This window comes from Vulpes lagopus, chromosome 15 (genome assembly GCF_018345385.1).
Source record: "Vulpes lagopus strain Blue_001 chromosome 15, ASM1834538v1, whole genome shotgun sequence".
NCBI classification, from domain to species: Eukaryota; Metazoa; Chordata; class Mammalia; order Carnivora; family Canidae; genus Vulpes; species Vulpes lagopus.
Genome location: NC_054838.1, coordinates 5,993,137 through 6,065,225, shown reverse-complemented (window position 1 = coordinate 6,065,225; position 72,089 = coordinate 5,993,137). Strand labels below are relative to the sequence as shown.

At 38.8% G+C, this 72,089-nt stretch overlaps 2 long non-coding RNA genes across 3 annotated transcripts; both read left to right on the top strand.

The window, feature by feature from the left end:
- Positions 1 to 5,367: 5,367 nt before the first annotated feature.
- Positions 5,368 to 12,639, top strand: LOC121476054. Of its 2 annotated transcripts, none has more exons than XR_005983875.1 (3): positions 5,368 to 5,459; positions 9,651 to 9,822; positions 12,400 to 12,639. It is a non-coding gene; the product is annotated as an uncharacterized LOC121476054 (long non-coding RNA). The 2 variants fall into 2 exon arrangements; XR_005983876.1 differs by lacking the exon at positions 12,400 to 12,639 and adding an exon at positions 10,133 to 10,230.
- A 13,368-nt stretch (positions 12,640 to 26,007) lies between these two features.
- On the top strand, positions 26,008 to 63,605 carry LOC121476609. Its single transcript, XR_005983971.1, has 3 exons — positions 26,008 to 26,038; positions 61,436 to 61,533; positions 63,385 to 63,605. It is a non-coding gene; the product is annotated as an uncharacterized LOC121476609 (long non-coding RNA).
- Positions 63,606 to 72,089: the final 8,484 nt, after the last annotated feature.

Genomic DNA, 72,089 nt, shown 5'->3' with positions numbered 1-72,089 from the left:
CATGAAACATCAATATTTAGCTAATACAGTTAATTAGAAAGAGATGTTGGGGGATCCAGTTGGGATTTATTTCCCTTCATTCTATAAGGCCCAAACCCACATGATGCTTCTTTGTCACTCAACATGTGTGTGATGCGGGGTGGGTTGTGGAAAGAAGGTAGGTGTGCAGGTGGATATGGGTAGATGTGCCCACAGTTCTTAACATTCAACTTTTCCTACCAAGAACTAGATTTCATCTTTTTCCTTAAGAAAAATGAAAATAGAAACACACACACACAAACCATCCAGGGTCTTAGCTCCTAAATCCCTGCCAGACTAACAGATTAACTACATTTCTTAAGCAATAATTGACCTATATCCATATTCTCTGATGAGGGAAAGAAAGGCAAGAGAAATGTAGTTTAAATTAAATCTCCTTACAGCAGCCCACGGATAGGTCCCTGAAAACAGCAGAGCGTGACCTCCTCAGGGAATTCATGGCTTTCCTAGTGCCTTAATGTTTACGTTTTATTAAAGACTAAAAGTAACCTTATCTTAACAGCAGCTGGCCCCTCAAGGTCCTGAAAGCCTTGCCTCAGAATTCCTTAGATATGTGTGTTATCCCTAACCCCCAGGAATTAAAAAGTATATGATCAGCCACTCCTCACAATCCCAGTGCATCTCTCTCTGCCCACTGGTCCTGTCCGTGTATCCCCCCCCACCCCCCGTCCCCCCACAACCCCGTTGAAATAATCAAATCACCTTTTTGCAGCAAAAAAGTCTCAAGAATTCTCTCTTGGGTGCTCACTCATGAACCAAAAAACTTTTAAATTCCATCACTGTCCATCCCTCCCTCTCTTAGGATTCCCTCTACACGTTTTCCGTCATGAAAACAAGGACTCAATTTTACAAGAGTTAAACTTAACAAAAGAAATGCGACAAGTAAGATACTTAACTGACAAAAATGATACGCGGGAGGAAAGGAAAGAAGCACTTTCTCATTACAGCACTCTGCAATCCTGTAGTCTAACATTTAGCATAGTGAACGGTAAATAAATGTAATGCAATGGCTTGCCCACTGGTGTTTGATAAATGATGGATTCTAACGAGTATGGAATGTTTCATAATATGAGGAACCCATCTCAGGGCTGAACAATTATTAAGAATTGGATAATCCAAATGTAGAGAGTGACCTGAATAAAGATACCAGGAGGGAAGGAACTTTGCTCACCAGTGGGACAGTGTCGTGTGCTGGTCTCAGTCTGTCACTAACCAGTACTGTTGCTGGACTAGTCTCTGTGCTTCTTATTACCATTGTAAGATGCTCCCAGAGATAACTATTAGGGAATCTGGGGCCGGTAGTAATTACTTACAAGTCCTGGGGCTACAAGGCACAGCTGGGGGCATAGGCCAGGACATGGGGAGAGCCTAGGAGCTTGGGAGGGAGGTGAGGAGAGCCTGGTGTTCTGTTTTTATTGGGGTCAAGCGTGGGCGTAGGCTCTCTCATTATTGGTGAATTTAGAACAGGAGGGTGGAGGGAGAAAGGGGGAAAAAAACCCTGTTCAAATGTCAGTCTTGGAACTCAACCAAGATCTCCAAAGCAAAAGGGCCTGCAGGGGAGGGGGGAAGGGCTTGCTCTTTACCCAGCCCTGTAGCCCGTAGCCGGCAGTGTGTTTATCGGAGAGGGCCAGCTCTGAAGTGGACGCCTGAGCAATCAAAGCTTAAATCAGGTACCTGCATTACAAGAAAGAAAGCCCAACTGTCAGAGTTGACACCACAGACCTTAGATTAGTCCAGGTACAGAACTAGGGATGGTTTTATAATCTTGTCTCCTCCGGCCAATTTCAACTCAGTGGTACATTCTTTTTGGAAAAATGATTTACAATCTTTTCTACTTTTATTTTTCTACTTCTATACCAGTAGTGAATGAATGACTCAGGTCCTTTGGGTTCCTGGTGACCATCCATTAGATGGAGGTTACAAAGAAATGTGAATAAATAAGAGGAAAACCTGGAAGACCAGCACACATTTATCATGCACAGCTCAACTGAAAGGCTTATTTAGGGGGTACCTGAGGAGAACAGTCAGTTAAGTGTCCAACCCTCGGTTTTTGCTCGGGTCATGATGTCAGGGTCATGCTCTCAGTGAGATCCAGCCCCACATGGAGCCTCACATCAAGGCCCACGCTCAGCATGGAGCCTGCTTGAGTGTCTCTCTCCTTTTCCCTCTCCCTCTGCCCCTCCCGTTAGTGCTCTTTCTCTTTGTAAAATAAATACATCTTTTGAAAAAGCCTTATTTAGTAGGAAGTAAAGCTATTTCACTAAAGCGGCATCATTAATTACCAAGGAGATGTAAATAACGTGGGAAAACTTTATGTGGATAACTTGGGAGACACTGAGTGACTAGTTATACTTGATAATGGCAGCAAGCTCTCTGGTAAGAAAATGTCATCTGGAATGTAATCATTTAAAACTCAGTCAAAAAAAAAAAAAACTAATAAGACCTTTAATGTAATACCAGAGTCAGGAGAATAAATGTCACCTGTGTGCAGAAAACAAGATCTCCTCTGGCATCTATTATTTAATTTGCTTTTGCTTCAATCCTAGCTCTTAAAAAATGAAAAGCCCCTAATGACAATCTCTAAGTCTACTTAGGAAGCCACTGTGCTTCAGTTATTCCCTATTCTACAGCAAGTGCTATTAGTATCTCTGAGATACTCTGAGCCTCCAGAGAAACTTGAGTAAAATTCATTTCCTTAATCAGTTTGCATTCACTGAGCAGTTACTATGTGCTGAGCCTTGCAGGTCTCTGAGGGCTGAGAAAAATGGCCCCAGTGAAAATAAAAAAAGGGTCAGGTGGGACTCAGGTGTCCACACTCTTGATCTTGTCTGAGCCCTCCAGACCTGAGACTGAGTTATGAACTTAGTGTTCCTTTTTCAGAGCATCCCAAAGCACGTCATGATAGCACCAAGGCATTATGCTGTCTTCCAGAGCATCTACTGGACACCTTGGAGTGCCCTCAACTGTTCCTCCTTTCTCACGCTGCCTTCATAGCACACATTTCATGGGAAAATGCATCTTCTCAACCTTCTTCAGAAGATGCTGTTCCATCAGTTCCTGCCCTTCTGTCCTCACTGCCAACAGCCTTGCCTCATGCTTTTATTCTCGATGACCTGGACTCTTATTATCTTGTCTTCCTGAAGGGTCTCTCAGCCCCTTCTCCTGGAGAATGTGTGTGTGTATGCGTGTGTGCATGCACGCTTCTGTGTGTGTATGTTTTCAGTGAATATTAATTTCACAACAAATAAATTTTAAGGGAATTGCTAATTATCCCTGATCTCACTATTCATTTATTTATTCATCCAGCAAATTCAATGTCTAGCTCCTGTTCTTGGCACTAGGACGTAATAATGGGTAAGATAAAAGTGATCCTTACAAATCTGTAGCTTACAGTCCAACTTAACACTTAAATATATAAAAACTTACTCTCTTCTTTCACAAGTATATTTGTTACTACTAGAACAGAACTATAAAACAAATTTGCCCTAAAATCTTCCTGACAGTCTGCTTACTTAACTCCCTAGATCACACCTAGACTGAAAGTGTAAGTACCTAGTGGTCAGCAGTGTTAAATAACCTCACAAAATTACTTCAGATAATTGGAACTAATAACAATATATTATTTAATAATTATTTTGTATTACTGGTCTTAATAAGGTAAAGATATCTGTCATACAGAGTTGTTGGTGTGAATAGTAAATGTGTGTACATATGCATAAATACACATAATACCCAGCATGCAATAGATGCTCACAAATGTTGAAACAAAAAATGTGAAATGATCCATCAAAAAAGCATTAATTCTCTCAAATATTGCTACAAAATATCTCAAAAATGCTACAGGGTTTCATCAAAAATGCTACGGTGTTTCTATAGTAATTTTGATGACTAACGCTTTTAATATTAAAATTATTGCACAATGAACGATCAAGCTTTTGATTAAAAGACCAAATATTTTTTTTTCACTGTGTCCTATTCTTTTTTTTTTTTAAGATTTATTTATTTATTTATTCATGAGTGACACAGAGAGAGGCAGAGGCACAGGCAGAGGGAGAAGCAGGCTCCCTGCAGGGAGCCTGATGCAGGACTTGATCCTGAAACTCCAGGATCACACCCTGAGCCAAAGGCAAACACTCAACCCAGGTGTCCCCACCCTGTCCTATTCTTGATCCCTAAGAGTGAAGGGTAAATGAGGAAGCTGTATCCTCTGCACCCCATTCACATCACTCTACAGCTTATAATAAAATAAGGAAGCTCACAAGCAATATGCAGGGTGCATTTGTCTGAGCTTCAAATGCCTAGAACTAAGGTGACTGCTGAAAAAATATTTCTTCTAGGTTTCAGACACAAGGATGAGATTTTAGGTCCTCTACTTTTCTTTTTTCTCTTTTTTAAAGATTTTATTCATTTATTCAACGGTGGGGGAGAGAGTGTACAAGCAAGGGGAGTAGCAGAGGGAGAGGGAGAAGCAGGCTCCCTGCTGAGCAGGGATCCCTATGGGAGGCTTGATCCGAGGACCCTGGGATCATGAACTGAGCAGAAGGCAGATGCTTTGAGCAGACTGAGCCACCCAGGCGCTCCAGATGCTCTACTTTTCTATTATAAAGGCAAGTTGGTTCTTTATACAGATTTCTCTCAATTTTGTCACATTCTGCCTCTGGCCAGTTGCCCATACTGGAGAAGGTTCACAGTAATACCTGCTATTCCAAGGTCTGTGCTTGTCTGAGGTTTCACAGTGACTTGGCATCCTTTGCTGTCCTAAACTGTCTTCATTCCCTCTAGCATAGACCTGCTCTCCCATCAAAGATATGGGGTATTTTGACACTCCACCATTCCCATGTGGTACAACCTGTCTTCACGGGAGCACCCTCCCCTAATCCCACTCCCAAATAGTCATATTATTTGGCAGATGACATTCATCATCTGTGCATCGTGTCTTACAAGGTCTGTGGCTGCTAGAGGAGACAGAGCTAGAAAATCATCTAACGTTTGCTTGATCTGCAGGCGTCTGTCATGGCCTGGCAGCCGTGGCCATGGGCAGGAATCCAAATACAGAACAAGAGGGCAAGTTGCCATTTTAGCAGATGGACTTGCAGCGAAATAGCCAAGAGCTTCTATAACAAGCACCATGGACGTGGAGGCAGAACAGGACACGCAGCCAATACCATTCAGTTGGCTCTTTATCTGTTGCTTAGAAACCTTGGGTTCAGGAGCAATGTCCTTTCTAATTATGACTTGAGCTGGGGACATTCCCATCATAGGAACTAGGATCTGTGACTGTCACCGGTAAGTGTAGGGCAGCGGGAGGCCAGCTGGAAATTTGAAGCCAACAGAGCCAGCTCTAAAATCTGCACTTGGGATGAGAATTGCCTCTCCTGGAGCTAAATCAGCAAATGCAGCCTGGTTGTCAGAGCTAAGAGGTAAGAAATAAAGATGGATCATTGTGTGCTTGTGTTCTTTTCCTCTGCTTTCACTCTGCATGAGCAGGAAAATCCAGTGAGCCACAAAATAGTCAAGGAAACCCTTCCTAGTAATGGCAGGCCAGATTGGGCTGGCCTGAGTCAGTCTAGAAAGAATAGAAAAGCAAATGAGAGACACAAGCAAAGGAAAGAGACTGGATTCTGAACGAGTATGTTAAAGAGCCTGTAGAGCATCATGAGGCTTGGACTCAGAAGTCATATCATCTAATTCCAATCCAGGCTCCACTTACTTTGTAATTATGGCCAGGTTACTGAAATTCAGAGCTGCTCCACCTTGGTTTTAGAGATATCAGTTAATTTCCAGAAATAACCATTCTGGCCACATGCCTTTTTCTCTTTTCACATTTAAATTCCCACTCTTGGGGCACCTGGGTGGCTCAATCAGTTATATATTACCTTTGGCTCAGGTCATGATCCCAGAGTCCCAGGGTCAAGCCTGGCATCAGGCTCCCTGCTCAGCGGAGAGTCTGCGTCTCCCTCTGCCCCTCACCCTGCTGGTGCTCTCTCTCACTCACTCTCTCTCTCATAAATAAATGAATAAATAAATAAATCTTTTAAAAAATAAAATAAATTTTCACTCTTATGTTTTAAATTTACCAATAAAGAGGCCCCCTCTTTGACCCCAGTGAACCCCAGAACCCCAGGCCTAGGTTTCTCTCTTTCTCTCCCCATTCCCTGCAACCTCACTGTGAGGCCCCAAGTGTGCCCTGTAATTTACAGGACTTGTACATAATAAACCTTGAGTTTTCAAAGTTTCCTAATAGTTATTGTTGAGAGGATCTTGCAATCATGATAAGAACCACAGGGATACCTGGCTGGCTCGGTTGGTGGAGGATGAGACTCTTGATCTTGATCTTATAAATTAAAACCCCATGTTTGCTGTAGAGATTACTTAAAAAAAAGGGACGCCTGGGTGGCTCAGCGGTTGAGTGTCTGCCTTCGGCTCAGGCCATGATCCCAGGGTCCTGGGATTGAGTCCCACGTCCGGCTCCCTGCAGGAAGCCTGCTTCTCCCTCTACCTGTGTCTCTGTCTCTAATGAATAAATAAATAAAATCTTAAAAAAAAGGGGGGGGGAGATTACTTAAAACAAAAAGAGCCACAAGAGCAAGTCCAGCTACAATATTGGTTATAGATACATGGAGACTAGCACATGATACTACTACATCTACTGCATCTCACAGCATCCAGTACAACTACCACAAACCAAGAAACCATCACCTGTCCTCTAGGTTATTGAAATAGGCTTTTCCCTTCTTATTCTATCTTTTAAAAAAGTAACAACATTTTTATGTTTCCATTTTATCTTTTATTGGCTTAATAGCCCTACTTCTGTATGATATTTTTCAGTCACTGCTCTAGAGTTTATAGTACACATCTTCAAGTTACCATGGTCTATCTTCATATAATATTATAATACTTCATGTATAGTTTAAGAAACTTAAAAAAACTTCATTTCCTCTCTCATTTCCTTTGTGATCTTCTTACATACATTTCACATCCACATAATTATAAATCTCATTAGTTTTTGTGGGTTTTTTTGCTTTAAACAGTCAACTATTTTTAAAGAGGTTAAAAGTAAGAAAAATTGTATTTTATTATTTCTCAGACACTTAACTATTTTCCATACTCTTCATTCCTTTACATAGATCCTTACGTACATTCATTGGGCAAAATTAGAATAAGAATAGTCCCCAAAATTATAGAGTTGCAGCCAGAAATAAATGAGTATAAAGCACTTTGCATACATTTTGTCATATAGTACATGTGTATTAAATATTAGCTCCTATTAATGTTTTACAAAGAAATACAGCAGATGTAGAAAAAAGAGAAATTTATAGCCTTAGGGTGAAAAAAGTTTATTACCAAAGAAAGGGGTACCTACAGTAATCACAAAGCTAAAAGGAAGGAAAATAATAAGCACTGTGTCAAGAGTATAGAGACAGAGGTTTAAGTTCTGGGACTTTCCATGTTACTCGAGGTCTTGTTTGTGTTAGGGTTCTCCAAAGAAATAGAACGATAGGAAATACCTATGTATATCTATACGGAGATATATCGATAAGAGAAGATTTATTATAGGAATTGGCTCACACGGTTATGGAGGCCAAGAAGCCCCAAAATCTGCCATCTGCAAGCTGAAGAACCAGGAAAAGAGGCGATATAATTCATTCTCAGTCTGAAGCCTAGACTTACACTCTCCACCAGGAGATGGACTTTCACTATCCAGACCGAGGTCAAAGGCCAGGAACCAGGAGCACCAATGAGAGAGGGCAAGAGAAGATGGATGTCTCAACTCAAGAAGAAAGAATTCACTCTTTCTTCACCTTTTTTATTCCAGAGGAGCCTTCAATAGATCGGATGAGGCCCAGTATTAGTGAGGGCAATCTTTACTCAGTCTACTGATTCAAAAGCTAATCTCTTCCAGAAACACCCTCACAGACATTCAGAACTAATGTGTTACGGCTCTCTAGGCATCTCTTAGCCCAATCAAGTAACACATAAAATTAACCATCACAACATTATCAATGGAAGTCTTACAGCCATAAATAAAAAGAGCGGGAACTGTCTAGCCCAAATGTCATTGATTGTCATCCAAATTTGTATCAAATAAAGATGAAAGCAGTGCAGAAAGAGCTACGTTGGGGTTAATCAAGAACCCTCAGACACGCAGAGAAAGAGACAGGGCTAGAATCTCAGACACTTGACCCCATGCGCCGTTCTCTCTGCACAGTCTCAGAACTGTAACAGCCTTTCCGAAGTCTGGATCAATGATGACACTTTACATTCTGGTCAGGAGAATACCCATCTCTGCACATGTTTGATGCTTTGCTGCTGGCTGACAAGCCCGAAGCTACCCTGTGCAAAAACTACCTATCTCCCTTGAGGTCAATGATATTGACATTTTTGGCCTGATTTGGAGGTGCTTTATCCACAAGCTGCAGTAAATCTGATTTAGCCTCATTCTCCATATCACTGACAGTTCTGACTTTGGCAGGAGCATGTGTCATGCCAGAGAAACAAAGTGAGGAAGAAGAACTAGATTCCAAGATACGAGCATGATATATGATGAAGGATCTTGTAGTTCAGCTCTTGTTTTTGTTTTTTGTTGTTTTTTTCACCTAGCATGAGGTTACTTCCAAAGAAACTTGGAAATAATTTTTAAAAACACAGTGGATCAGGGGTGCCTGGGTGGCTCAGTCTGTTAAGCATCTGCCTTCAGCTCAGGTCATGATCTCAGGGTCTTGGAACTGAGCCCCCTGTCGGGCTCTTTGCTCATTGGGGAGTCTGCTTCTCCCTCTCCCTCTCCCTCTGCCTCTCCCCACTGCTTGTGCTCACTCTCTCTCTCTCTCAAATTAAATAAAAATCTTAAACACACACACACACACACACACACACACACACACACATAATGATCAAATGCCACCCAAATGAGTAAGGGAGAGGCAGGGCTAGGTAGGGAGAGATATAGGTAAGGGGCCAGGGAATCAGGCTCATAGAAATGCCAAAAATGTGGAGATGAAAGGAAACCAGAAATAAACCAGAAAACCAGACCATCCTGTCCTAAGTGTCAGAAGTGGGGTGTTGTTATAACAGCTACTTGTGACCAACAGAGAATTATGGGACCCTAAAAAGGAAGTAAGCCATTGAAGGTGTTATCACTAGTCCTTACTCAATGGTGATATTGATAGAGATGTTAAGAGGATTTAAGTTCCCTGGTGGACTTTCAATAAAAGACCAACCCTGTAAGCCACCCCCATCCCCCCAAGGCAACCCTGTCAGGTCCCTTTTCACTCTGGATAGCCTTTTCTGTGTCCTCACTTAATAAACTACTTCTATCACTTTAGTCAAACTCCTTTGTCTGAGAGATTCATTCTTAGTGAGACAAGAACCTCACTCTCCTGCTTCACTAACAGGCGGTTGTCACCATCTTATCTGGCTTACCTAGTCTGTTCAACCACCTGTGAAAACTTAGTCACAAAAGCCCCTTTGTGTTTGGTGACACCGGATAGAAGAGGGTATAGGGAGAGAAAAATAACAAAATATGTATAAATGCGAACATTCAGAGTATTTTTAAAAACAAGGTGAAAAACTAATTGAGAGATATGGAAATAGTCATTGCTCTTTTCTTACAGGGTGCTTTGGGTATTAAAAGTTCCCAATCATAGTTCATGGAACATCATAAATGTGGACAGAGCTTCAAAAACAGATTTGGAGAGAAACACACAAAGAGAGCTTCGGTCTGCCCTCTCCCTCCCACTGGTAGTGAGATCTGTTTTGGTGCAGTAGCCTTGCTTCACCCTTCTGGTAAGAGAAAGTTGCTTTTCCTGTCAGAAATCAATGTTTCCACATTCCATGTAGACCTGGTGGACCTGTGGGTTAGAGTTGTGAGCAGGTGAATAAGACCAGCCAATCAGAGAACTCTATCTCTTTGGTTCCAGTGATGGGGTTAGGAATGGACACATAACTCAAGGAGATATAAGTCTTCCAGATAATTGATGTTTGGAGAGTAAGAATAGAAAGAGAGAGAGAGAGAGAGAGAGAGAGAGAGTCCTTTTTTTTTTTTTTTGAATAATAAACTATAAGTACATAAGCCTGGTCATCTCTTTCGCCACAGAAAGTCTGAGAACTGAACCTACACGCAGAAGGAAGAAGCACTGAAAGATGAAGATGGAGGAGACAGGCAACAAAGAAAACTCTAATAATGTCTTCTGTGTTGGGGTGGCTAGTTGGCTGAACATCCTACTCTTGATTTAAGCTCAGGTCATGGTCGTGAGATTGAGCCCCGTGTTGGCTCCCTGTGAAGTGGGGAGTCTGCTGAGGATAGTCTCTTCCTCTCCCTCTGCCTTTTCCCCCACTTACTCTCCTCCCTTTCTCTAAAATCCACAAGTAAATCTTAAAAAATCTTTTGTGTCATTGAATTGTGATAGTAGAATCAAGATACTTCCAGGTATGTAAGCCAATATATCCTTCTTTTGGCTTTAGGAGTTTATTTCTATGGCTTTTGACTAAAAGAAACTGATATGGTATATATTGGAATCTTTCATGATAATAATCTCTAGGACCTTGTTTTTCTAGTATAAAAATAAATTAAGCCAATTTGCTTCTGCTACTAGGGGACATATCTTGGAAAACAACATCTAATAGTATGAGGTGGAGGCTGTCTTTAAGCCCAGTTTCACTGTCTTTAAAGGAATACTGAAGGAGCCGACCCAGGAGACACACCAGAGACATAGCAATGAATATTGAACTTCTTACTGGTTATGGGGTGACTATCTACATCTTTCTACACTTACGACCAGTTCTTTTTTTTTTTTTAAGATTTTATTTATTTATTCATGAGAGACAGAGAGAGAGAGGCAGAGATACAGGCAGAGAGAGAAGCAGGCTCCACGCTGGGAGCCCAATGTGGGACTCAATCCTGGGACTCCAAGATCACACCCTGAGCCCAAGGCAGACACTCAACTGCTGAGCCACCTAGGTGCCCCTGTCCAGTTCTGATTAAAGTTCATAAAAGATTATTTCATCAATTGCATTTGCTGTATGTAATCAATGATCATGGCAGGATTATTTTTTGCTATAGAAGTGAAGCAGAGTAATATTTTGAAATATTAATCAATGGTTTTTCCAAGATAGTTCTCATTGTCTAACCCCTTCTCCTAATTTAAGCAAGTGGACATCTCTACTATTACAGAAATGAGATAACCCAGCAAAATTCCTAGTTCAGTTTGTAGCTTTGGAGCTGCAAAAGTCTAGATAGAAGAAAACAGAAGGAATTGGAGATGATCCAGGAGAGCTTAGTTTTTGTCTCATAGAGGCCAAGAATGAATCTCGTGGACAAAGGAGAATGAGCAAAGCGATAGAAGTTTATTAAGCAGAGATAAGAGAGGCCTCTCAGAAGTGAGAGAGGTCCTGACAGGGTTGCCACTGAAGGCTTGTAGGGTTGTTCTTCCCATGACTGGGAAGCTTGTGGCCTTGAGATTTTCATGCTATCTTGATTTGAGTTATGACTGGTGATAACATCTTTCATGGCTCACTTCTTTAGGGTCTGGTTATTCTTTGTTGGTCACAGATGACTGTCATAAAAAGACCCCTCCCCGCCCACACCTAAGGCAGGGTGATCTGGCCTGCTCCCTTATCCCTGGTTTACTTATACCTTGGCATTTTTGGGATTTCTGAGCCTGATTCTGTGGCCCCATACCTAGGCCTGCCTGGCCCTGTTTGTCCCTAACTCAGAGAGAACTGAGAAGTGGAAGAGATTCCTGGGAAGGGGGCCCCCAGAAACATTAAAGTACAAGTGCTGTGTGATACATGCTTGATACAACCCCATACTCCACCCGATCCCCCTCGTTTCTAAGCTTCAGAGCAGGCAGGGAGAGCAGTCAACATGTTTCCGTGCTGCAGGAGAGGCTCTGAGGCAGCACAGTCAGACCTGGAGCAAAGGAGAGCATAGTAACAATCTGCAGGACTGATGACCCAGAACCAGACTAGATGCTTGATATCACAGAAGATGTCTGTGTGGACAGATGACAGTCAGAAACCAGACATTGCTGTGCCCTGCAACACAAGCTATAGAATTTAGCCACCATCCTGGGGGAAAGGGGCAGGACCTTGAATTGATTGAGATTTTAGTTCCTGTCATCAGGGGAATGAGGTCTTGAAACAGAATTGTATTGAGTTATAGAAAAATAAAGGTTGTGTTTCTGAAGAACTGAAGCTTATGGGTAGGCAAAGATTCATATTCCCTACTGAAATGTTAAAAATGCTTTCTCAGAGTAATGGAACCAACAAAAACCTTTCAATAATTTATTTAATGTTTACATTTGACATTATAGATCACTAAACTTATGGTTTTGTGTTAAATAAAGAATTGTTTTGTTGCAGATAGCACCTAAGTCTGCATCAGCTGTGGCCTTCACACCCCTGCATCTCTTGGGATTGTGCATGAGGATAATTCCTCTTCAATTTATCGAAGAATCCTGTACCCTAGGCCAGCATAGCACAAAGGTGGACTGTTAACCAGAAGGAAGGCTAAGCTAAAGGTGGCCTACCCAGTATTCCTGCCATAAGACTGTCAATTCCAAACGCACCCACATCTCCGACAGATTGTGGACAGCACCCATCTGTATGTGAAGCAAGCTTGGAGAAGTAGAACAACTCCCTATGTGTTGTCTACTACAAAGAAAAGACATCTTTGCTTTATCCAGCTATAATGACATTTTCCTTTTCTTCATCATAAGAACACAAAATATACATCCTGAGACATGCCAGCTGCTTTACGTATGTTGTCTCATTTAATCCTCACAATGGCACTGTGTGGTAGGTTTTATTAGTCCCATTTTCAAATGAGGAGAAGCTCAGAGAGGTTAGTGACTGATCAGGTCATACAGCTAATAAGGAGAAAATTGTTAAAAGGTTCAAATTGTGGCTTGATGGCTTAGCAGTATTTGAAAAATCCATTAAATGCTGTCTGTGTGATTTCCATCAGCAACGCTCACCCTTGCTATTCTTTGGGCAAGAATCCACGGTCCCTACATATTCATACAGCCTGATTTTCTCATCTTCAGGTCTAAGCTAAGCAAAGTTACTTCCTAGGAAAGACTGACCCTATGACCTTATTATCTAATGAGGAATAAAGTAGCGCCCTGGTCCCCAGCCTCTATCACATCACCATTGCTGCCTGTGTTTATCACTTCCTGATGATCTTTTCCATCTATTTCCCTCTCCTCCAGGTTTCTGACTTCCATTCATGTGTGTCTACCCTGATATCACAGTAGCCAGAGTGATATGTAAGGCAATTATTACATTCCTCCCTCAAGCTCCTTGAAGTCTTCCTACATCACTCAGAGTAAGTTTCCAAGTCTTTATTCAGTCTAATCTCCGAGAACCCCTCTCTCCACTCTCCCCAACTCACTTCTTCCCCAGTCACTGCTTCCTGAACAGACTTCAGGGTCCAAGTTTCTGCAATTTTTCTACTTGGGACAGTATTTGCCCAGGTCTCCTCACTCCTCAATCTCTAGTTTCCCTCAAGTCTTGCTCATTATACCTGGTTGCTTAAAATAATAAAAAGTAACATAATAACTATTCACTTTTAACCGAAGTTCCTTTAAGGGCATCCTCGCAAGACTAATTAATTGTTTGATTCTACTAACCATGAGGGATACAGGTGTTTAAAGGAAGAAGGAAGAACTTACTCATCTTGCTATTTCTAGAAAAAATAAAATTAAAAAAAAAAAGATTTAATCTATCGCTAGTGATCAGAAATTTAAATACTTTCATTTGGCTTTTTACCATTCTACTTGTCTTTCATTTCTGTAAGCTACTGTCATTTATTTCTTTCATGGGTTCATTTATTCGTTCATTTACTCTTTTATTCAATGTGTATTTTTGAATACCTATGGAGTACTCAGCAATGGATACAGAGATGAGCAAGACCTGGTACCTGTCCTCAAAAGCCTCTAAAATCTAGAGAGAGACATCCCTACAATCCATTGGGAGGGACAATGTGACATGTGCCACCTGATGTTTCTATGGGGGCATTCTGCATTGAACTATTCCAAAAAACTCATTCTCAGAGTTACAAAGTAAAAAGAGCTTTCTGGAATCTCATTTTTAGGGGGCCAGTAGGATAAAAGACATGCTACACTAAGGAAATTTAGTATTCACTTGGTAAATGAACCAAGAGGAGTTCGCTCCTTAGTGAGTGAGAGGGAAACTATAGCAGGTGAGTTGTCCTACAAAGAAAACTGTATTTGCAGCAGATCAGGAGATCATGAGGAGGAGCTTTCAAAGCTGTGACACTCCCCCGCCCCCAAGAGGAGGTGAATGGGGCACCTTTTGTTTAAGGTTAGGATGAATATTATTTCGATAGGGAAGCCTTGTCATCAGGTATGTAGAGGCCTGAGGCTCCTCTTTGGGCAGAGGTTTTTGTATTCCAGTGAGGTATAAAGGTAATGGCAGATGTCATCCAGGCAGTTGCTGTCACTTGAAGGTTGGTTTCAGGTTTCTCTTTTCTTTTGTGTTAAGAGGTAAGCTGGAAAGAAGAGCTTAAGGAAAATCGTAAGACAAAGATTAGTAAATACAAGCAGGTGGGCAGTAAAAATCAAGTCGTGGGGTCGAACTGGAACTGGTGACAATACCTACTAGCTAGCATGCTCATCTTTATAATTCTAAGTTTCTTGATAGAGGTCTGACTATGGCACCATACTTTTCTGAATTCCATGTTCAGTATTAACCCAGCCTGTTGCAAAATTGTTACCTTTGAAAAAACTGAGGAGAACAGTAGGAGTGGGACAAGAGCAAAGTTTGGTACCTTTTTTGTTTGTGATACTAATTTCTCTTCTAATTCTCTTCCTGAGTAGGAAGAAGTAAGGGAGAGTAGAAAGAAGAAGAAATTAAGCATGGATCACAGGAATCACTAGCACATACTTTTCTTTCCATTGAAATTGGTGACCAAACAGTTGCATTTAATGTCATTAAAAAAAAAAAAAGAAAAGAAAAGAAAAAAGGACTACAAGTAGAATTCATTAAAAAATCCAATTTATTTGAGAGTACACTGGGTCACGGATACATAGAGGGAGCAACATTTGGTTCTAGTAGTTTAGAGAAGGTAGTACTATAGAATCTAGACTTAAGAAGGTTCTAAAATATGGTTTCTTTGTGTTGTTGTAATTTCGGTGTGACAAGTTGCTTTAAAATACTTCCAGAGAACTAATAGTATATGGTGTGGATATGTGTTTATGAGTGTGTGCACTGTGAATGTTTATGAGTGTGAAGTAACTTTAATTTGCATCCTAGGGGCAGCTAGTTAGTACTTGAAGTATTGCAATCAAAAATCCACATTCCAAAGTGACTATGCCAGCATTTCAAATATCTATTCTAAATATATTCTAATAATACAGGTGTTAATTTACAAAAGGAGTGTTAATTTACCCCACTGGTAAGAATAAGTAGCTTTCAAACCTCTTGTTGACTAGAAATATTTCACAAACTCCAATTCCTTTTCATGAGCCAGATATAAAAATCTACAAAGTGCAGTTGCTTAATGCCTTCAAAGCATCACTTCTGGTCTAGAACTTGTTTGGGACCTGGGTCTCCTTGGTCTAATGAGTAGACTATGCCTTAACCAGTTGGAAGGTTGCTGACTTGGAGTCCATTTCAGAAAGAGCCATTCAAGCATGGTACAGTGCCCGAGGTCATGGAGTGTCACACTACAAGAATGGTGGGTTTTGTGTCTGCTCAGCAATAAATAAGCAAGCAGTGAAAGCATTTGGCAAGAGGCTTACATTCTTGTAATATCCCACTAACAGTGAGGTTGTGAGCAAGAAAATGTATAATACCTACTGCCTCTAACCTCAGGGGCTTTCAGGGCAGATTGCCTTACTGATTTAACTCAATTCACAGCTGGCCTCCTCAAGGGACCACTGTCTTTAATCGACCCTGAATATTAACTTGGGGGCAGAGGAACGACAACAATCCTTTCATTTGCAAAATGTTTTACAGTTTTGAAATGATTTAAAGCCCACACAACCACCTGAGACAGCTCTGAGGGACCATCTTCCTTGAAAAGAGTCTGGGGTACACCAGACGTAACATCATCTAGATTAGACAAATCTCAATTATTATGCAGGAAAACCTAGTGTAAAGAGCTTATGACTGGTACTGTAAGAAATGAGTGTGCTAAGAGATACCCTTTTAAGGCTTTGTTAAAAATAAGCTCCGACCAACCCACGGTTATCTCAGAGAAGCACATTTTTGGTTGAACGTTTCTATAGAACAAAACACTACCTATTTGTTGTCCTACTTTCATAGGCTCTATTAGTGGAGCTTAATAGGAACAAAATGAATAAATAGAATGGTATTTTGAAGCATCTTAAATCTTTGTAAAGTTTATCTGCTTCCAAAATGACATAATTAGAGGAGCTAAGGGCAGGCAGAAAGAGAATGAGATTGCTCCTTTAAGGTAATTGGTGTGTGATTATTACTTAGTAGGAAATTGTATGTTGCATAATTTTCTTATTGTTCATTGCTGCCTCTTCATTTTAATATGAAAAAGTTCGAATGAATTAAAAAATAAACAATTCCTAAAATGCCAAATTATCCTAATGGCGATAAACATCTTTAGATGTTTTGACGTAAAATATATTTTGAGCTTTGAAGGTGGAGGTTACTCTGTACATCATCTCTATTGTGGGATTTAAGTTAAACTGAGTGTGTAGACACAGAACAAATACCTTAAATAAAAGCACATTGCACACACGAGGAGCACAATTGGTGGTTAGCTGGTAGGTACAATCAGTGTAGAATGGCAAATGGAAGAGTTCCATTCCGGGAACTGATTCATTGTACTTATGTACAATGCTCAGATCAATTATACAATCACTAAAACTTGACTTTACCGGAAGGCAGTGTATTAGGGCTCTTCAGAATAATAGAACCTATAGGATGTATATGAATATATGTAAGAGGAAATTTGTTATAGGAATTGGCTTACATAATTAAAGGGGCCACGAAGTCCCACAATCTGCCATCTGCACCCTGGAGACCCAGGAGAGCCGGTGGTGTAATATAGCCTGGGTCTGAAGGCCTGAGACCCAGGAGCACTGATGTCTGGGGACAGGGAAGGATGGATGCCTCAGCATAAAGAGAAAATTCTCCCTTCCTTCTTTGGCTTTGTTGTTGGTCAGGTTCTTCAATGAATTGGATGATGCCCACTGCATTGATGAAGTGATCTTCTTTACTTAGTCTCCTAATTCCAATGCTAATCTCTCCTGGAAATGCCCTCACAGATTTACACAGAAATAATGCTTTACCAGCCATCGGGGCATGCTTTAGCCCAGCCAAAATGACACATAATATTAACTATCATCGACAGTGTACAGCACAGAATTGATGCAATTGTCCGTATATTTTAAATTTGAAGGAGAAACACAAGCATACATTATAGCCTAAAATACTCAGAGGTATATGTTCTAAATATTTTGAATAAATAAAATGAATTCTCTGTTTCACAGACAATCAGAATAATTGTGGTTATTCTAGTACAGTGACTTATTTAGACATTCAAAACAGTCCTGCCTCCTTTCATATGTAGACGGAGAGATCCCTGATTCTATTATCTTTCAAATCTGGAACATTTGCTTTCAAGCTTAAAAATTCAATTTCTGTAGTTTTAGGATGTTTCCCTCTGTCCATGTTGACTTTGTTTTTAAATAAATTGAATCTTGTGATTAAAAGTGGACAATGAGGACAGCTCAACCCATCCATTTGTTATGTTTGTTTTGATGGTTATTGTTATTGTTGCTGTGGGCAGAAATAGGGCCACACTGAGTGTTGAACTGTAGCAGCACAACTAGCACGCTTCTACACAGCTGGACCTCTCTTCAACTTCTTGGTACGGGGGAAGGAGTGAGACACATGCTGAGCCAATCTGAGCCTGTACCTGGGATTTTTGGTATTCAGAAAGAGTGGCAGCTGCTAGTGGCAGACGCTTAAAAATGTGAAACTCAGAAATTCTTGGTGGCCATGTCAACTATCATTCGGTAAAAATCTGCCTGTAGAAGAAAATGGAGTTAACTCAGTGGCATGGAAGAAAAGAGGAGAGAGAATCTTGAAAGTCATTGAGACTCCGCTCTACTCCTTCCCCAGCATTGTGTTGAAGCATTTCTTTTTTATTCTTCGATCGAATAAATTTCCCACTTTAGCCCAACCTTAGTTGCTAATTTGCAACTAAGCCTATACAAATTGACATATAATATCTGATTTTTTAAATCAATACCAGCATAAATCAAAGATAACACATTTATTACTACATAGAAAGAAATCTCAATCGCATTTCAATCTATTCTAAAGCTTGCAAATAAATCTTATGAATCTTATTACATTACCTCCTCCACCAAACAATTGGCTGTTTAGTACGCCATATCTGATTGAGCTAACCTAAGTCTAAATATGTAATTAGGATTTTCAAAATACTGTTAGTTTGTATTTCATTCCATAGTGTTTTCAATCTGTATAAGTTTAAAATCTTTAATATCAAGGGGCGCCTGTATGGCTAGGTTGGTTGAGCATCCGACTCTTGGTTTCAGCTCCGGTTGTCCTCTCATGGGCTCTGGGATTGGGCCCTGCCTCAAGCTCCACCCTCTGTGGGGAGTCAATTTGAGGATTCGCTCCCTTTGCCACTAGATTGCATGGGCTCTCTCTCTCTCTCTCTGAAATAGATAAATAAATGTTTTTTAAAAATCTGTAATATCAAGTTTATTTTCACCTCAAGACATTTTTCACAAGCTGTTCCCTTTCTGCAATACTCTTGCCCACATACTTTCATGTTTCATTCTTCCTCATTAAAGTCTTAATAAAATATTGCTATCTTTGAGAGACTTTCTTTTATCATCTCTACACAAAGTAGATTTTTCCCATCTCCGTTAAATTCTATTATCTTACCTTGTTTTGTTTTCATTATAGCCTTCTCGGAAATTCTGTTTCTTGCTTCTTTTATCTCTACTTTAACTAGGATATAAACTCCAAGAGTTAAGAAACACATCTAACTTGTTTATAAAGCACCCAGAACAGTGCCTGGCACTGTAGTCATTCAATAAATATATGCAGAAAGGAAGGGATGAAGAAAGGAAGGAAGGAAGGAAGGAAGGAAGACAAGAAGGAAGGAAGGAGAGAAGGAATGAGGGAAGGAAGGATCTGAATGCTGTTTTCCTGAGTACTTGGCCAGTTGAAACCAGAGCATCACAAAATCAAACTCAGTTGATGAGTTTTTGCTGTGTGGTTCATTTGTTCTTGTTATTTATTTATTTATTTATTTATTTATTTATTTATTTATTTATTTTTGTGAAACAGAAATGACTTCAAGGTTGGGAATGTATCTGAGAATATTATCCAGGATAATCAGCTGGCTACCAGCAAGCCTTCTAGGGCCAAAATCTTTGGAAGCACCACATTTTTAGTGTAGGGGTTTCCATCTTAAAATTCCAAAAATTGCATTTTCTTATATAATCCTAACATGATCCGATTTTCAGCGTGAGCAGAACACCACGTTAATCACACAAAACCATTCTAGCAACCAAAATGCTGCCGCACCACCTCAGAATAGATGAGCATCATGTTTGCATTCCCTCACAGCATCTCATCCTCCCCTCACTCTGCTCCTAACCTCACAGTCTACTGGTTACTAGTGTCGAGCAAGCCATATGATTAATCCAATCATTTCTTGATAAGGATGACATCTAAAAGGGAAAAACATGTTGGTTGTAGGAAGCAACTGAGACCTCAGCAAATGCACTGCATCAAATCTATCCATAACCAAGAATAGTGTGCCAGCTTGGGTCCTCCTGTTCCAGTACCTTCCTTTCCTGAGGAATGTTGAATACACGCTTTCAAACTCTTTTCTTTATGTGAGGCGATGTTTCTTAAGGTAATAGATTTTTTTTTGCCCTTTTATGTGTTCATATTACATCCCTGTTTGCCATAAGCTCTGTCTTTTAGAGTTTAATTAACTTAGTGAACTCCTATAGTACAGAGCACCCCATGACTTCAGCCTACACAAACTAATTTTAATATTCACCTTTTTAAAAAGTCTAATGAAGTACTTATAATCTTAAATATAAAAGGGACACCACCACCAACAACAAAAAAATCCAAAGAAATCTAAAGCTGAAATTCTAACACTGAAAAGATTTGCAACTGTACACGTTACTTTCCAATTAGTGAGAACAGGGTAATCATAGACTTTTAGAACTTACAAATCTTTGGATCAAGCTTTCAATTGTGTATATGTATTGTGTTTGCAAGATTCTTCCTTGAAAAGGAGATTTATATGGGAATATAATGTGTAAAACAAATAAAAATGGCTCAGAGGTAACATCAGTGTGAATATAGAGTAAGAACGTCCAAAAATTTATCCTCTCATAAAAGCAACAAGACAAATGGCAAAAAGCATTAAATCCAACTTTTGAAGAACACTAAAAATTAACTGAAGGCTTACAGCAACCCAGAAAGCATTTATTGAAGAAAGACAACTGAATCCACATTTGGGTTTCTCTCATTAGGCTACAAAGAGTCCTGAATTCATAAGTTGCCTGAATATAAAGTGTCATATATACTCTGTTGAAAAGTTCAAGGACCTACTAGGATAAAGAAATCAAAGTATAACCAACCATCCTCATCAAAGTAGGATCTAGGGAGGAAGAACACTTGAGCCAGGCCTTGAGCATTATATAAGGTGGGGTCTTGTATATCTTTGTAAAGATACCCTCAAAAAATATAAGCAATATTAAGGGAAAGAGAGAAGGGAGGTCCAGCTCTGCTATCTCTGTACACACATTGCTATGTTGCTTATTTCCCAATAAGAAGGTTGTTGGTATTTTATACAGTTCTTGCCAAATCTCTATAGGCCTAAGAACTGATCCTTATCTTCTCTGAGTCCAAAGTTCTCTCCTACTCATTTATTCAAGGCTGATCAGATTCTAGGGAACTAATTGATGCTAATCAAACTCACTTGAGATTGATTAGTACCTTGAAAGCTAATTTTTTTGTTTTATAATTAGAAACATTATTGCCTCATGGACCAAAATTTTCAAGTCAAGTATATAGTGCATTCTTTTTCTGTGAGACAAGTTTTCTTGGGACCTGAATTAATATGAGAAAGTTGCTTGGTAAGTATGGAAATGAAGGAAAGGAAATATTCTGATCTTAATAAATGTATAATCAATTGCTTTCTCTTCTGTGTATGTATAGCACTTGACTTATTTGTTCATTCCACAGATATTTACTCTGAATCCAGAAGTTGCTGAATAATTAGTTGCTTAGTCATATTAAAATATATGAAATCTGGCCTCTGCCATCAGTAGGAGGACAAATGGAACCGGCATTAATCAAGATTTTAGGATGTGCCAGGCCTTATTTATATCCAAATCTTATTGACTTTCCACAATAAACTCTATGAGAAATTTGGATTTTATTTGCCCTCTGAAAATGAGAAGTATTTTGTTAAAGGGAAAAATGCAATTTTTAAAAATCTTACCCAAGATCACAGAAGTAAGTAGTTTTGTAATTGTATATATCTGTCAAAACTCATTAAATTATATACTTAATTGGGAATTTATAATATGTAAATTATACCTCAATAATACTAATTAAAAGAAACCATGCCAGAGGCCAGAAGATTTGTGAAGACAAATTTTTGAAAAAAAGGGTTTTCATGCTCTGAGTTCCCAAACCCCTAATAGACAGCAGAATCAAAGCAGTAATCAGAATAATTTGACTCAGAGATACCTATGACCTCGGTTAATTGATCATGGTATTCCTAGAATTGAAATATATGGGCAGTCCACGCAATTCTTAGTTGATCTCTAAAAGTAGAAGCACTCAAGGTTAAAAAAACAAAAATCTAAACTAAATCATAGAAATAAATTTGAACAATTCCTAGACATGAGCCAGTTTACAGCTCCACAACACCCGAATGAGAGGAAGGCTAGGTTTCCATGAGGAAGGACCCAGCTATTCTGCCAGAGATTCATACTATTAATTTTTCTCCCAGCTTTCCCCAAAGGCAAGGTCTTTCACCAGGGTGACTAGTGCACTGAGACAAAGGGAATAATCAGAATTTTTAGGGGCTACTGGACTGGGCAGGCCTCTGAACTGACACTAATTTAAGAAGATCACATGTGTCTCCATGATCCATTAGTGGAATAGGGCTTATAGAATTCACATAATCAGTGGAGTTTTAGCTTAGGTTAAATCACTGTGGTTTAGGTTAGATCACCTAAGTTTTAGCCTAGGTGAATCACTGTGATAGTTCATTTTATATGTCAACCTGCCTGGGCCACAGTGCCCAGATAGCTGGTCAAACACTACTCTGGATGTTTCTGTGAGGGTGTTTTCAGTTGAGATTAACATTTAAATCCATGAATTTTGAGTAAAGCAAAGCACCCTCCACAGTGTGGGTGGGCTTCATCCAATCAGGTAAAGGTCTGAATGACCTCTTCTGAGTAAAAGGGAATTTGGCCAATACTCTGTCTTCAGTCTGCAATATCAGCTCTTCCTGGTTTATCTGCAGACTGCCTTTGGACTTGAACACAACTCTTACTCAAGTCTCCGGCCTGCAAGTCTCCTCTGTCGTATTGCAGACTCACTGAGTCTCCATAAGCACATGAGCCAAGTCTTAAAAAAAGAAAAAAAAGTACACACACACACATGCACACACATATATCTCCTCTTGGTTCTGTTTCTGTTTTCCTGGATAATGTTAATATGGTCCCCAAACTCATGCAAATCCATCTTGTTCTGGAACACATAATTGGAATAGCAATGGACATAATCCTCACATTAATTCTTTGATCAACGAAGTTCACACTCTTATGGTAGGAAAGACCAAGTGAAAGACTCTAGAACTGTCTGCATCTATGAAAATAGTAAACTGAAAGCAATATCACATGACTGGAGGGACTGCAGAGATTAGTGCCATCAACCTGCTGGGTTATGTTTTTATGGGAATTCTGACTAATACATCCTGACTCGCACCTGAGAACGTGAAGCAGACCATATTAGCAGGATAGAGTTGGTTTGACCTGCATTTCCAATTTGTTGGGACAAGGAATGGATGGTTTCCATGGGTCAGATGTGTACCCCTGAAGTCATCTTGGTCCTAATGAATAGGGCTACATAAGGACAGGGCCATCACAGCCACAAGAAGCTAGAATAAACAATGGATTGTTAAGAGTTTGAGAAGGAGCCAACAAACTATAGCCACCCAGAAAACTGATACATTTGCCTAGGTCAAAGGAACTATTGAAGAAAAGTCCCTAGTATGGGAAACTTCCAATATATCTAAGAAAGTACATTATGTAATCCAATCCATAAATATTTATGGAGTTCCTAGATAGAGTTAAGTAGTTTTAGGCACTACAGAGACATAGCACACAGGACCAACATATCATTGTCCTCATAGAACTTTTGTGCTGTAGGGGGTGGGGACAGAGATGATAAGTATAAAAATAAAAGTAAGAATCAAGGGGATCAGGAATCCTGGGATAGACGGGGTAGGTATTATTGAGAAGGTAATAATCTGAGCAAAGATGTGAAGGAAATGATGAAGTAAGTCACAGAGCCATGAGCAAGGAAGAGACCGAGCATTCCAAGTAGAGGAAACAGTCAGTACAAAGACCCCAAATATGGAAATTCTTCTAGTATGTTAAGGATTAAGAAAAAGGTCAAGGTGTCTATTGCTAAATTAACGGGGCAAATTAATCGTAGATAAAAGCAAAGAGATAATGGAGTCCAGATTATCTTCAGCATTGTAAACGATTGTAACAATTTTGGCTTTTGCTGTTGAGTGAAACAGTGATTTGTTTCAGGACTGAACTGGAGTCACGGTGTCTGCTCATTAAGAAAAAAGGATAAGGGTGGAGGCAGGAGACCAGGTAGGAGGCAATAATCTAGTTGAAAGAAGCGGATGTCTCAGACTCTACTTGTAACAATAAGAGTAGATAATTGTGATGTTCACTGAATGTAATTTTCTGATGAGTCAGGTATATGTAAAGAAAAAACCAAAAATGACTCCACAGATTTTGACCTTACCATTTGGAGGGATGTTTTCTTGAGATGGGAAGCCTGCAAATGGAAGAAGTTTTTTGTTTGTTTGTTTTGTTTGTTTGTTCTTTTGTTTTGTTTTTTTTTTTTGCAGAGGAGAGTTTGGGGTTTTTGTTTTTTGGATTTTTTTGAGAGAGAGATTGAGAATCATAAGTAGGTTCCACGCTCAGTGTGGGGCCAGACACGGAGCTTGTTCTCATGACTTGAGCTGAAATCAAGGGTCAGAGGCTTAACTGACTGAGCCACCCAGGTGCCCCTGCAGGGGGGAGCTTAGTTCAGATTTGATGACTTGAATTTAAGATAAGTATCAGAAATCCAAAAGGGCATGCCGTATAGGCAACTGGAAATATATAATTTAGAGATTAAGGGAGAAATCCAAGCTAGTCATACAAATTTGGGATTCATTATCAAAAATGTGATTTCACATGAAGATATCATACAGTTATAACTGCCTTGTGCCCTTAAATCTTCTTGCCACCCTTTCCTGCTGTTGTGCGAAAGACAAAAGAGGTGGAGTAGAGTAAAGGAGCAAAAGCTAACTATACCACCATTTTTGAAGACCACTACTGTCTTTACTTTGGGGTCATGGGCAGGTGAGGGTAGAGTCTTCCCTCTGAATGCAAACTGCAATGTTTAATTAATATCTTCGACTGGACCATCTAATCTCTAAATTAAAGCTGCATCTGCAACTTTAGGGAGTCATAAATCTATTTATTATCTGAGTATACTGAATGAAGTCATCAGAAATATTCAAGTTTTGATCCAAGGTCATGGAAATATTTCCCCTAGCAAAAATATAGTTGGACAGGTCCTTTAGGGTAAAAAAGAAAACCAAAATTGCTTATCACTATTACAGCATAGCAATTACAATAATAATTAGTTTATACATTATAATCTTTTTCACATATCCACTTAAGCTAATCTTTTTTTCAATAACCACATGCAGAAAGATGTCTATTGGTGTCTAAATGAAAAAGCTTCCAATTATGAAGGAGTTTGCTAAAGGATGAAGCTTTTATGAATGCGTGAATAGATGAAGCTTCGGATTTCCGTGATGTTCCCCTCTCAACACTGAACAAATTCTGATAACCAATTGCTCTCCATTGATATTTCCATTTTTACTGCAAGCACAGAATAAATGCCTTTGATTAGGTGCTTGGAAAAATAGACTCTGTGATAAAACAAGCTGCTTAAGAAGGTATTTGAGGAGCTTAGATCCTTACTTTTATGCAGACACAGCTCATCAGCTCAATTGATAGGCTATGGCTCTGAGAGTTGTGGGTTGAAATGTCATGATGGTACACAACATCTTACTTGATGACTCAAAAAGCTCCCCGACTTAATTTACTTCAATTTTCCCTTTTTATAGCATAGTTGTCTTCTGAAAAGACCATCAGACTTTTACGACTGTAGTAGAGGTGGAAATTATAAACGTTGCTTTTACAAAGCGCGTAGAGAAAGCATCAGGTGTCAAGATCTAAAAAGGGCCGTCAGGGTGATCTTGCATTAACTGCTGCTCTGGCTGCTTGAAGCAGCCTAAAAATATTCACCAGCATGCAAGGCCAAGGGCCCAGACACACAGAAGAGGATGAAGCGGAGCCAGGGGCCAGCTATTTGTTATTTAAATAGAACATTAATGTAATAGAAAGTATTTGCTTGCTTCAGCAAGGCTGCTATCATCAACTTTGCAGGGCAATACCTTGCCTTTAATAGCACAGCTCAGGAGGCATTATGGGCAGCAGCCACAAGATGTCTGGTAGAGTAATGGATGGCAGTTCAAGCCAGAATTTCCCATCCCATAGTAGCATTTTAGGAAGTTCGTAAAAGTGACCTGGAATGTTAAATATCACAGCAGTGAGGTTGAAAACAGATTGAGATGGCAGGAGGGATGCACTCACCCAGGATATTGTCAGCTTCCAGAACAGTAAGTTCCCTTGGTCCGGCCAGACTTTAGTTATTGAGCCCCCTCTCTCCTTGCTGATTACAGAAAATAAGGCAAAGCCAGTCCTTCAAGGACACTCTAAATTTCTGCTTATGATCGATCAAAAGTTCAACATGTATATGTTGAATATGTATAGAAGACTTGGACAAGGAACCAGCCTAGAGAAAACTGTCCTCTGAACGTGGACCACCTGTTAGGTTCACTTGGTCCACAAGAATTGCTCCTGTTCGCTTCTCCCTTTCTTTCTTTCTTTCTTTCTTTCTTTCTTTCTTTCTTTCTTTCTTTCTTTCATTTTATTTATTTATTTATTTGGAGCCCCATGGGGGCTCCATCTCAGGACCCCAGCATCATGACCTGAGCTGAAGGTAGATGCTTAACTGACTGAGCCACCCTGGTGCCCCCCTGCCCCAGAATGTTTGTTTCTTTGTATTAACACATTTTCCTTGGAAAACAGAAGGATTTATAAAGAAAAAAAATGAAAATTTCCTATGAAGACTCCAACCCAAGAAAACTGCTATTAGTACTTCAGTATGTTTTTCCTAGTATTTAATTATTTTGTGTTTGTCTCATATAAATAAGAACATACAGTGTGAATATATATACACACACTTATATGATAAAACTATGATAGCACTGTTGGCTTTTTTTCCCCCACATTAAATACAAAACATCACTTTAAATTACTTCCTATGCATTTATTATGGTTTGTCCAACCAATATTAAATGTTGTGCATTTATATTGGTCTCAACTTCTGATATTATAAACAGTGCTATAGTAAATATCCTTATAGATAAATCATTGTTCACATTTTTTCATGATTTCCCCAATTTAGAAAACTATAAATAAAATTGCCACATCAGAAAACACGAGTAATTTTAGTCATATAGACACATACAACTGAATACATTCCAGGAGTGTCTTGGTAATATATCTTCCCAACAGCAGCATGTGAAAGAAATTATGGCATTGCCTCCAGACTAGCAATGAGTGCTATCTTTTAAGGAAAACAATATTTTTTCAAATTTGATTTAACAAGGCATATTGTCTTATTTATGAATCAAAATTCATTTATTTGATCACTAATCAAGATGAGTACTTAAAAATATATATTTATTAGGTTAAGTGCCAGAATTCTCTACTGTTAATAGTTACGTAGATCATCAAGTCAAGAATATCTCTGTTACAATATGTGGAAGACTTCTTTCATTTGATTATGCACTTGCTTAATTTTTTCACCTACTTATGATTTTGGAAATTGGTTTCTTTCAACTTTAGCCCTTTGCTTTTTCTCACAGTTTTTTTTTTCTTCTCATAGTTTTATGGAACTGTATCTCTCTCCTACCTGACAAGGTACTCTGCTCTGTACTCCTGTATCCTATAAATGTTCTATAGTATTTGATGATGGGAGTGGAGTTTTAAGTTCTTAATGTTCCTTTTTGACTGGACTGGAATCCTAAGTGAAAGGTCTTTCATCTTGATCATTGCACAGTACCATGAAACTTTCATTATCAAACCATACAGGTAATAGCTCGAGAGTGTTCCTCTATCGTTCGTCTATGCTGGCTACCCAGGTACTGTTTGTTAAACAATTTCTGCAACGTATAGTCATATATCGATGAAAATTTCTGGAAATGTCCCATTTAGATAAGTCCATAAGTTGCAAATTTGAATACCCTTAAGATATTATCTGTGGATAGTCCCAAAACTGATTATTCAAATATAACTAGAGACGGAGAAAAAGGAAAGAAGCAACAGATTTTTTTTAAAAGAAAAATATACATAGAACAGATATATATATATATATATATATATATATATATATATATTTTTAATGAAGGAAAACCTGGATTAATCTGTTGGATGGGGAGAATGGAAGAGAAGTAAAACTCATAAGGCACCTACTAAGCACTAGGCTAAGCATATTATTGTCTACTTGACAAGCTATTGAGAAAAATAAGGATCACTTCTTTTTTTTTTTTTTTTAACCCAGGCACTATGCTAAGCTCTATGGTTCCAATTACATTTAATCCATTAGCAGTTCTATTATATATGTCTGTGTGCTCTAGTGTCCATTTACAAATGAGAAAACAGATTTATAAGTTTTCAAGATCAAATTGCTAAGGGTTGACCTAAGGTTATGGACACAAATCTGTCCGACTCTAAATTACATACGCTTAATTAGTATGCTTTACTATTTCTTTGTGAGGTATATTTAATTACCAATTTTATAGCTTAGAAATTAAGGGTCAGATCCATTAAGTAATGCACTCAAAGACGTTCAAATCCAGATATGTTTTGCTCCAAAGCTCTAAATTACCCAATATCAAGAGAAATAACAAACAATCACTCAGTTCTTAAGAAGGGATCCCTTGGGTCTGAAAATATGGATGATTAAAAAAAAGCTATCAAGTAATGTTAACTAAACGTATGGGATAGGAGCCTCTGATTACAATTCTAGGTAAGGTCCGCAGGAATTCCAAAATATAAAGATTTTTTTTTTCCCATTTCAAAAGACCAGTCCCAAAAAAAACACCTACTCTTTAGGGCAGGATGTTAAATGTAATTGATTATTTCTGCTTTGGTGTGAATAATTAGAACACACACTCATCAACAGGACAAGCCACTTGAAACAGATCGTTTGGAAATGTCAATGAAACAAGGAGGAAATTCTGCTCAGAGCAGCCCTCTGAGTTTCCCTAATTCCCTGAAATATCAATCTGTATAACAAGTAATGATTCCACCATGTAAATTCTGATTTGCAGATTTTAGGACAGCTATAAAATATCTCAGTATAAATACATGCCAAACTATCTCTTTCAACAGTGAGTCAGAAAAATTCTGTTGAAAGGATATTACAGAGATGTAAAATAATCACAGTCAGAGGTTTTGTAGATTTACAGATTATAAATTCCATGGTTCTAATTTTTTTTTCTTTTCTTTCTTCTCTTCCTCTACCTCTTCCCCTTTCTCTCCCTCACATTCTCCTTCTCATCCTTCTCCACCTCCTCCTCCTTCTTTTTCTTCTTTAATTTACTTTCTCTCTCTCCTAGGTTTTGTTAAGTCAAATGGGTGAGGCCAGTTTTGGGCCAGAACTTGCTTTTCTGAATGCTTAAAAGACTGCCTTACTAACAAACTCTGGCCCCAAAAGTGGGTAAAATCTAAGCAAAGGAGTATGTGGATTTCATATCTATCCTCTTGGTTAAAAATATAATTAAAAATAAAAACATTCTTTGGAACTGAATTGGTTTGGGGGATATATCTCACTTCCAACCCAGAGCTGACATATTCCTAATCTTGAGCTCTGATTAATAACTAACCTACAAGAATGGGTTTTATCATAAGTGCAACTTATATTATTAATAACTACCTCTAATGTTTCCAATATAACTTTTTGCAGCAAAAGAAATGTTTTATATTTGTGCTGTCCAATATAGTAGCAACTAGCCATGTATGTTTATTGAGAATTTGTCTTCAATGTGCATTAGCATGATTGAGAAACTACGTTTTTAAATTGTACTGAGCTTTAATTACACTAAACTTAATAAATAATTTTACACCACCAAATTTGGCAACTTAAATAAAATGGAAACATTCCTTGAAAGATTCAAACTATCAAAGCTCACTTAAGAGGAAATAGAAATCCAGAATAGCTTTGTATCTATAAAAGAAATGGAATTTGCAGTTACAATCCTTCCCACAAAGAAAACTCCAAGATCAGATGGCCTCCCTGGCCTATTAAGTATTTTAAAAAGAAACAGTATCAGTTGTATATAAATTTTTCCAGAAGATTGAATAAAGACCAGCATTACCTTAATACCAAAACCTTAATACCTTAATATCAAAAATATTATGAGAAAACAAAATCACAGACCAATATGCCTCATGAACATAGATGCAAAAGTTCTAAACTAATTTTTAGCAATTGAATCCACCAATGTTTAAAACAAAAAACACAGGCAGCCCCGGTGGCTCAGCGGTTTAGCGCTGCCTGCAACCCAGGGCATGATCTGGAGACCCTGGAGCCTCTGCATGGAACCTGCTTCTCCCTCTGCCTGTGTCTCTGCCTCTCTCTCTCTCTCTGCATCTCTATGAATAAATAAATAAAATCTTTAAAAAAAAAAGATTAAAAAAATAATAAAAAAATAAAAAATAAAAATAAAACAAAAAACACATTATGACTAAGTGGGATATATCCCAAGAATATAGTTTGTTTAATATTAAAAAATAAATCAATGTAATTTACCATATAAGCAAACCAACCCAAATAAAAGGTACAGTTATATCAACAGACAGAAAAATGTTTCTCAAATTCAAAATCCATTCCTTTTGGATAAACTCTCAGCAAAATTAGAATAGAAAGAATCTTCTTTAACCTGATAAAATACATCTATGAAAGCCCTTCATTCTTAATAGTAAAAGAAAGAGTGCTTTCAAATAATGATCAGGAAAAGGGAAAGATGCCCACTTTTTTTTTTCCTGGAATTTGTATCTTTTGGCCATTTTCACCCATTTTCCTTCACCTCCTCCATCCTGCAACTCTGACAACCAGCTATCTGTTCTGTTTCTATGAATTCAGGTTTTTTTGTTTTGTTTTGTTTTGTTTTTGTTTTTAAGATTTCTATAAGTAAGTGAGGTCACAATACCTTTCTTTAAAAAAAAGATTTTATTTATTTATTTGAGAGAGAGAGGAGGGGCAGGGGTAGGGATAGAAGGAGAAGCAGACCCTCTCCTGAGCAGTCCCAGGATCATGACCTGAGCTGAAGGCAGATGCTTTAACAAACTGAGCTACCCAGGTGCCCCAGTATCTATCTTTTGTTATATAACTTATTTACCTTATCGTAATGTCCTCAATCTCCATCCATGTTGTCACAAATGGCAGTTTTCTTCTTTTCATGGCTAAATAAAATTCCATTATCATTCTAATGGAATAATCTTTCACACACACACACACACACACACAAACACATTATATATATGAGACATGTACCTCACATTTCCCTTTTCCATTCATTTATCAATAGGCATTTAGGTTGTTTCCATGTCTTGGGTACTGACAATAATGCTGCAATGCACATGAAGGTGAAGATGTCTTTTCAAGATCGTGATTTCATTTCCTTCAGATGTATATCCAGGAGTGAAATTAATGGATCATGTGGTAGTTCTGTTTTCTTTTTTTAAGGAACCACCATACTATTTTTTTTTAGTCGATGTACCAATTTATATTCCCATCAATAGTGCTCAATGCTTTCCTTTTTCCCCATTTTGCAAACCTTGTTATATCTTGTTGTTGTTGTTGTTGTTTTTTTAAATGCAGTCATTCCCACAGGTGTGAAGTTATATCTCATTGTGGTTTTGATTTGCATTTCCCTGATAATTGGTGATGTTGGACATCTTTTCAGTACCTATTGGCCATTTATATGTCTTCTTTGGGGAAAAAGAAAATCTATTCAGGTCCTTTGTCTATGTTTTAAATTGAGGAATCAGGGTGGGTTGGTACTAAGTTGTAATAATTGTTTATATATTTTAAATATTAATCCCTTATCAGGTAGGTGTTTACCAAATATTTTCTCTCATTCTGTAGGTTGCCTTTTCACTTTGTTGGAAGATTCCTTTGCTGTACAGAAACATTTTTATGTTTGATGTAGTCACACTTGTTTATTTTGTTTTCATTGCCTTTGTTTTTGGTGTCAAATCTGAAAAAAAATATTGCCAAGACTGATGTCAAGGAGTTTACAGACTATGTTTTTTTTTTCTTTCTAGGAGTTGTATGGTTTAATGTCTTATTTTCAAGTCTGTAATTAATATTAAGTTGATTTATGTGTATATCATAAGTTAGGAGTCCAGCCTTATTCTTTAGCTACAAGTTGTCCAGTTTTCCCAACACCCTTTATTAAAGAGAATATCATTTTCCTGTCGTATATTCTTGACTCTTTTGTAGTAACTTAATTGACCATCTACTCATTGGTTTACTTCTGGCTTCTCTATTCTATTTCATTTGTCTATGTGTCAGTTTTTATGTCAATGCCATACTGTTTTGATAACTATAGCTTTGTAATATAGGTTGAAATCAGGACGTGTGATGCTTCTACCTTTGTTCTTTCTCAAGATTGCTTTGGGTATTTGGGTCTTTTGTGGTTCCACACAAATTGTAGAATTGTATTTTCTATTTCTGTGAAAAATGCCATTGGAAATTTAATAACAATTGCATTAAATCTATAGATCATTTTGAGTGATATGGGCATTTAAGCAATATTAATTCTTCCAATTTATGAGCACAGAATAGCTTTCTATTATTTGTGTCTTCTTCAATTTCCTTCATCAATGTCTTATAGTTTCTAGTGTACAGATCTTTCACCTCTTTGGTTCGATTTACTCTTAGGTATTTTATTCTTTTTGTTGCCATTGTAAATGGGATTGCTTTCTTAATTTCTTTTTCCAATAGTTTATTGTTAGTATATAAAAACACCATTGATTTTTGTATATTGATTGTGCATTTTGCAATTTTATTAAATTTATTAGTTCTAACAGGTTTGTTTTGTTTTGTTTTTGACAAAGATTTTAGGATTTTCTATGTAAAATACGTTATCTGTAAATGGAGACAATTTTCCTTCTTCCTTTCTGATTTGAGTGACTTTCATTTCTTTTTCTTGCCCAACTTCTCTGGATAGGACTTCTATTATTGTGTTAGATAAAAATGGTGAAAGGGGGCATCCTTGTCTTGTTTCTGACCTTAGGAGAAAAGCTTTCAGTGTTTCACTGTAGAGCATGATCTTAGCAGGCTTGTCATATGTGCCCTTTATTATGTTGAGGTACATTCACTCTATACCCAGTTTTTGAGAGTTTCTATCATGGATGCATATTGGATTTTGTCAAATGCTTTTTCTTTATCTATTGAGATGATCATATTATCCATCATTTTGTTAATGTTTAGCAGTAATTATGCTGAGTTTAAAATAGTACATACTCTTTGGCTTAATTTATATAAAATTCTTCAAAAATATATCATCTTTGGTGATATAAAGCAGATGAGTAGTTGCCTGGGGGCTGAGGGTGGGGCAGGGAAGAGCAAGAGGGACAAATGACAAAGAAAATTTGGGGAATAATGAATATGTTCTTGATTGTGAGAATATTTTCTATATCAAACTGTATCAACTTCTAAACTTTAAATATGTCCAGTTTATTGTGTCATTGAAACCTGAAAAGGCTGTTAGCATTTGAAATTTAAATAGTCACACATGGCAAGTAAGTACAGCATTGTTACGCAAGATAATACAAGTCTAGACCATTAAAGCATTCAAGGTTATTTATGTATGTATGTATGTATGTATTTATTTATTTATTTTATTCAAGGTTATTTAAAAAGTTATGACGTCAAATGACATGATCGAATATGATATCCTCTGGATATGAGAGAGGAAGTGGAAGTACACGCGCTAAGCTTATCAGTACTCATTTCTAAGTGACTAGTCCTAAGATTCTAATTGCTTCTGTTTTAACTGATCTGGTCAAGGCAAAATATAGCAGAATTTCCAGGCCATTCAAAACGATAGGTTAATGACTTTTGTTGGGGTAAAAACAGAGGTCTGCAGAGGCAGGTAATGAAATAATTACTTTATCCAACTTTGGTACTCTTCACAACATTTCATATACACCCATTTTGCAATATATCCTGCTTGACTTAAGTCATAATTGTCATAATTTTATTTTTTTTATTTTTTTAAATAAATTTATTTTTTATTGGTGTTCAATTTACCCATACAGAATAACACCCAGTGCTCATCCCGTCAAGTGCCCCCCTCAGTGCCCATCACACATTCACCCCCACCCCCTGCCCTCCTCCCCTTCCACCACCCCTAGTTCGTTTCCCAGAGTTAGGAGTCTTTATGTTCTGTCTCCCTTTCTGATATTTCCCACACATTTCTTCTCCCTTTCCTTATATTCCCTTTCACTATTATTTATATTCCCCAAATGAATGAGAACATATAATGTTTGTCCTTCTCCGATTGACTTACTTCACTCAGCTTGTCATAATTTTATTGACAATTTTATTGAATTCTATCAAAATTGGTGCTCAATTAATTGAAATATGCTACAAGTTTTAAAGAAATGATGCTACCAACCTAGAAATAGGCTAATGTATCATGTGTTTTTTTTTTCTTCAAGATTTTATCCTTCTCACCTACAACTTTTAATTGCCCCCCCTTCAAAAAAAGTATTATGGTTATAAGAATGAGAAACAGTAACATAAGGTTATCTAGCAGAAGTTGTATCTTGCTTTTCAGTGTTCATAATAACTGAAGTATTTATGGGGTAGGTAATACAGGAAGAAGGGAGGACAATGATAAAACGTATTCTTTATATCAATGAAAGACAATATTGCTTTCTGAGAGTTAAAGCTGTAATATAACTATACGGTTAGGAACACTGAAATAAAATGTCAATATGGAAAGGTAAATATAAGAATAGCTTCCATGACAGCAAGACAATAGTGTAACTCAATTTAAGGTATTAGGATAGCTAAAGAAACAATGTCAAGTGTAAGGGCATTTCACAGTGATGAAAGCATGGAAAAATTAAAGTCAGGAAAGATTTACTTTCCCTATGTCCCTCAACTACTCACAGAGGAGGGAGTGCTCGTCAAGATGACCAAAGTGTCTTCCCACCTCTAAGGCTTTCCTATCACTGGGGTGCTTATAAGAGCATCAGAATGTCAGAACTAAGGGAAAACAAAGTTGTTTTTCTATCCAACAACCATTGCTTTCTTTCTTTTTTGTTAAAAGAAACTGATTTTACTCAAGTATCAAGCAGCCATGTGTTTAGAAAAATTAAAATCTCTTTCAAGCCCAAGTGGTGAACCATGATAGATTTAAACTAATATTGGTAGGGAGGTTTGGAAAGTTCAAGCCAAGGAAAACACTTTCTATTATCCTTCTGAGATATTGTCGTCTGGAAGTGACACCTGGAGCTGTGGCAGCTCTTTTGACATTATTAGGTTAGTTAACTGAGAGGACAAGCCAGAAGGGCTGAAAGGTGACCGTAAGAAACTGCATCTTTGATGATGTCATGCAGCCACTGAATTTACCAGCTCTGCAACCCCACTACTGTTACCCCAGGATTACTCAAGCTCATCACTATGGACATTTTGAAATATTTGTTTTTTCTGTGTGTGTGGCTCATCTGTACATTGTGGGACTATAGGATGCTTAGTAACGTCCCTGACCTCAAATCACAAGATGCTAGCAGCACCTGTCCCCCAGTGGCAACAAGCAAAAAATGTCTCTAGATATTGCGAAATGTTTCCTGGCTGCCAGAACTGTTCCCAGCACTGCCCCTGGTGGAGAACCACGGCTCTAGGTTTTTTGCTGTATGAGATAATATGTGTCTCTCATTGTTGTAAGCATTTTAATTGGATGTGCAGCCAGAAGCATCCTAATCCAGAACCTCATGGCATCAGCCGTACAATTTATTCATTTTAACCTCTGTATCTTTATTCCAGTGTCCTTGTTTGCTAAATTAAAACAAAACAAGACAAAATAAAACCAGGGCACCACATCTGACTCTTGGTTTTGGCCCGATTTATAATCTCATGGTCATGAGATAGAGTCCTGAGCCAGGCTCCGTGCTTAGCACGGAGTCTGTTTGGGATTCTCTCTCTCTCCCTCTGCCTCTCCCCACGCCCCCACTCATAATCTGTCTCTTGAATACATAAATAAATCTCTAAAATAAAAAAGAAGACTTATCCTTCCTTTTATTTTTTTGGTTTTCTTTTCTTGATTTCTTTTCTTCTTGCTTTAGCCTATCCTCGTTCCCCTTTCTGCTTTCCCTCCACTCTTCCTCTTCTCTCATCTCTTCATTTTATCCTGCCCTTCCCTCCTTCTTCCCCTCTTCCTCCTTCTCGCTCTCTTTCCTTCTTGCCTCCCTCCCACTTGCTTGCTTGCTCACTTCCTTCCTTTCTTCCTATTCAGAGAAATCATGAGTCTGAATAAAATAACTGTCAGAGTTAGCTTTGGTAAAGTTGAGACCATTATGATTCAGGCATTAAATCAAGGAAGTTGGAATGACAAGGCCACTTATCAACTGATGGTTGAATAGAATGGCAACAAAGGAATTACAGTGCCTGCTCGTCTTTCTCAGAGATACTGTCAAGCATGAATCATGCACACTGATCTCGAATCTCCTGGTGAGGTGTAACGAAATATTCTGCTCACAAACTGGCTTGAGTCACTCGGGGCAAAGCCAGAATAGCTACAGGCTATTGATGGGAGGAACCACACACAGATGACATTGCCCCAGGACTACGTGTGAGAGACCCGAACTCTTCCCTCCTCCTACGGACATCATCATGTCATCATCCTGTCATGACAACCATCACCTTTATTTTAACATGTTTGTGGCAAAGAAGCTCTTATGGGGAATTATGATGAAATTCAGCATTACTTTTAAAAGAGTGAGTTTGAAGTGAGTTTAAGACATGTACTAAAATGTTACAAATTAGAGAATATTCTTCTTCCCCAAAAGTCTTCTATGGCAGATATAATGTAGATATAATTACAGATTGTCAGGATCAAGCCTTGCTTCAATTTAACATAATTAAAAGTAGTTCTACCAAATTCAATGTTCTTTTTTTGGTAGCAAGAATAACTTAATGTCTTATTCCTGTAGTTACAAAACTACCCGTCTAACGGAGCATTTCTGTTTCAGGATTAAAGTGCCATGTTTGTCAAAGATGCATCTAAAGCCAATGCAAACGCTTTCATTAGCTATGTTATGACAATTAAATAACAGCTTTACTATGTAAGAGGTGAGCAAATACACATTTTGAATGGAATTTCTAAATAATCGAAATCTTAAAAGACATATATAGCTTTTCAGATACTGTGTATGATTACACCACCTGGCAGATTCGATCACCCAAAGAATTTTCAGTTCTACTCTGCAACAGCTCTAGTAAATGGTTATCAAACCAGGGCTGCAAAACCTTGTTGCAAAAGTACTTCATGCCATTTTTGGAGAACCCTAATGCAATTTCTCCCTTTCATCTTCCTTTCTTTTTTTCTTTCCTTCCTTCTTTCCATGATACTAAATCCTACTCTGGGACACGTTCTGTGTTAGGTTCATGCAATCGTGAACAAGATACCGTCCCTAACCTCAAGTAGCTTATGGTCTACATGGACATACAGTAAAGTTAAAAGGCAATACAAGGTGAAAGTGTCAAGACAGAGGTAAACTTAGGTATTGGCAAATATTACCAGACACTTATTGTGTCATAGGTACCGTTCTTGAGCTTAGGAGCCCACAAGATAATTCTTACTTTATGGTAAGGCAAAACCTTTCTATTTGCTATTTTAATTCACTAAGTCTAGTTCCATGCTCTAAAAACATGCAGAATAATTTTAATTTTTTGCCATATTCAATAATCTTGTCGAAGACTAGTTTTTTTTTTTTTTTTCTTTCCTTGGGAGACACCCAGGGGCAAACTCAATCTATGATTATCCGCAAAATGAGTCTGAAATTTTCCTATGATGGGAAACTTGAAGGAAAGGTTGTTTGGAATTTTCCACTGTTGTTAATTTTAGTTGAGAAGACAAAGCACTGCAGGTCACCGTCCTTCACAATTTCACTTTCCCAGAATACATTCTACAAACAGTGATATTGATGAGTCATCCTTACCATTGACACAAAAGTCAGTACTTGGATTAGCATTCCAGGCAGCACTTGCATTTTAGATGGTAAAAAAATCCCAGATCCTTAGAGGACCAAGGTTATCAGAGCTGAATTTTCTAGAGGATGTGTAATAGAGACTAGTTTATCATCATTTTCTTTCCTTTAGTAAAAGTTTTTAAAAGCATAACACAGACTTTAGGATTTGGTATATAAATTGTTAAGAAATGTGAATTAAATGAATAGCCCTTGGTTTATGGGTTAGGAGCCTTGGATTCTGCTCCCAGGGTGAGAACTAATTAGCTGTGTGACATTGGAAAAGTCATTTAATTATTTCAAATCTGATTTCATCAACTATGTTATGATGAACCTAATATTCCCTAGAATCTAGCAATGATTTTGAACTATGATTTTGAAAGGACCTTATTGAAGAAATAGTTAAAAAGTCTGAGAATCATTTGAAAAATTGAGTACACTCAATAAAACTAAAGAATCTTGCATTTTCCTCACATAAGATTTGCCTATTAAATTTATAAGTCAAACGGTGAAGGTGAAAATAATCATCTCCTAAGCACAATATAATGTGCTAGATTCTTAAAATATGTTTGCTCATCCAATCTTACAATCATTCATTTTATGTGTCTCTGTCACATCTTTATCATACCAGTATTATTGTGTTGAATCAGAGAGACAGGGACTGTGATTTTTTTTTTTAATTACATGAGTTAGTAGAGAAGCTGAGTTGAGATTCACTTATGTCCTGCCCTTTCTTTCTGCTGACTCAATGATCCCAAATAGACTTCAATTCACCCAGGAAAGATTTTACTGACTTCTTTCTGATTTATCTACAATCAATACTTGTTTTTTTTTTTTTTTTCAAACTCTCCGATGATGACTTTCTCCTTTGATTCAGGAGTTATAAAATCTTACTGTGGGTCTGTTCTGACTGATGACCTAAGGAAAATGAGTAATAATTCTTCAAGTGAAGAGTTTGAGGGCAGATGGCATGAATAGAGAATTAAACGAGGTGGGGAGCTCTCTTTTGAAATGAAAAGATTCTGACTACATAAGAAGGGTGGTTGAGGGGCTACTGGGAAAGACTTGGCTCTAATTAAATCTGAGATAGTGTAGAAAACTGCTCTGGAGTTTCTTTGTTACAACAATGAGGACCTATTACCTTGGGACCATGAGCTCTAGAGTCTTGGTGTTATTCTAAAGGTTGACAGCCACCATGTGCTTGGGAGGATACTGGAAAACTACATTGGTCTTATAATATCCCCCATGCTTGAGGACTTAAGCAGCATCTTCTTGGAGCTAGCCTTAGATTGAAATCATTATTAAAGATACTATAGTTTTGGGGACACCTGAGTGGCTCAGTTGGTTAAGCATCTGACTCTTGGTTTTCGCTCAGGTCATGATCTCAGGGTGGTGAGATTGAGCCCCAGGTCAGGCTCTGTGTTCAATGCAGAGTCTGCTTGAGATTTTTTTTTCCCCTCCCTCTCCTATCGGTCCCCCCCTCCCCACCCACCCAACTGCTTGTGTGTACTCTCTCTCTCTCTCTTTCTCAAATAAATAAATGAATACAATATTTAAAGAAAAGATTTTATAATTTTTAAAATGACAACAAATTTTCAAATATCTCCCAGCTAACATAATACTATTTTCAATATAATGGCATAATCACAGAAATAGAAAGGGGGTGTACATGTAAGAGAATGATGACAACAAATTAGTCACTCTGACTTTATCCTTATCCTGAGAGGCTTTATCTCATCCTTTTAAATTCCGACTAAGCTGTGACCAGAATTCTTGGCAGCTTGTGCTGAACATGAAAACCCCCAAATTCTACATTTTTGTTTCTCGAATTAAGGGAAAGAGAGATTTTTCACCTTTTTACTTCTGTTTATAGGCAGTAGTGTCTGGGTCCAAAGTGTGAAAGCATATTTAATAGATATAATCTAACTTGATTCGCTATGAAGGAAAGGAACACTGGATGTTGTACACAACTGACAAATTATTGAACACATCTGAAACAAATGATGTACTATATGTTGGCTAACTGAATTTCAATTTAAAAGAAAAGGAACAAAGAAAAGCCACCGTGCAACAGTGTGGTCATTTAATGCTGTTCTGTATAAAGGTGAAAATTTCTAGCCCCTCTCAGTTTGCTAATAAGTCTATCGTTAGACATTAATATGCTTGATTATCACCCAACATTATTCTATTCCCAAATAGTAGCAGCCCATTTTTTAAAAAAGAGAGCCAACTGTGAATATGGAGATTGCCAGCATTGAAGGGGCTTTTCAGGCTTTCATTTAGAGATAATAAAGTCAACAATGGCCTTATTCTCTCTTTTTGCCCTGATTGTTGATTTCTCTCTTTCTCCAAAGCAATAGTATAACCAAAAGTGTGTGAGCCAAACCAGGCCAAACAAGCTCTTGCAGTAAGATAAACACTTGGGAAAAGATTTCATCTTTTCTATAGAGAAGAGGCTTCATCTTCAGAACTTGGTTATCTAGAAAACCAAAATCTTTCCTTTCATTTTATATTTTCAGAGTAAAGAAAAGAATCCCTACAGATTTAATTTGTTTTTGACATATGCTGATGAGAAATACCTAAAGTAAGGTTAGGAAAGAGCAAAAAAGGGAAGGGAAACTGGTCCCAGAGATGCCTCTGTGTTCACCCCACCTCTCTTTCCTGACCTACGTGAGCATCTCACAGAGTATTCCATTAACACTCTGCCCCGCTATGGGTGGGCTGAAGATCTGCCTATGGGCTGGTCCCTCCCAGCCCTCTTCATGGGCAGACATAGCCTGGGAAAGCCACAACTGTTCAACTTCTAGACAACTGTACCTGTTAAGTTTCCCCAGTCTCCCTACAAGTATTATCTTTTTTTACATATTCCATTGCAAGATAAAAGTTAAAACTGCATTCCTACAGGAATCCTATTTAAACTTCCTCACAGAACAAACCGTATTAATTTAGCCATTTCTGTGTGTGTGTGTGTGTGTGTGTGTCTACCAGCTTTCAGAATTAGCTTCAATATTCTAAACATTCCTAAAATTCCTTGAGGGCAGCAAATCAGTATTACAAAATTACGCCACTCCGTGATGCCTAGTACACTGCTCCCCTCAGAGTGGGATCTCAATAATAAGACGTGGGTTGATATAAGTTCATTTTGTGTCCACGTGAATATGGCAAGACACATTACCCACTCACTCAACCAAGCCAGCACTCAGAAAAATCTGGATAAGGGAATAATTCTTCCTTTCAGCATTTAAGCCACATTCCATCTGCTAACCAAAGTTCCAGAAAAAAACTTTGCATTCCATGTTTCCAGTTATATGCATGATGATTGGCATAACAATACTTTATTAGACAAGGAAAAGCAAGAGTTGGTATATAAGGCACAACCCAAATTGGTAACCAGACTGGTGGCTGGTCCTCAAAATTGTATTAATTTTTTTTTCCGTACATCAAATTCTTAAAAATCTATTCCTTTAGTTTTAAGTCACACAGTCTGTGGGTTCCCCCTGCTGGCTCTTTAACAGTTATAATCAGAAGCTTAAAAAAAAAAAAAACACTGATGATACCTGTGCACTGAAAACCAACTCTAGAGAGAAGAAAGCCATCAGAATGTGCCTGATATTAGAAGATTGTAGCCCAGAAGGGCAGAGAGATGCGAAGATAGAACAGTTGATTTAAGCCAAGGACCAATGAGACTCCACAGATTTTTATTTGACATATTCATCCCCTTAATGCTTTTGTAAATTGGTTGCCAATATCTAAAATATAGATGTATAGTTTCCCTTGAAAGCTGCCAACAGTGAGCCAATATTGCCCCTGGCTACGGTAAGGAGTGTTTGACCTTCTTGGATGGAGCAGGCCCAGTAGAGTTGGCTAGTTACCAGTGTTTCCTATGACCTGATCCACTCTGCCCTAATGTTAGTCACCCTTGCCGTCAGTAGCATGAATAGTTAATTTTGGTATACTTGACCCTTTTCACTCGTTACTGTCCCACGTCCACATTTCACCAGGTGTTTGAGTCTTGGAATTCTCCTTTGACACATAACGTGAGGATTAATCTCTCAAAAAACTACCACTGACTCCTCCACATCCTCCCACCTCAATCCCTTTCCAATAAGGGTTTCCGCGATTTTGACATAAAGAGGGCTAACAGGCCTGGGGAGAAGGATGCTATGAAGACTGTAATCCGGGCTTACCTGCTTATAATGAGACTGCTCTTATCACTTTGAGTTTAAATATGAGAACAAGAGATGTAGAGAGTTCCCTTAATGGAGAAGAACTATCAAAAGAACACAGTTTACAGTTACCATTTCATGTCTGAGTCTATTTCTGTAACGCAGCAAGGGAGAAGAGAGAGAGAGTGGGATTCCAGAAAGCTTTATCAACCAAATAGCAGAGGAGAAAAGGCATCGAGACTAAAAAAAGGGATAAAAAGAATATTTGAGGTCTTTCAAGAAAAGACCATATCAAGACCTGCCCAAGACAGGCTGGAAGTCAGGAAACCCAAACCTCCTTTTACACTACATTTGGATGAAAAGCAAAGCCTTATTTGGTCCATTGTAATTATGTGCCCCCAGGAAACCTGAACCTACCATCCGAACCCACTGCTCCTTGATAATAGATATTCCAGGCGTTGACGGTTCGCCAACATGGTTGTTAACTTTACTCTGCTTATATATTTGGCATGAAATGAGCTGTTTGGATTTTTTTTTCCACCCAGTGGAACAGTTAAATGACAGTGTTCTGAGAACTTTCTGTTGTGACTTTCTCCCACTTAAGTTCAGTTTCTTTCCTTCATCCACCCTTCACTTCAAATACCTCTTTTCCCACATCTCAGTAATTTTTTTTATTAAGAGATGACAAAATGGAGGTGTATGAAGATAACTGTCTGGGGGGCTGGTCAGGATTTCTGGGTCCAAATCACATCTCTGTCACTGACCAGCTTCTGGGCTGGTTTCTCCCAATGGCAAAATATAAAATTCAGAATACAGGAAAATGCCCCCACTTTGGTGACTAGTACGTAATTAGACATCCTTGCACACAGGCTTATTTAATATTTTTAACTGAACCCAGAAGTGAACCAAGGCATCCACAATGTGTCCATGTGACTCAAACACAAGTAAAGTGAATCTGGAGAGCTTATCACCTTTTTTTTTTTCCTTTTGGCAGGCATCTTTCATAAGGATCCTTGCTGTTTTGTGAGAAATGTTAACAAAATGATGTCTGAACAGCTCAAAGTGTATAATGAGCTACTATCAGCATCAAATAAAATGATTCATTGATCCAAGCCAGTTAGCCTGGTACCCGGCCAGTCGGTGTCATGGTTCTAGAAACAGGTGATTAGGTCTCCAAAGATCATGAGTAGCAATCATGTTTAAAACAAAAACTCCCCAGATCCCCAGGGTCAAGTAGACCATACCTGGCTTATAAGGTAAATAGTGGATTCCAGGAATTAGATGATCATTAGTATCTTTTTACATTCTAATACTCCCTTCCCAGCTTCCTGGTCTTTCTTCCTAAAGCCATATTTTTCAAATATCCACCATTCTGTGGGATCTCACTTGGTGTTCTCACATAAAACAAAGAGGGCGGGGGAGCGTGGAGCCCATTCTGAGGTTCTGTAGTTATTTAGGATATGCTGAATTGAACAACAAAAAATATTTTTTTTAAAGGAATTCTTCTCAGAGTCTTTAACATACTCATATGCAATATCTGATCTGTGAGTTTGCATCAGGAAATAGTCACATTTGTTTTGCATGAGTTTTGGTACCACCAGCCAGGGGCAGTTAGAAATGTAATAGAGCATTTTTTTTAAGACAGAGAGAGCACATGTGGTGGTTGGGGGAGGGGGCATGATGGAGGAGCAGAGAGAGGGAGAGGGAGAGAGAATCAGAATCCCAAGCAGGCTCCATGCCCAGCGTGAGCCCAATGTAGGCTTGATCTCATGACCCAGAGATCATGACCTGAGCCAAAATCAAGAGTCGTATATTTAATCAACTGAACCACCCAGGCACCCCCAAAAAGAAAGAAAAAAAAGAAAAAGAAAAGAAATGCACTAGGGCATTTTGATTATCACTGTCAGTTCTAAATAAAAGACTGGCCGTGGAGGCCCATGTTGGCAACCCGGTGGGGACCCCTCATCCTGCAGCTTTTTCCCCGTATCCTTGCTTAATAATCTTATCTTATCTTAATAATCTTAATAATCTTATCATTTTGCTCACTCTCCTTTGTCCACAAGATTCATTCTCCAACCGGGAGACGAGAACCTCCCTCTCCTCCTCCAGCTCTGGCAGGACTGGAGCAAACAGCAGACAGTGGCTGCAGCCCGCAGCCCAGGGTCTCCCTCACCTCCCCGGGGTTCCTTTCCCAGCATTTAAATTTCAGTCAAGAAAGCAGCAAAGGCCGCCAAATTAACAGCTTCTCCAATATTCAGTTCTGTGGGATTTACTATTCCCTTTTCAATCAGACTTGATCCCCGGGGCAATTTCTAAATACCGTTTTATTATTATTATTATTATTAGTCTTGATTAGTGGGCTCACTTGGCAGCTGGTGGTGAATATTTGAATAGTGGGATAGAATGAAGAGGAAGGGGATCCAGGGTCAACAGAGCTGACCGGGGTCACATCTAACCACTAACCCACCTGCCACATTTTTACAAAGGGGGAGTTCTAGTTCTAAGCCCAGGAGGGGCCAGTCGCCTGTCTGGGCCCCACAGTGAGTCTGCTGCAGAGCTGGAACTGGAAGCTGCTTCTCTTAGACCACAGAGAGTACTGCTTTAGCTTGGCACACCTTACAGCCATCAGAAAAAAAAAAACAAAAAAAAACAGAAAAATTTGGTTATAAGAATCTTAATAAACTATGGATGCCTTTAGTGTAAATTCAGAATGTAGGTGTCTCACGTTAGGGATCCTTCCTCCATGCACTGGACTAAATAATACTATGTCGACAAAACAACACTTAGACCCTTAAATACCGGTCATCAGAAGGATGGAACTTGTCTCAGGACAAGAGGTCTGAGGCTCACCTTCCCTTGGGGTAGTAGTCTCTTAATCAGATTTCTACGAGCTTCCAGGCAGGGAAGTGTTCCTGTTAAGCACTTTGGCTTAAAAAGACAAAAACTACTCCTTTTTTTTTTTTTTTTTTTTGATTTTTATTTATTTATTCATGAGAGATACAGAGAGAGAGGCAGAAACACAGGCAGAGGAGAAGTAGGCCCTTTGTGGGGAGCCTGATGCGGGACTCAATCCCAGGACCCCGGGGACACGCCCTGAGCCGAAGGCAGATGCCCAACCACTTAGCCACCTGGGGATCCCACAAAAACTACTCCTGATGGGACTCAACACAAGGGAGACACAGAAGGGGAGAAATGCTTACAGTCTTTACCTACGTAGCTCAGGGAAGCAAAAGAACAGTGAACCTCTCTTCCCAGAATGCCTCTCAGAGCCCTTCTCTTCAGAGGCCTCGTAGCCTCTCCAGGCCACTTCCAAGGAGTTGGGGCCTGGATCCCCACAGCCCCAGGAGCCACACCACTGCCTCTCTTTCCCTTTCACCCTGGATTCACAGAAGCTCGCCTCTGCCTTCCATGTCTCCTGTCCTCTTAGCTCTTTCATCAAACCCTAGCATTTCTGGGGCACCTGGGTGGCTCAGTTGGTTAAATGTCCCACTCTTGATTTGGGCTCAGGTCTTGACCGCAGGGTCATGATATGGAGCCCAACCTAGAGCTCTGCTCTTGGTGTGGAGTTTGCTTGGGATTCTCTCTCAGCCTTTCCCCTTGCCTCTCCCCCTGCTCAGGGGCATGAGGTCTCTCTCTTTCTCTCTCTCTCTCTCAAATAAATAAGAAAATAGAATCTTAAAACAAAACAAAACCAAACCCTAACCTTCCTTTGCATTTTTCTCACTTGACCTTGGTGGCTCATTAAACTCAGATCCTATATTATCCTCCTTTCTTTGAAGGAAAAGAGGACTTAATCTTCAAACCATTCAGGCAGTGAGGAGAAACATTTACACTCAATTCTTGCAGATAGCAAAGAAAACAAGAAAAGCAAACCAATTAGTTTTCATCTTAAGATCATTTGAATATTTATATTGTCCTGATTATAAATATGATCAGGACATGTAAATATGTCCTTTATGAAGGACAAAACTCTAATCCAAATTCTCCACTACCAAAACTAGCTCTCTGTTCTCAGTTTCTGATATCTTTGGTACAATAAACTCTCACCTTGTGTAATCTTTAGTTTCCTCCTTCTGGTATTGGTTTTTAGGCATCTCAAGTCCAGCTCTTGGGAGCTTACAGTAGGCAAAAAAAAAAAAAAAAAAAAAAAAAAAAAGGGCAGGGGGAGGAATGTGACATGATCCATGAGTGGTGTCTAGGACAGGACAATAACCAGATCATCTTTTCTAAAATGGGGATAATAATAAGATCTACTGTGTAGCATCACTATGATGACTAAAAGGAGATAATTAATTTATGTGAAATATCTAGCACAGCCCTCAGCACATAAAAGAGTCCAATAAATGTCTACTACTATTAAATTTTTCTAAGAAAAGCTTCCCCAGAAACTAACGGTGATGGTTCCTCCCTTCAATAAAGAATCTAACCTCCATAGAATATTCCCATCCTGGTGACACTTTGCACTTGGCTTTATCAGAAGAGATCCCTATAGTTGATCCCTGTGCCTTGGTTCCACCGGCCGTGCATTTAAAATGAAATTAAAACAGAGAATTTCTTCCATTCACTTAATAAGGACCTATTTTTTTTTTTTTTTTAATAAGGACCTATTTTTAACCAAGTACTGCTCTAGGCCTAGGGGTAGAACAAAAGGAAAAACACAGACAAAATTCTTGAGATCCAGAACACAATGCCACTAGAAAGTGAATAATGCTTAAGGTTTTTTTTTTTTTTTCTTTTTTGAGGAGGGGGATTGAGATCAACTTTTCCCTTTTCTTACATGCCATTTATATTTATATTCAGTAAAACTCCAGGAAAAGTATTACTTATAAACCTTGCCTTCCTAATGTCTCTTGCCAAGATTGCGACTTCCTGTCCTTTGACTGATTCATGAAATAACTGCCAAATGCTGATTTATATTGTTCCTGTTTCTCAAATGATGATATCTGAATGGAATTGGCCTGAGCTATAAGGTTACTGCCTCATTAGCCATTTCCAAAAAATGTGTTTTTACTAAAATCTAGAATTGGACAGCCACCCCCAAAATATATCACTATGCTAAGAAGACCACAAAAATAAAACTTATTCAATTTCTTTTTGAGCACTTGGATAGCCTTCAGGAACAAACATACTATGTAAAATGTAGTTATTTTATTAAATGCTCATTGTCAATGTAAATGAGAGTAATTATGATGAAATATATCTCCAAACACGTATCCATAGTCATAGTGCCATGGCAGGAAGCTCCAAAAGAAAAAAAAATAATAATAAATTCAAGGAGTTGTTTCTAGAAATAAAATCCTGAACATACTGTTATGTATTTTGAGGAAGAAAGAAGAGAGGTCATCAGAGAATCCAACTGGGGTCTACAGAGAGCATTCCACTTGAGTTCTGATTTTGAGAACAAATGTAGAAAAGAGGGGTGTTAAAGAAATATCACACTGGACAAGATGAACAGTAGTTGATTTTATTCCAATACCATTACCAGCAACTGAAAACTCATAATTGAATGCTGTGTGTAGATCTCAAGGGGGTTCTCTGAACACAGAGCAAATCTGGATACCCAGCTCCTCAGAAAAAAAGCCAGAGAGTGTTTAAGAGCTGGGGTGTGGGGAGAAGGCCATCTGTGTCTGTTCACTGGCCTTACCCAAAAGTAAAGGTAAACTTTTTCATACCTTCATGACGGTAAAATTTTATAATAAGCTGAAATTAAGCTCTTGCCCTCCCAAGGATCCTGGGAAACAGGGACCCTCACTTCCCTGATATTCACATTTCAACGAGATGATTCTCAAGTCCTGGAGAAAGACATTCTTGGGCTGTGAGATGAGCAATAGACCTTTTATATTTATATCTTAAGGGAGGGGGGAGAAGGTTTGGAATCACAAGTTTTCAAGAGCAAGTACTCCAAGGGAAGGGAGGTTAGAGGCCTACAGCCAGGAAGAAGCCTGCCCAAAGTTTAGTCAAGTCGAGGGGAATAGTAAGGCCCTCTTGACCAGGGCTGATCTTTTCCACTTAATGCAATCTCATATCACTGTGAGAAGACTACTTGAAAGTCTAAATCCCTGAGAGAAACACCCTATGTCCTCTATAGTTAAGACAGCTAATGTATTGGAAATGCTTTTGACGAGTTGCAATAGGAAGAGGGTAAAGTCCTGCGTTAGACTTGAAAAACGAACACATTTCCTAGATTGTAGACATTTTACCAAGCATCATTTCGGGTAAATAAAACTTAGTGTTTCCACGCATTGGAATTCACCGTAAGGCAAGAGTTTTACTTGGCTTCCTAAAATAACTAAATCCACACTAAGGAAATGGAGGTGCAACATGAAACCTATTTCGAACTTCAGTTGAATTATGTGGCTACATGTGAAGCGGCGTCAGATCCTAGGAGAGGCAGGGTTGCTGGAGTTCCTTCAAATGGAATGAGCAAAATCACAGAAGGTAAAAGCTGTGTTCGACATTCCAAATCCCTCCATTTCTCCCATGGACTGGCTGGTGGCATCATATAGGAAATAACTACTGAGTGCGTAGTACACCTGGCACTCTTCTTGGTTTTCTGACCTCTTTCCTCATGGTGCTTGCATTTGTTGGGTGGACACAAACATCAAGACAAGTATAAAAATATATATCAAATGACTAAGGGGCTAAAAATGAACACAATGTAGGATAAGAAAGAAGGACAGAGGTGGAAACGATGGGAAGGGGGGCAGAGCCCACAAGGCTCTTTCTCCCCAGAAACTCATCCAAGCTGGACTTTGATGTTGCCTTCGCCACAGTAAACTAGTTCCATTTCCGTTTGTCTTTCTGGCAAACTGAATTTTTGCCATGATAATAGAAGGTGTAGAAAGCGTACAGATAATTGATGATCCAAAAGTGACCAATAGTGTGCCATATTGTTCAAAAATAGAGGAAGGCTTGCACACATTCTGAAACAAGACTTTTCACTCCTGTAATGCTGATTCCTACCAGTTTATGTCAAACACTTTGTGGATATGCCTTAAATGCTGCCTGTTTTTTTTGGAAGTCAGAGCTTCTGAAAACTGAGCTTTGCATAAAAATAAAAACTCTACTCAGTGCTTAGAATCACCTCGGGAGTTTTCCTTTGACATAATAAAAACAAATCAAACTCACATTGCTTTTATATATTAGTACACGGTCTACCCATTTTTACTTTGTGACTATGTAGTACATCACATTTGGAAACTACTTATCTAGATATTAATTCATTCAATCCTCCAAAAATCCTATAAAAATTATTATTCCAATTTTATAACGGAGAGAAGTGATTGTCACTGAGGAGAATGCCAGAAGTCCTATATCTAGCAAATGTCAGAACTACTAATAGAAAAATAGGAGAAATCATTTATGGTCTTGGCTTAGAGAGGCCTCTATCTTAACAGAGTTCTCTTTCCTAATTTAGAAATTAAGAGTTTAGACTCAGTGAGGTTTAGGCTCTTTTTAGCTCAAAGTTAATGGTTTTGGTTTGGTGGATTTTGTAATTACAACTTCATCTCCGTGTCCATATGGTACATTCTGGGGGAATATACTCGCATTATTAAAAGGGTTATGAAGGCAAAGTTGTTTATCAAAGGAAAAAACCCAACTTCCATGTTCCCCTCGTGTGAAATTAAGAGGATAGATGAGAATATACCCAAGATGTTTTCCTGTTCTATTATTCTACAAAGTGTTTTTGTAGAACTGTGGTTTTTGTAAAATCTTGCAGGTTTTGATTATACAATATTTTTGTTTTTCTTGTCTCTTCCTACCATAAATATGCTTATCAATACTTGGGGCATTTTTTCTGTAAATTCACAAGAAAATCTGTTTGCCTTCCCTAAGCACACATGCACAGAAAACTTCAGAGGCTCAGAGGCAGCCAATCCGAGTCCACCAACTAGCAATGAGCTGGAAATCTGCCTTTACTGGACAGGGTGATTTAAACATAGCAGATTCAAAAATATTAAAGTATTCCTTTCCCTACCTCAAGTGGCATTTCATTCATTTCACTGAACATTTATTTCCCATCTGAGGACTCAAATGGAACCACATTTAAAGCTTTATGCTCTATGGAAAAGGTTGTACCTATACTGCATGTGCGTTCAGGAACTTGGCAAAATTTCCAGACCCTTCTGCACTGAGAAGGCGATTTGTGGTGCTATTATAAAACCAGGGTGATTGCTCAAAACCCATATCCTTCCTTTACATAAATGATGTAACTGCCCACTTCCAAATATAAAAATAAGATTTATGGTACCCAGCTAAAGAAAGAAACATGGCAAAGAGGAGAGAAGACACTCCACAACTCTCCTGAACCACTCTACAATGCTACAGATGAAGCAAATTGTGAAAGAGGCACTGATGGTCTGTAAAGGCCTCCTGGCTCCTCCAGTCTAGCCCAATCCCTGCTGCCCACTGTCTTCCAGCTCCTGCCCAGCTGCCAAGAAGCAAGATTTCCTCAACCTGCACCTGTCGCCAACCCTCAATCCCCTCACTCTCACCCCTACGTGTGCAAGTAAGCAGCCCAGCCATGCTGCTATAGCTTTTGCTTCCTAATTGTATGTCCTTTCCATACTTGTCCCATCATTATTCCCTTTTCCCCTCTCTTAGGAACATTCCCAGTGGACTTAGGTAAGAATTTCTTGACTGTCATTAATAAGGTGTTTGGTTCAACTAGCATCCCTTCACCAACGTAATTTTGTACTATAATGTTTCAGGTAAGACCCTTTCTGTGGGCTAACTTTCCCTAGCCCCTTGACTGTAGATTTCCAGCAAGGTCTATCAGTGAGACAACACAGCAATTTCTCTATCATCCAATGGGCCACAGCAGAGCCTTCTCCAACAAGATCTGGATGTCAGCCCTGGTGTTAGGGAGAGAGTCTCTCTTGGTGGTCCTATCTCAGCCCTGAAGATGCTAGCTCGTCCTTATATGCCCTATCTCTGTGTTCTTTGGAACTTTTTTTACTTCTTCCTCTCCAAACTCCCACTATCCCCATCTTGTTACTGTTGATCATTCTTTAGGTTAAATTTTCCCTACTCAAGACTGTGGAGATTGTCTTCTGGTCAATCATTGACTGGTATGTAGCTCTAAGATTTTGAGACCCAGAAATACTGATTTTAAAGGTGATGTTATGAGGAAAGGGGTCTTTTCATCTCACTGCTAAACCTCCCAGAGTGGCTTTATTTCTGAAGATAGGTGTTAGTAGAGATTTAACAAGGCCTTTGGAAGAAAACTACATTTGAAGAACAGCTAAACCTTCACTTAGGATGCAAAGAAAGATAAGCCTTGTAGAGTCTGAGAACAACTAAAGAGTCAAGAGGGGCATTCAAAAGCTTTGATTTGGATCTGCATCATTAAGAGTTAGCTAAACTGTGAGGTTAGGGGCACAGTCCTCCAGAATGCCACCTTGCCCAAGACTTGTGGCACCAACTGCAAGTTTGGCAGTTCCAAAACCCAAAACCACTTGGGCTTTCTAATTCACTAGAAAGCTCTCAGAACTCACTATTATACTTAAATCACATTTATTACAGGAAAAGGATACAAATTACAATGAACTATAGGAAGAGATGCATAGGACAACATCTAGGAAGCCCAAACATGGAGCCTCTGGTCATCCCTCCTACCACCCCAGTCTGTGGAGTCATGGACAGATAGTGTTACCTCCTCCTGTGGCCATGATGCATGACAATATGCATGAGTATTGCCAAGCAAGGCAGCTTACCTGCAATTTGGTGTCCAGAATTTTTTTTATTGGGACTCATTATGCAGGCACGGTTGACTGAATCATTATTCATGTGGTTGAGCTCAATCTCCAGGACCTACACCCTCCCTGGAGACTGAGCTAATATCACCTGACCACAAGGACCCACCGTGAGCCACCTTGGTAGCAGGTAGCATAAGTAATCAGATGAGTTCCCAAGGGCCCATCATGATGACAAAGATACTCCCATCACTCAGGAAGTCATGAAAGTTTGCACTAAATATGCTAGAAAGCTGAAGTAAAAGAAGGTATGGGGGTTGTTACACTAAAGCCAGATTTGATTGGAAACAAAAAATAGCTGCTTACATAAGGTCAGTCTCATTGAAAGGATAATAGATTGTATATGAAACAGAAGTGGCAGCAGCACAATGTTCTAGGATTTGCTATCTTGCCATTTTTTTACCTGTTCTTTTAGCTTCGGGACCCAAGGTTTCATACAATGGCATGAAAAATGGATTTAGAAGTGAAATTAGTCACGTTAAATCCCCACTGCCTTCCTTTGCATAATAACATTTTCATCCGTGGATACTAGCATGCTTCATCGCATTGTAGATTTGCCTCTGTAAGCATTCCCAAAGCCCGGAGAAACCATTCCTTGCCTCCTTCCTGCCTCTCCAACCTCAGGAAGGATTAGTGTATCAAAATGGAACTGCCCCATTGGATTCTGTGGTCATGTGCTTCTTTTGTCCTCTTTCTTCTTGTTCGAAATGGCTTTCTATGCTAAATGGTTAGATCACTGTTTTACATTTGTACATAATTCAATTACATCAGGTGTGGCTCCAGGGAATTTCAAAACGTTATTAAAGTTAGTGAAACCATGCAAACTGTTTGAAATAGACATAAAATGTTATTTCCATGGGTGCCTTCTTATTACGTTTGTTCCAGCTAAACCATATGTGGTGAAAGGCAAAATGCAATAGAGGTGAGTCAGTCAAGGAAAGCAGATCGGCTACTCATAAGTCCATGGTAATCAACCTTGGTGGATGGTCAACACTGACAGTCTGTTCTCCTACATTTGTCTGGTCACCTTCTTTTGTTATTTTGACCTAAACTTCAAATCTTAACTCTCCTTTCTCTTTCTCAAAACTAAGCAGATGATGTCATCATTTACTTTTTGGAGAAAATACGAGGTTTATGAATATATAGGCACACACACACACACACACACAAATGCCTGCTTCACTTGCCATCAAATATCCACACTTGCCGTGTATACTGAAGTAAGCTAACAATGCTTCTTCTTGGTTAGAGTAGATGTGCAGCCCCTTTGTCCACCCTGGGGTAGTACCTCTTTATATAATTTTGATCTTATCATCTTCACTCTTCTCTGAAAATTGTATTATTGATTAATTCTTATTCCTTTTCTTTTTTATACATTGTCACTCTCTTTGGATTTCTCCGTTGGCGTTTAAACATCCTCAAGTCTCTTCTGTTTCAAAATTAAAATCTTTCTCTCAAATGCTACATCCTGCATCATTTAGGAGTCTATCTCTCTCTTCACCTTTAAGGCCACACATATATAAAGATATGTTTCAATTCATTTCCAACTCACTCTTCTGACTACACTAGTCTGGAGTCCGGACCTCATCATTGCACCGAAACAAGTCTCATGAAAGGCCCTCAAAACCTACTGTTGCTAAAGCCAATGAATATGTGTAGGCCTCTATTAACTAACTTCTCAGCATTATTTGATTCTGCTGACCACTCCTTTCTTCTGGAAACATTTTCTTGCCCATTATTACAGGGTCTATTACTTTCTTGACCTAGTTATAGCAATGGCTGCTCTCTTTAACCTCTTTGTCTTCTTTCCTTAGCCATTTAACATTGAAACTTCTAAAGTTCTATCAGAGACCCAATTATATTGTAACTTTGCATTGTGTTTCTTAGAACCATCATCTATGCTCATGTCTCCATCGCTCCCAAACATAGATGACACTCAGACCTATATCTCCAAGGTGGATAGCTCCTTTGCATTTCAAGTATGAATTTGCAATAGTCAACTTGAAAAATGGTCTCAAAAACTCTTCTGACATAACACATCCAAACCACACTCATGACTCCCCTTTCACCAAAATCTTTACCCTCTTGTGATGGTCCATGTCTCATCCATTCAGTTGAATAAAACAGATATTTTGAAGTTATCTTTGACACCTTTGTCTCCCATACCTCCTGTATCCAATCTATTATGCAGTTGAGTCAATTTTTTCCCTTAAGACTTAATTAAACATATCTACTTTTCTGTCCTCATGAAAAAATCCCAGTCCAAGCCAACATAATCTCTCTTCCAGACATTAAAATATCTCCAGAAATGTATCCCTGTCCATGTTTTTACTTCCTCTTGCTTCCCCCACCCTAATACATTCACCGTGCTATAGGCAGAGTGATCTGATGATGTCACCTCTGCTTAAAACACTTTGGTGGCTTTCTATTTTTCATAGATAGAGATATATAGATATAGATCAAAATCCTTGAGTAGTTTACAAGGCTTGGTTTGTCCTGCCCCTTGGTCATCCCATTTCTCCCCTGCCCTTTGCTTCCTTTGTTTTAGCCACACTGACCATCTTTAATGAATTGAGGTACCCTGCTGCTTCTCGCCTTGTTTTCCTCATGAAGTACTCCTACTTCTTTGCTTACCCATGTAACTCTTATTTTCAGATCCCACTTCACTCATCACTTCCCCTAGAAAGCTTGCTTAATATTCCTGTCTAGATCAAATCTTCCTATTATACGATCCCATGGTAGCATTTACTTCTCCTTTATTTAATACATCACCTTCATGATGTTATATTTATTTATGTAATAATTTCATTATTCTTTGTCTCCCCTACAGGACTACATACTTAAAGAGGACAGGGAACTTATCAACTTATTGTACCCCCAGAAGCAAACATAATGTCTGATTACCATTAAGTATTTAGGTACATAAATAAATGAAAGAAATTTCACGTGTTTTTGTGTACAAAATCACTTACAGAGAGCAAACTTTCTGCATTTGAGGGTAACATTTCACCATTTATGGGAAGGGGGCATTTTGTAAATTTCCTTTTTTGGTCAAAATGTTCTCCTCAAGAACTTGGAAAGCCTCAGGGGTAATCTAGAGGTCAACTGGGAGGTAAACAAAAGGGAAAGTTACATGGCAGATAACCAAAACAATTTTCCCTGTGTTTTACATTAGACTTCCATGGACTATTTTGTTTGAATGAGTGTCCATTCTTATTCCCCATCAGAAAGGTTTGAAAATGACTGAACTAGAGGCATCTGGGTGGCTCAGTGGTTGAGCGTCTGCCTTTCGCTCAGGTCGTGATCCTGGGGTCCTGGGATCGAGTCCCGCATTGGGCTCTCCACATGGAGCCTGCTTCTCCCTCTGCCTGTGTCTCTCCCTCTGTGTCTGTCTCTCATGAATAAATAAATAAAATCTTTAAAAAAATAAAAAGGTGAACTAGTAAGTTTCAATGGACAGATAAGAAAATAGAAGCCCATGTTAAGAAAGTGAAATAACCCCAAGTTGCAAAAAAACCACCCAGAAAAAATAAAGAATCCCCAAGAGGAGGAAAACTGCCTGGAAAAAAATATAAGTAGTCTTCTAATCACAAAGAGAAACACTTCCTTTCCCTCTCCTCCTTCCTCTCATTGGTAATTCCCATTTCCTCCTGCTGCCTTTATTCCCACAGTATTTGTTACATTAGCAAGCAATGGCCTTCACAGATGGAATGTGAATGTTTCACGGTCTGGCTTTGGAAAGGAGAGCCGTTCTGGTAACTACGTTTCCCAGGCAACGTTCATTCTGTCATTTCCCAGATGGAGATGGCAGGTATTTTTTAATGCCAGAACTTTCCTCAAATAACTAATTGACTGTCACTGTTTTTTTATTTCTGGGGTTAATTTGAAAATATTTAATCATTACCTTAATCCATACAGATACAATCCATCTGTGCTATGGAATCCCAATAAGCAGAAAATTACTAACTCTGGGAAACGACAAAGGGTTGAGGAGGGGGAGGTGGGGGGGTGACTGGGTGATGGGCACTGAGGGGGGCACTAGACGGGATGAGCACTGGGTGTTATATTATATGTTGGCAAATTGAACTCAAGTTAAAACAAATGGAAAACAAAAAGCAAAGAAAATGAATTAGAGGCATAATATATTGTTATCCTTCTTTGCAAACACCAGAGGGCACTAAATACCGAAAAAGAAGCCAGGAATGTTACAAACTGTACAGAAATAGATTTTCTCACTAGAGGGAGCAAAAGAAAAGTTATAATAACAACTGTACAGGCTCTTGGAAAAGTCTATGTAGAATATATAGGCTGCTTCAAGATAGGAGAATAAGTATTTATCTTATTTAGAGAAACATAGTACTACCAGGGGAATTATAATAAAAACCACCCAGAAAATATAATCTCTTCCTCAGGAATCTTAAAGTGATAGAAAATCTGTATCTGTATCATATACACCATCGCTATCCTCTCCCTGTCTCTGTTTGTCTCCTTCTCCTCCCATTCCCTCCTTCCATACTTAGGCCTCTATTTCTAGCTCCATCTCCGGCTCTTTCACTATCGGTATGGCTATCAATATATGTGTGTATGTGACATAAAGCAAACAGTGAAAACTATAACTTCTCAATAGAAAAGCGAGTAAAACATAAAAACAGAATTCACAGAAGTAATGTGGCAAAAGAGATATAAGGAAAATTTTCACCTATAAAAAAGCAGTGCAATATAAAACAAAAAAATGATAGTGCTACAAGCTAGTAAGTATATAATATAATAGGCACTTTCATATACCATTGGCAGGAGTATGAGATTGATTGGTTAAAAATATTCCAGAAAGCAATGTGGAGATCATATGTGTCGATGGATAGGTAGATCCATAGGTAGATCTTTTTAACTTGAAAATTTTCACTTCTTTAAGTCTTCCTTAAGAAAATAATAAGAGATAGGTAAAATATGAACGTACAGAGGCATTTGCCAGAGCAATATAATAATAACAAAGTGGAAGTGAACTTGGTGTCTTACAGTAAAGAAAATGTTATAATAAAGTATTATTATAGCCATACGATACTATGCTTTCACTAAATTATAAGGTCTTCAGAAATTATTAAATATTATTTGATAACATAATACAATGTTAAGTTGAAAAACAGAACACATAATTATTTGCCCAGTATGTTTTCAATATATTTTTAAATATTCCTTTATTAATGGTGGTTAGATTTACGGTGTAGGCTTACAGGTACTCCTTATTTTCTTTGTAAACTTTTCACACTTTCTAAATGTTTTAGACTGTGTAATGTACCAGTCTTATGATTAGAGAAAAGAATGCTTTTAACTAGTATTTTGAAAAGAAAACAAAATTTCCCAAAAGATGCAAGAATAGCAAAAGCAGATTTTATTAGGATAGATTTAAAGAGCTGAAAATGCTCAGGTTAAAATATGTATTGCCATCTACCTACCTATCTATCCATCCATTATCCATCCATCCATTTTCCATCCATCCATCTCTCCATCTATCCATTTATCAAAACACACGCATATGGGTGGTATGTGAGTACTTATTTTGCAATGTGTTTGCTAGCATTAAGTAATATAATTTGTTTTTTGTTTTATATTATTTTGGTTATTGTTGAAGCTGAATATATATCTTATGATATTTTGGGCCTTTAGTAATTCCATTACTGCAGTGAATTTTCTACTGCTTAATGTAGAGGCCATATTCAAAGTTCACCTCTATACCAATAATTTCTATGTCAGAATTTTTTTCTTCATTCAAGAAACCAATTCAGGATCATACAATGCATTTACTTGCTATATTTATTTAGTCTCTTTTAATCTGGAACAGTTCTTCAGGCTCTCTTTGTCCCAGGTGACATTGACTTTTTATGATGACCACAGCCATTTATTTTGTAAAACATTTCTCAACAATTTATGGGAGTTTTTCTTATAATGCAGTTCCGGCTATATACTTTTGTCTGGGACAACCATGAAGTAATTTTTTTTTCTCTATGAATCACATCACATGCCATTCGTGGTGCTCAATAACCAATTTCTGGATAATGTACATATCCTGTATCTCATCAAAATTTACACTATAGTTCTATCATCCTTTGATGATTCATGCCTGAATCAATTATTACTAAGCTAATCACAAGATGGTTGATTTTCTAATATCATCATTCCTCTACTCCTATTAATAGTTTTCATTTTTCTATTATAAAAAATTGTCCTTTCTATTTATACATATTAGCAGTACAGGCACATGGATTTTTTTTTTAATCAATGGGTTATAATCCTTTACTACTGTTTCTAATTTTAATATACCTATGGTGCCAGATTTGACCATTGGAAGCCCCTTCAGGAGAGTCCTTTGTCCTATTGACATGTTCTCCGTCTTTTTTTTTTTTTTTTCCAGCACATCCTTACTTTGTGCACCACAAAATGTTCCAAACTCATCTTGTACTTTTCCTGTCTCTCAACCATGGAAAATTCCAATCCAACGCTACAGGGTGCTTTGTAGCCTTCTTCTCTCCCATATTTGTATCTCATTTCTCTAAAAGTGAAAACTCTACCTCCTAACATCATCACTGTCTTTACTCATTGACTAAAGATTGCAATACACAGAAAGTAGTCTAAGATTTGCTATACAAATACTACTGTGATATCTACCAAATAGAGTGAAAGCTTAGGTTACAGTTCTTTTTGAGGTTAGAATAAAGATATAATTCAAAAGTTATTTGAAGTTTAAAAATATTTTTTAAGCTACTTGGTTAGTCTTTTATCCTCTTTGTTGTGGATATGTTATTTAAAACCTTATTTTTTAACAAAGATAATTACATTCAGTTAGGGTTAGCTTACTTGGAAAAGTTAAATGAAAGGTTCTTATGGGCTTATTAATGCATTTCCATTCAATGCCATATTAGAAATATTTTCATTTATTTCATTTTTACAATGTTTATTTTTGAGGATAAAAAGTATCCTTAACCCAAAGTATAAAATAAATATCACTGGGTCCATTCTGTTACAAGTAAATAATTGAATAAGTAAACAGGGAACAAGAGATGAATCTTCCATGTCGATGAATTCCAAATAATGTATGTAGTTATTTTGTCTTCAAAGAGGTAGAACCTAACTCTTTACTCTCCAAATGTGAGCTGCCCATTTCTCTCTGTTTCTCCCTCCTTTCCTCCTTCTCTTCTTTCCCCTCTCCTTTTTTATCCTTATCCCTCTATTTCTATCTCCATTTCTTTCAACAGTTTTAGTACCCTCCTTTTTCTCTCTCTTGCATGCACTGACTCTCTTTGGGCAAGTATGTGTAACTTGACCAGGATCCCAAAATAAAATGGATGTGAAACTTTCACTGACTCTTGAAAATCTCAACTGAAGGACCGGAAAGCAGGCAGAAGAATCGGTGAAGAGATGTCCTTAGAAAGAGCTGTTTCTACACCGTGAGTCCTCACTCCACCCCACTCCAGGGAGTGGATAAACCTTTACCAGAAGCTTATCAAGGCAAGGTAATATTTATAGGACCACTCTTAAGACTTAAAACGTGTTTCCACAATGAGAAAGCTTGAGGACGAGTAACGGATTTATGTCTGAGAATACCAATATAGTCTATGGCAGCAAAGCTCTAGAGGTACCTTTGCTATCCTCACTGGGATAGGCCTGAACTCTCAGACTTTGTTGAAGCAAAGAAATGAGAGTTTTCCACAAACCAGATTGTTACCCATATAGGAGCAAGAGCAGTATTGGGTTATCTTAGGTCCTCTCCAGCAAAGCTGTCTAGAAGCTTAGAGGAGTCCTATCTGCAAGGAGCTGAATATAGCCAATAGATTGCTGGGGGCTAAGGAAATGAACTATAAGTAACCACTTGGAATAATGAAGCATCCACTCAGGCCAAGGGACTTCATGGAGAGAGGTGCTCATTGATGGTGATTGCTAAGGATCCAATACCATTTGCAGGTGTCTAAGATCGCAGAGCCATTCAGCCTAGGCAGGATGCCTCTGTACCTGACATGGGCTGGCTGGATGTCTGCGTCCCCAAAATTCATATGCTGAAGCCTTAATCCCTCATGTGACTATATTTGGAGATGGGGTTCTTCGGGGGGTAATTAGGAGATGAAGTATTTATTTTAAGAAATAATTGAGTTAAAATGAGGCTGATAAAATGGGCCCCAATCCAATATCATTAGTATCCTTAAAAGAAGAAATTTGAATACACAGAGACATATCACGAGGGTAGACCATGTGAAGATTCTGAGAAAAGATGATCATCTGCAAGCCTCAGGAGAAACTGAACTGAACTGAACAGGCACTACTGACACCTTGATCTTGGACTTCTAGCCTCAGGACTTTGAGAAAATAAATTTCTGTTAAACCGCCCTATCAGTGGCATCTTGTTATGGCAGCTCTAGCAAATGAATACAATATCACCTATATATCTTTGACATGTCACACTTAATTTCCCTTCCTGTTCTCTGTTTCTGACCCAAAACTCATTCTTCAAACCTAATTCATTCTCCTTCTGTTATTGTTCTTGGCTTCTTTCCTTAGTTGCAATTGGTATCTCTTCCTCTTATATTAGGCCTGCTTTTAGCCTCTATGGATACAAAATCAATCTAAATGGATTCCAGCACTTTTCCTGAGATCTCTTTCACAGGGCTAATAGACCACCAAATCTCATCTTTTCTATTCTCGTTTGTTTGTTTTTTTTAAAGATTTTATTTATTTATTCATGAGAGACACAGAGAGAGCAAGAGGCAGAGACACAGGCAGAGGGAGAAGCAGGCTCCCTGCTGGGAGCCTGACACGGGACTCAATCCCGGGGTCTCCAGGATTGGGCCCTGGGCTGAAGCCAGGTGCTAAACCGCTGAGCCACCCAGGGATCCCCTATCTTACCTATTCTCAACCCAAATCCTGTGGTTGAATTCAACCAAAGCCCGGAAACTATAGCCTTGTAAACTTCTCATCAACGAATATCCAACCAAGACTTGGGGAAGTGAACTTTCTTCCCCTAGGGGGGCATTGGAAACAGTAACAAGAGACACTAATAAAGGATAGTTAGGAGAAAGGCAGGCAGAGACAAGCACACCTGCCCCCTCCGTGCTAAGAGGAAACCATCTTCAAAGGGGTTTTACGCCACCCTGGAAGGAGCCCTCCACCCTTTCCCATGTGATGGATAGATGAAGAAACCTCACTGGGTGATAAGTGTGTGGAGGGTCAATCAGATTAAAACAGCCCTCCAACAAGCCCATAAAAACCTCTAGACCTAGAAATTCTGGTGGCAACCCTCTCAGGTGCCCTCCTTCTTCAGGAGCTTTGTCCTATCGCTCAGTAAACTGCATTGCTGCCCACCACTCTTGGTCTGGTCCACCTCTTCATTCTTCGAAGCAGCCAAGAACCAAGAACAGAGGGCACTGAAAAAAAAAAAGAAAAGAAAAGAAATCCTGTAACAACAGGAAACCTGGAGTCCAGGTTCAAAGTCGTTGATGGCTCTTCAGCACACTAGTTTGAACCACAGCAGAGAAGCTGTTTGTCTCTGACAGCCTCACACCTGCTCTCCTTCCTTTCCTCTCCTTCCCTTCTCCTTTTCCCTTATGCAATGAGGATGTTACCAGAAGCAGTGTGTGGCTAGGTGATATTTCTCTCCCTTACCAAGGGTTCTTTTTACATAAGTTGCTAGCTATATGGACCTCATGGTGCTTTTGCTTGGGCTGAAGGAATAAAGACAATAAACTTATTCTCTCTCTCTCTCTCTCTCTTTTAGAAAGAGGTGTCAAGGTAATGGAAGAGGTGGAAAGAGTAGAGGCAATGGGATGATGTTTGCCACCCACCAAATCCCTTGGGTCATATAAGAGCTTCTAGGTAAGAGAAGAGTTAGGACCTGAGCGTGACGGACCCGTGTCATGAGGGACCTAGTGACAGCCTAGGAACTGACACTGCTGCAATGGGACTCAGTCACTAGGAAGTTGAAGAGAGGATCGGTCACCTCCCTTTCCTAAAAAATGCTCTGCTCTGACCTCCAGGAACAAGAGGAGCTTTAGCTTGGCTGGGTGTGTGCATGAGCACAAGCCTGCTGAGCTTCCTTCAGGTACCTGTGAATGCTGGGGTCTGACAAGGGAGAGCTGAGTAACACCTGCCAGATGCCACGCAGCAGTTTGCTTGCAGGGCTGAGCCGAGAGATGGAATTTTGAGCATGTTTTACAGATGCTCTTTAAAGATCCCTGGAAATGGGGAGGCAAGATACTGGGCTGAGCAAGGCCGTGGTGTGGGGGTACATTGGGAGTACTGACTAGGACAATGTTACGGTGGGAATTTACTTTTTTTTTGGTCACATGTTTTCCATGCAGAGGGACTCCTAAATCCAGGATGAGCTCACCCCGCAATAATCAACTTAGTTACTTTCACAAAGACCCCATTTTCAAATAAGTTCACCTTCAGGGGTAAAGAACATGGACATATCTTTTGGGGGGCACTAGTAAGCCCACTACACTGCCCTAGTGAAGCAAATGTTCCTTCTGTTGAAAATCGCCGTATTTTCTGCTCATTTCAATCAGGTGGGAAAATTTTGTCCAGCTTTATTTTTTGTGTAGTTTGCATGATCAGAACTTCAGTGTTCTTCATTTTCTAGGGGTAAAATAATGTTTACTTGAATTTCATTTTTTAAAAATACATAGTCTTTATTTCCCTTCCATCCCTATGGAGTAGGAAGCCCCCAAATGCCTGCCCATTACACTGTGCTCCACTAATACCAAGAAAGGCAGACATGGGCGATTCAGGACACAGGCCATGATCAATGGAACTATTTCTCTTTATTCCTGGGCACCATCCAGGCTCCATTTTCCACTCTGCTTTGCAGCTTGGTAACTAAATTCTGTCCACAGGGACATGAGCAGAAGTACTTCTTGTCTCTCCCAGCTGGCCCATCAAACCTCTCATGAAATCACATATTCTCTCCCCAAATTCTCTAACCCACTCCCAGCTTGGATATCTGCATTCAGGGCCAACTTGAAAGTCATGTGTTAGAGATGGTGAATCTTTTATCAGTCTAGGTTTGTGAACAATTAAGTAAAACAGAGCTACCAACAGTGATCAGGAACATTGGTTTGGAATTTAATGGAGTAAGAAATATACTTCTCTTCCATTCGGTGTTAAGTCAGAGAGATTTTGAAGGTTATCTGTCAGAAGAGTAAATACTCTCTTGATTAATACAAGCAACTAGGGTGATGAGTATTCTATTCAATTAAGTCTTTCCTAATAAGGGAAGTTGAAATTCAGAAACAGAATTCCATGGAAAATGAGAGAATAAAATTTAAATATTTCCATGACCCACTAAGTTCTAATGAAATAGCCCCTACTTGCTCCTCCTAATCTTCCTCTTCTAACATCCACACTTTACTTGCTGGATTTCCTTCACTCTGGTCTCTTTCCTAGACTTGAACATGTCACAGGGCCTTTGTATATGCTACTTTTTTTACCTGGATTACTCTTCCTCCATTTTTTTTTTTTTTGTTAGGTTGGCTTCTTTTCATTATTCCGGCCTAGCTTAAGCATCATTTTCCTAAAGAAGGCTTCCTAGATGTGCCTGTATTAACTACAAGAAAAGCAACCTCTCTCATGCCCCCAACCCAATAATTCTGGATCACATTACTCTGTTGCTATTCCTATAACCCTTTGAAATAATCATTTTAATTTGTTTATTTATCTCTCCTCCAGACACTAGAAGTTTCATTAGAGGAGGAACCTTTTTTGTCTTGGCTGCTGTTGTGTCCTCAAAGCCCAGAATAATGCCAATCAACAATGAAGATGCTCAGTGATGTTTGTTGAATGAGCAAACGAGGAGAAAAAAGGGAAAGAGGAAAAAAAGGAGAGAAAGAGATAATCGGTAGAACAGTCAAGAAGATCACTTGAAGATCACAATAAACTTTCATTAGTCATTCCTTCTTCCTTGTTCTTTGAAAGGACCTACTAAGTTTATACTTTTCTATATCCTTTTTTTTTTTTTTTTTATTTATGATAGTCACAGAGAGAGAGAGAGAGAGGCAGAGACACAGGCAGAGGGAGAAGCAGGCTCCATGCACCGGGAGCCGGACGTGGGATTCGATCCCGGGTCTCCAGGATCGCGCCCTGGGCCAAAGGCAAGCGCCAAACCACTGCGCCACCCAGGGATCCCTACTTTTCTATATCCTTAAAGAATAATATTCTTTCAAATTACCTCTATTTTTCAGTGTGCCTCACATAGTAACTGGCATATTTCACAAAGAATAGAATATTTAATTATAATCAACAGTATCTGAAAATGCTTGAGACACAAGTTTTCAGTTTGAGAACAATTTGCTGTCTTTGGTTGCAGCAACAGGAAGGGACTTAGCAAAAGACCACTGGGGCTTAGAGATTCACTGTATCTCAGGAGGGCTGGGCTTACAAAAGAGACAGAAATCAAAGCAATTTCAAAGTTGATTAAAATGATCTTCTTGCCCAGGAACTGGAGGGACAATAACCATATTATGGTAGGAATGGCCTAGGCAGGATGCTCAGCCATCCTCGATATGCCATTGTCACCATGACATACCTAACATGGTGCCTCTGTGAGATTCCACCTGCCGCCATAGCAAATGCATTCAGATCTTCTTTTATTTTTGTATCATTTGCTTAAGTTTCAATGAATCAAATGAGAGCACCTGATTGCAAAGCCTAGGTCATGTGACTGCTCCTTAGCTGCTACTCCATCAGTTTCTCTGTTAGGAGAGAGCAGAGTAACTGAAATGAGAGACACATTGAAGGAAACTGTACTGACCAAGGCACCAAGGCAAGAACCTGCATGGTGAGTAGTTGGAGGTTCTCACAGGAGGTCAAGATGAAGAGAAGAAGGAGAGTGCTTTGAGGGCACTAGGGAAGACCATGGTCCAGTTGGGAAGAGCCTTTTATCTGGGATTCAGAAATCTGGACTATATCTAGGAGAAAATGTGTATATTATTTCTCTTAACTAGACCATAAATTCCTTGAAGATTTAGAAGGTAAACTATTTATCTCTCCACCCCATCGCCACCCCATGCTGCCGACTACAAAAATACATAGCAACAAATACAGTACTTTGTACATCACGGGCAATCAATAAAGACCTTTCAAGTAAAGCAGAACATAAAAGATAACAAGTTGACTTAAACTCATAATAAAAGAATATAAATAGAAAGTCAGAGAGCAGTGCAAACTTAGAAAGAAGCTTGTTCATCCCCATCCTCTCCTACTTCACTTTTTTTAGGACCCTATAGTAAGTATAGTAAGTACAGCCCTCTATTCTCCTAGTCCCTAAAAGCTATCCAGGGTGATGGAGGAAATAGCACGTAAATATGGCGTCAGTTAGACATGATTTCCAATCCGTGCTCTGCTGCTTACCAGCTATGTGACCATGGGTGAGTCTTTAACCTCTCTGCTGCTGAGTTTCCTCATTCACAAACAGGGGCCCATGCTAATGAGCTCCCTGTTGCCATAGTTTAACCTAATAGGGAAATCTCTTTCTGTACCCTCTGTCTTCCTCTTATGGAGGTACCAAATCCCATCCTGGCCTTCCGGAAGCTCTCCAATGCCCCAGGATTCATTTCTCTCCTTCTTCCCTCCTGTGCCCAGTCTCAGGTTCTCATCCACCTTAGAGGGAATAACTTGTGATACAAGGAAATGGAACTTTAATGGTGCTTAGAAGCAATTATAGAGTAATCTTTATCAGGGTGTCACCAAGAGGCATCTCTATAACATTGATTGATAATCACTTTTGCCTATAACACATCTACTAGGTAGTGAGAGTTTTCAGCTGTAGTGTGCAAAATTAAAGAACCATCAGGAGGCAGAGTAGTGCAGAGAGGGAGAGCATGATCTCTGGGGTCTGTTTACGTCCGTGAAAATTCTGGCTCCACCACTTATGGGCTATGTGATTTTGGGTGAGTTACTAATACCCTCTGTGCCTCAGTTTCCTTATCTGAAAAAGAGGGAGGATAGCATGTTATATTCGGTTGTCAAAGAGAGTAAATGAATGAATATATGTGAAGTCCTTAGAACGGTGCCAGAGATAGAACTCAGTTGATTAAAATGATTAAGAGGAATTTCCCTAAATGTAAAGCAAATGATACTTATTCTTGTACTATTAACCTTCTATTATTTAAAATAGCTCAACTTACAGCGTGAGCCGATTTACAAACTGACTCAAAGATAAACATTTCAAGCTCCTACCAAATGAAGGTGATGCACACTGAGCTTTATGAAGTATGACACATACTAGTCCTTCATTCATGCATTGGGAAAAAAAAAAAAAAGAATAAGTGACCTGAGCCAGGCACAGACATCTATAACCCACCCCTCTCTCTCACACACACTTTTTAATTTTTTTTAATTTTTATTTTTTTGTCTATCTTTCAGACTAGGTTCATATCTTATTGTCTGTAGGACTATTAACTTTTAGGCAAGTTGAAATTTAAAGCCATTATAAAAACTATAGTATAGTCCTAATACAGGATAATATGGTTTAGTACAGTATAGTAGGTATGAGCATGAGCTCTGAGCCATAGTCAATTCCCTTATGTCTTCTGCTTGTCTTGCAGAGAAGCAGATTGAGAAAAGAAGATGTTAAGATATTTGCCCAAGAATACTGGGGAGTGGAACGACTTTTTACTGAGCTTCTATAATGGGTTAGAGATTCTAGAGTTTTCAGCCCATATCATCTCTACAACCCTCCAAAGAGGGCGTTATGCCCATTTTACAACTAAGGAAACAGAGCTCCAACAAGAATCGGAAGCTAGTGCAAGATTATGAAGTCAATAAGGTAGCAGAATTGTGATTTCAAGTTCAGTTTGCCCAATCAAAATGTCATGGTTTTTCTTAGTTACTCCACTTTTATCACTCTGCAGTAGCTAGATGGAACTATATAAAAGGAATATCGAATTTTTAGGTCAAAATGGTCAAATTTTGTATAATTCAACGTGTACTTAGAGATGGGCTATGCAGAAATCATGACAACTCCTTGGTAGTACTCTTGCCTCCCTATCTTTTCCTTTACTTTTTTCAAATTCACAACTTGACAGCTTAATCAGTAGGTATTGACACTGATTTGAAGGAAACATCATTGGGAAGGATCTTGGAGGAATATGAGATATGGCCTCTGCTCTCAGATGACTACAGTCTAGTTGGAGAGATAAGACAATCACTAACGAAACTAGCAGAAAGCAAAACAATGAGGGAGAAATTCATCTGGCTGTGTATTCCATGAATATTCATATGTCAAGCCCTCTGCTTGCCTCTGGTGGATGCAGTGATGAGTAAAAGAGACATGGTTCGTGTCCTCAAGGGGTAATGCAGGAAAGGATAGTGAAAAAATAATTAAATAATCACAGATGTAAAATATGTTTGGGGTTCCCGTCAGTTCTTTCCTCTTCTGGCTAAACACTCTACTTACCTGGACAAGTTGGGGCTCTTCAGACCCTGCCGTGGGGTCCATCTTCAGGGCCCTCTCTGACCTCAGTGGAATGGATATCGATCAGTTAACTTTGGAAGCAGATCTGTTTTTATTTTATAGATTTCCATTTCTCTGTTCTTGAAGAATGACTTTTCTGGCAATTCAGATTAGAACTATCCCCTTAATGTAAAGCAAATATGTAATTAAGGAGGGCGGGGTCATTTTTCTGTGACCTTGGAACTAAATAAAGAATGTGATTAAAAACTTTCTCCTGAAAACGTGAAATTACAAACCACAGCAGGCTCAGATGCAATTATGCTCATGATTTGGGGAGAGTCAAATATATTCTGGATACTTCTTATGCTGCTGGTAGAAACCATGTAGCCACTGCGTGGAGAACTTGAAGAGGATTTAATAAGGAGATAAAACCCCAGTTGTAACCACTGAGGCAGCGAAACTCTTTAATCACGTTTTCTTTGTACTCATGGTTGAAATTATAACCAAATTAGATACTTTGAAAATAGACTATGTTTGCATAAACATATTTTATAAAAGGCCTCACTGATTTTAGCATACATAATTGTATGCTTTTGACTAACTTAAAGTTCCTGTATTTCAGTCAAGTTTGGTTTTCTATTCAACCCAAGTTTTAAGGACTTCTTTAGAATTTCGGTAGTAGGTATATTTTAGGAAACGCAAATTGGCAGACAGCATATTTGATTCCAAGCATTAAAGCATCATTTAATGGGAATCTACTATTTCTCAGAAGCTTTTACTTTATTGCCACAGCACAAAAGATCATCTGAATGCTACATAATGGGGCACTTTAATCAATATGTGAGTCCATTGGGTCTTAAGAGTTCCTTCTATCACTTCCAGCAATATTTATATCGACAATTTTATGCATCACGCAGTTGATTTCAAAGTCCAGAAATCTTTGGGTTCTCCTCATAGATTACTAGAAGCATTACAGACTCATAAAAACAAATCCTTCCATGAAAAATAAAGGAATGAATAAGCATTTAACAATAAAAGGCTCTAGCTTCTCCAGAACTCTGCCACTTAGATACAACTCAACAAGAATAACAAATGTGATCAAATGAAGATGGCATGCCAAGGTTTAAAACTTAAACAAACGAAAACATATGAGTTATTATATCATTGCAGCAAACAGTCCTGTGAGTTAGGAATTATTTTCTCCATTTTATAAATAAGAGAAGGGAGGCTTAGAGAGGGTAAGAGACTCACCAAATAGCGCAGTGAAGAACTGAGAGAGTGAAGATTTGAGTCAGTTCTATCAAACCCCAAAGCCAACACACTTATCTGTACACAATATTTCCTGATGGGAAGGAAGAAAATAAGCTATGAGGCTGTTAGAGGAATCTGAGAGGCTGTAAAGTGATAGCAGTAGGAAATTACCCATTGTGGCTTTCAACTAGAGGAAAGCATTTTCAATAACTGATGAGTGAGACATTTTAAAAGAAGAAATGACAGAAAATTGGTAATTTAGATACACATCATAAACACACTGGGCAAAATCAAAGCTAATTTTAGTTTCTACCTTGAAAAGCAATATAATGATTACGAGTATGAACAATGGAGTCAGGCTGTTCAGGAGCCAAGCTCTTGCTCCGTGTTTTAATAGCCATGCAATTCTGGGCAGTTAGTCTTTTTTAAATTAATTTTAATTTTTTTAAAATTTTTGCCTCAGTTTCCTAAATGTTTATTTTAAAAAATTAGGGATTCCATCTTAGTGTGGGTTTCCCCTTATAGCCTGAGGTAAGACTTATGTACAGGAAGGTTATTTTGGAAAGTGATTCTAAGGAAGTGGATTGAGGAGGGAGGGAATGCTGGGAAGAGTCACACATGAAAGGAAGAAAAAGCCAATCCAAGGGTAAATGAAAGATGGTCCCTCTGGTATACCCTTGAGGAACTGCATTAAATGCACCTCAGAAATGCCCTACCGAAGAATGGCAATGACCCTACTGGTCCCAGTTGTCTCCTGTTGTGCTAACTTCCTACTTTTCTTTCTTTCTTTTTTTTTTTTTTTTTTTGGATTTTATTTATTTATTTGAGACAGAAAGAGAGAGCACACGAGCAGGGGGAGGGGTAGAGGAAAGGGAGAAGCAGATCCCTGCTGTATAGGGAGCCTGACATGGGCTCCATGCAGTGTTAGATCCCAGGACCCTGGGATCATGACCCCAGCCAAAGGCAGTCACTTAGCTGACTGAGCCATCCAGGTGCCCCAGCTAACTCCCTCCTCCTTAAAGGTGTGCACATGTGTCATAGTAGCAGAGTAGAGACACGTAGGAACCCCATTTCATGGTGGTAGAGAAGCCCTAGGGCAGAAAGCATGAGATACTCGGTGGAGTTCAGGCAAGATCATTTCAAATTATACATGCGGACAAGTAATTGCCATACATAGTAAAAACTGGAGTGTAATGGAGAACTCCAATACAGAGATAGAAAGAATATCAGTGATTGCCAGGGGCCAGAGGATGGGACAAGGGGATTGACTACAAATGAATGGAATAGTTTTGGGAAATAGTCTATGGTTAGTGAATGCGGTGATGACACATGTATCACAAAATTTATCTAACTGCACACTTAAAATTGGTGAATTTAATTATTAATATGATCACAATTATTACAAATTATACCCCGATAAAGTTGATTTTAAAAGAAAGGGTAAACCAAGATATGCAGCACATACACCAGGTGTCTGATAATAGGTACCTACCTCATATCGTCCTAGTACATACTTGAATAATAGTAGCTATTATCACTATCTTGAGAGAATCCTGGTAACTTTGAAGTAAGCAAGAGAGCTGGGAGCTGGACTAGTGTGAAGGAAGATTGATTTGTTCAAAGTAAGGGAATGTTAGAACACACAAATTTTGTGAAGGACTTAGAAATTTCTTTCTTATTAAAAAATATTTAATTAATTTATTTAAGACAGGGAGAGCACACGAGCACAAATGGGGAGAGGAGTGGAGGGAGGTGGATAAGGAGACTCCACACAGAACACAGAGCTGACACAGAGCTCAATCCCATGACCCCAAGATCATGACCTAAGTTGAAATCAGGAATCTGATGCCCAACTGACTGAACCACCCAGGCGTCCCAGGAACTTAGAAATTTTCAATGGGAGGTACGTGTTGAGCTCGATATTTGAGAGAAGGCCTTAAAGAACAGATAGTTAATGGGAAAAGATAGTAAATGAGAATCAAAGGGACCTTTTAGTGAGAGGAGATGAAAGAGCCAAGGGAATCATTGAGTAGACAAAAAGAAAGATGAAAACTCACATTACTGAATGTCTCTTACTTGGCGTTTTAATTTAATTTTCATAACCACTCCTTTTGGTGGATACAATCTATATCCATGATATAGATTAAGGAATTAAGTTTTAGAGAGGTAAGCCTACTAGTTCAAGGTTATGCAGCCACTAGGTGGCTGAGGGAGGATTCAAACCCAGGACAGGACTGCCTGGTCCAGAATGGTCTGACTTTAATGTGCACTCTAGGAGTGGGACAGGAGAATTGTGGAGACTCGGAATAGCATAGGTCCTGAGAACCATTGTGTGGATTTGGAAGGAGGCACTGGGTATAATGACTAACACAGAGCAGTAAAGGGTAACCTCTAAGGGTGGCATGATAACCTTTCAGGGACATAATAAGGTTCAAAAAAAGATATGATGGTAGGGAAAATGTAGAGTTAGGGAGCATAGACTCATTGAGGGAAAACTTTCTCTGTGAAAGATGGAAAAGAAATATAGTAATATAGGTATATCGACTCAAGGTCCAAGATGCAGCCAGTGTAGACCATATGGCTTCTTTTCTTTTCTTTTTTTTTAGCCCCTATTTATGTGTATGCCAAAGGAAAATAACAATACTAAATATATCCCATTTAAACAAGAGGGTGTGATTATTTTATACTAAAGGACACGCAGTAGTACAGGAAGATAATAGCACTAAAGCACAGATGGGGCTTAGCTTGCATCTTCTTGTTATTTGCTGCCACTATTTGCCAAAGATCCAGCATCTGTTGTTCAAAGAGAAGCCAGGAGATTGGTGCTCAGATGGCGAGATGAGGTGCTGATTGACTATCTGTATCTGTGCTAATTCTAGCGGTTTCTTTAGGTACATTTTATAGTTTCCTCAGAATTAGAAAATTATTTCTCACAATGGCACTTGACATTTTTAAAGCCATAAGCCACTTCAAGCGTGTAATAAGATTACTTTCCCAGCTGCTAGAGGAGTCAGCTACTGGATGAATTAAGAGGATAGAACATTTGCTGGTAAACCTTGGTCCTATCATTCATTCAAGGAATATTTACTGAGAGCCTTTATGGGTCAGGCACCACTCTAAGTGCCATAGCAAGGGAAAGGAACCAGCAAAACCTCAGTTTCTATGGTGCGTATCCACAAGTAAATATGCATGAGCAGATACACGTAGAGTCAGGAGGGGATAACCGCTATGAAGAGAAATACCACAGCGTAAGAGTATAGGGATGCGAGGTTGTTGTCTTAGGGTGAACAGCGAAGTTCCTTCCAAGGAAATGATATTTGCATAGGAACTGAGTGATATAGGAGAGTCAACCACCAGGCATTGGTGTGAAGATCTTTATGGGGGAAGAGCAAGTGCAAAGTGCTTGGGGGAAGTAAATGGGTACATGCTTATGGTGTTTGAGGAACAGCAATAAGACAGCATGGCTGGAGTGTGATGGGAGAGGTGGGAAATAATAATAGAGCTTTAGCCAGGCGGAGATCATGGAAAAATACAGCCCTGCAGTCCTGGTGACAAGAAGGGCATTGCCATTTTCCCTTACATGTGATAGAAAACCATGGGCAGATTGCAAGTGGGGGAGTGGCATTTCTAACCTCAGTTGCTGTCCCAAGCAGGCACAGGAGAGAATCACACACCTTGTGCCTTATTTTCTGCTGAGACCATTCCCCAGGGTCTCTTCTTTAGTCTGGGA